The following is a 72,089-nucleotide window of genomic DNA, read 5'->3' as shown; positions in this document are numbered from 1 at the left end:
GCTTTTTAACGGGTTTTGTTTGTACAGATACATGCTTCATGTCCTCAGTCTGCAGTTGTAGCTCAGTCCTAGAGTGTATGGTTTAGAAAAGGAAATGCATGATTTGATTTGAAATCCGAGCCGAATACACAGATCAAGTAGACCCAGAAACAGGTTTTGAGATGGCTACAAAAGAGGCCAACCATTCCCGGGCAGAGGAAGAGGTTAGTGACCTGGACTGGGATGCTAGACCTGCAGAGAGCTTACTTCAACTTTGGGAAAAGCTGCTTTTTCCTTTCTTTTCTTTTCTCTTTTTCTGTTGCTTTTTCTGGCCCTTAGCTTTGCGCAAAGTATGTGGTACACAAAATTATTTGGAGCATGTCTACATATTGATGAACATCTGTGGGCTGGGAGGTTTTGGTGTGAGTTCATCAGCCAGAAACCTTTTTCAGAGGCTTTGTGGAAACTGGTCTTGGAATGCAGGTGCGAAAGTGCACGGAGTTTATTTTCTCCCTTTCCAGTGCACGGTCCAGGAGGTGAAAGGCCCCAAAAAGGAGATACCATTCAGAATGGTCCAGGGTCCCTGAGTCTGAAAGCACCTCCACATTATCTGTTAATCTTTTTAAGCTGTGACTCAAATTATTTAAATTTGTATATTTGGCTAGAATATGGTTCTCTAGACAACGTAAGCAGCACATGTATCTGTCTGAGAAAGGCATCTACCTGTTGATTGGAGACCAAAGCTTCCAGACTGTAGGTGTGGCTACTGAAGTGGTTTTTCCCGTGAAGAAAAAAGTCTCTCATGAGGAAACGAGGCAGGTGAGCTGTCCCTCAAGGAAAAGGAGAAAACTGTGCCAAGAGGCACAAAGTTTCAGTCTGTTTTCTTAAAGACTGAGTGCCAGTAGCTAAATGGAGTGAGGGTATAGGAAAATACAGAATTTGTAAAATAAAAACCAAATACAAATGCTTAAAGTCTAATACCATACACACTCAGCTGTGGCTGTTTCTCACTGCCTTCAGAGCTGGGCACAGCCGTGAATGTGTGTCTGGCAGAGCAGTGGGAGGCAGAAACACGAGGGACGAGAAGGAGGGTTTAGTCCCTGAACTCCCTTGTACCCCTGCTGCTGCGGCTGCACGGGACGTAGCCGACTGCACACAGCAATGAGCACGTGCTGAGTGTTGAGGAGCCAGCTGCCATGGCATCTATTAGGGTACCTGCAAGGAAAAACTTGTAAATACACCGCAATGTTTACTAATCAGCAGAGATAGATTACTGTCACTGCTGAACTGAAGAAGTTTGAATTCCAAACCGTCAGTTGTCCTGCTGCTGATCCCCCACAGGCAGCATTACGGAGTCTTAAATGGCTGTCCCATTAATAGCAATGGTATAAATATTGCAAGAGGCACAACATAAATTATATGAATATGCATTAAGCAATATTTTTGTGCAAATATGCTGCAATAGGCTAGAAATTTAGTTCCATAAATGAAAAGGAATAGGAAGGTGGAGGAAGCAGCTGGCACTCGTCCTCCTTTCCAGCACCTTCCTATGCACTGAAGGAGCTGCTGTGAGGAGCACCCGTAGCGAAGGACCAGAAGAGCCACAGAGGAGCAGCCAGGCGAGCAGTGGTCCGGAGCACACACGGCTCCAGCAGACTGTGGTGCTCTCACGCTAGCACAGCGCTGCCAGGAGGTCTCCTGGGGGCAATGAAGTGTGACAGTCCTCTTAAAAATACATTCGTTCTGCTGAGGCACAGTATCACTTAGTCTGAGTGTCCTGGATTCGGTACAGAATGGGATTTCCTAAATCGGTGAAATATTATCAGGCTTCAGGTTACTGAATAGAACTGTTAACACCTACATGGTCTAAATTTTTTACAGGGCTGTGAATGCCACCACACTGCAGTATAGCATTGGGAAGAGACATCTGCCTCTTATTTTTAACGGTTCTTACTCTCATCTGTCGTCCTTGATCCTCCCTGCATCAAGTAGTTCCTGTAGTTAGAATAGTGGTTGCTCTTTGGGCTTGCTGAACATATCAGGAGAAGAAGAACTACAGATTTCTAGCTAATGTACTCAGTGTACCGCAGTTCATTTTGAATGGGACTCCCATCTCAGGCACACGTGGGAGACTGCAAGATGGGGACTCATTCCTGCTTTTGTTCAGCTACCGCTGCTGGCAACCTCAGAGCAGCCTGTGACTTTCTCAAAAGCACATGCAGTGTAACTGGCAGCCTTCCTGCTCAAAAGCAAGCCTTATACATCTTATTATATCTAGCACAGTTACCCAGCTTCCTGATTACAACCAATAGCCAGCCCACAGCACAGGCAGACTGCACTCACGCTTGTGCGCAAAAAGCAGTTTGGGAGGCACTTTAGAAAAATCTCTTAATTTTAGCCCCATCATCCATGACTTGAAATGAATGGGAGCTTTGCTGTTGACATGGCTGTGACTGAGCACATGTGCTGCTAAGCCTGGAGAAGTGCTGATCTGGAGCTGCCACTGGCTGAGATGATACCAGCGGGGGTACTTGTCTGCTCGGAGGATTGATGAAGACTGGTGACAACAATGATTAGGATGGCAGACTGTAACTTGTTCTTCAAGTGGATGTAAAAGAACTACCGGGAACGTTAGTTAATAACTTTAAGCTGAAGAGAGTATAACAGTGATGAATTATAGCTGAAGTCGATATTGAAATCTGACAGTAAGTTGCATGATCTCACAGAAGTGTAGTATTTTTTCCTTGTTTTATAAACTGATCTCACTTTTTAATTAAAATTTTAGACAGTAGTAAAAATCCAGAAAGAAATCCCTAATATTTTCTTTCCTCAACACAGTGAAAATGACAAGACAGTGATGATGGTTTTCTTTCCAGTACTGTAATAAAAAAGATAGGCAAGCAGTAGATTGAAAATGCAAAGATGTAAGGCATCGTAGCTTACAAATGAAGACAACTAGAAGTATGGATGTCTCAGTAACAATTTTGATAGGAGAAACCCAGACTCGGAGCTCTGTAAGGACAGCCAGTATTTCCTTGCGTAGCTTTCTGTTGGTAATGTGGTTGCTCACTGGAATAAGTCATGCAACTGTCCCTCCTGTACACAGCTGTAATGCTGGTTTTAATTTTTTCTTGGTCTTCAAGTTTTATACCTGCAGAAGCAGTATTTCATCAAAACTCCACATACTTGATATATGTAGAGAAACTTTCTTGTTTTGTTTAAACAATCATCAAATTCTTTGTGTTGTTTTAACTGGGTTAGAGAATCTGGATAGTTCCATAGAGGTAATATATTTAAAGTTGTTGAAGATGAGAATTAAATAAAACCTAGCACACAGTTTAGTCTGACATTTGAGTGTACTGAAATTTTTGCATGAAAAGTGTTGTGCGGAAAATCTTCCCTAAGTTCAAGCCACAGAGGACTGTGACTTTCCAAATAGATTTTCAATGACTTAGTCATTAGTTATGATTAGTAACTCAGCTCAGTGCCATTGAGAATAATGATCAATGGGATTGCTGTCTTTTATTGTAATCCTCAAATACTTTTTAACTATCTGCTTTGGGTAAATACAACATTCTGATGCTACTTTCTTCCTAAACTTGAGAGGTTAGGCCTATTTCAGCTGTGACATACTTTGGGGTGTTGCTAGTACTGTGTAGACTCACCTTTGTGGCTGGAGCACTAACGTTCTTCTTTTGAAAGGCGGCTATCTCAGCCCACGTGGTCAGAGCAGGATTTTGTATGGAAGCAAAGGTAAAGGAGAGGATGGCTGTGTTACCAACCCACAGTCAGAGGTATTCAGAGGTTATCTCAGTTGTGGAAGATCACTGTGTGAAAGGACCTTTGCTTTCACGCTTCCTATGCTCTTAAGAATCTGCATGTGCCTTCTAACTTCTCAACGGCAGATTTTATCTCAATGGCCACAGGTTCTACTTAACTATTTTCAGTTTTTAAGAGCATGGTTGAGAAAATGGGGTGCTGGATTAGTGCTGTGTGGTTGACTTGCAATGTTATTTGCAGGGTTCATTGTACTTACTTGGTGAAGGTTTTTTTACATGTCTTTGCAATTGGCTATGAGCGGGTTGCCTTTTTGTCTCAGATAATGAAGGCGTTAATAAAGAGGGTTGGGAAAACACAGGACCTGGGTCAGAGGAAATAATTGTTTCTGATGTAGGGTTCTTCAACACTGAAAGACTTTCTATTGGTAATAGTGAGCAAAATATTAATTATGCTGGGTTGGTTTTTTCCTCTTGGGCTTAGGGAATATTGATACTGTTCTTAGTAAAGAGACAGCTGGGCAATTACGTCTGACAGTTGCTGTGGGACTCAACAGTCTTGTGCAAATATTTTGGAGACTAAGTTTTCTTATGTGTTAAAGGACCCTTAATTCTAGAGGAAGAAAATAGACTTTGCATGGAGAGCTGACTGCCTAGCAGCTTGGCACAAACACCGAAGCCAGCTTGTTGCAGGTCTCAGTGAGAAATACATGTTTGTCACAAGCTTACAAAAGTAAGACTGTCTTTAAATATGTCTTCTTTTGGTTGGACAGGGAACAGGTCGCCTTAGGTAAGAATTCAAATGATTACTAAACTGGAAGCAAACTCAGGACTGCCAGAGCAGCTGGGCTTAATTTTTCCCCTGTGCACTCAAGAAGCAAGGCACCACGGCCATCCTCGAGCTCTCCAGAGCACAGACCCTCTATGGAGCAGCACCAGCCCAGCATGGAGGTCTCAAACATCACCCAAAAAGAGGACCGTAGCCATGCTCAGTCCTGTACTGGATTTCATATATGTACAAAGGGAGATGAATGGGCCTCCATTCCCACATCTCTTCTAACATGGAGCTAGCTGCAGTAAAGGACAGGGGTGCTCACTGTCCTTTGCTCCTTGAGGGAATGGCAGCAGGTGGGAGCATGGATCTAGGTAACATTTTAAAGAGTTTGAGGAGCACCAGCAGTAGGGATACTAGAGACTGATAACTCAGACAATCCTCCAACAACTGTTCATCTAGTCCTAGGAAAAAAAGATGTTAGTACTATTCACTTCCTTCTCCAGGAATAACACTGCTGCCAGCACTGAACCCTGGGGGATAATGCTGGTGAATCACCTCTAGCCTAAAGTTAGAGATGAATCACCTCTAGCCTAAAGCTAGAGTTGTTAAGCTTTGCTATCTATTCTTTGCTTCTTACCCTTTAACCATCTTTGAAAACATTTCCTCCAGTTCCGTAGCAATTTAATTCCTGTAGTAATTTTTCTTGCAAAACCTTGTCAAAGCCTTTTAGAAAACCCAGATACACTACATCCATGGATGTCCCTTAGCTGTGTGCTTACCGATACCCTCATAGCACTCAAGCGTGTTAGTGAGGCAGGATTTCCCTTTGCAGAAGACCTACAGGCTCTTTTGCAGTAGATCATGTTTCTCCACAAACACAGCGATTGTTTTTCCCCTCTTTTGTAACAGGCTTTACCATTTAACCAGTGATTTTTTGAAGTAAGTAGCTTGTCAGTCAGTAAAGTTGTACTGTGGTACATTAACGGCACAGGCTAAGAAATGATTAGAAAACGAATATGCAAGGAAGATAAACATGCCCCTGTGTCTTGTCCTAAGGGATGTTTTGTTTGAAGTTTTCCCAGATAATCCACATAATCATCTTCTGCAGTGATCTATTGAAGTAAACAAAGTAACTGCTTTGGCATTCATAGTAATAGAGGTGAACTCTACCTCTTCATTACTGCAAGCTTAAACCTTCAACGTTCTGTAATAACTAAGCATGAAGGTGAGATACAACCCTAGCACAGAGAAAAGTTTTAATTTGGAACAATTTAATCTAAGTGTAAACTGAGAGTCTACACTTTAGTGTATGATATCATGAGATCCTTTTCCCTATCTTTGTCCTAAACCATACATTATAGATTCTGGACTTCATTTTCCTCTTCCCACTCCTGTCCTAGCACTATCCCAGTAGCCAACCAGTTCCTGGCATATGTCCTGGCACACATTTCCGGTGCTTCTTTGGCTTGACCATACCCCTTGCGTTGGCATCCAGAAACCCTGCCTTTTGGATTTTCGCCATCCTGTGTGCTGGATCACTCTAAGCAAAGGCCCTTGAGGGTCTTGCCCTACAATGCTGTTACACTGTTTATGCCTGTTGCTAGATGGGAGGGCTGACAAAGGACATAGTTCTTCCCATTCTGAGCTGAAAGAAACAAGCGCATACCAAGAAGAAGCTCTGTCCCTGTGACCCTTTCTGTTATTGTTGCTAACCCCTTTGATACCCACAGGCTCAGCATATTTGTTACCCCATCGTCATCCCATTGGGAACAATCCTGCAGTCATAACAGACAGAGTTAATTAGAAAAGATGAGAATGTACTCATCAGTCTGGGCTTTTTTGCATCTTTCCTAGAGGCAGTTTCAATTCCCTGCTCCTGATGCTTTTCCTGAGCCAGCTAGGTACCAGCAGAAACCAGTGATGCCACATGCACATTACTTTGGCAATAATAGCTTAGATATTATTATTTTGCACAGCATTACTTTATTTCCTGAAGGAAAATACAAAAATGTACTCCTGCCAAGTTCTGGCTGTATGTGCCTTCTTGACAAGTGGGAACTGAGCATTACGGTTTCTGAGGAATCATTAGCTTAAGAGTGTTGCTTAGTCTACATATGGATGTGGTGTTGGTTTAAGTGTGACCAAGATTCACAGGAGAGCTTCTGCTGTTCTTTTTTTGGATAGAAAAATTATTAATCTCTCCTTTTGAAGGGAGCCATATCTTATAACTCCTATATTCTTTTTTCATATATATAGTAGGAGGAGCAAGAGATGAAGCTACTCAAATGTAGTGGATCACTTGTACTGCCTCAGTAGGGTGGCTGGAGGTATTGTTCCTCAAATACAACAGTTCAGGCAATGCAAAATGAGAGCACAGAACTCTTCGTTTTGCTAAATGACTCACTGCTTGAGATTTTCTGCAGGAACTCAAATGCTCTCAGAGTCAGTACTCATTAGCTGGAAAGGGGCGGAAATGATTTATTCTCTTCCTTGCCTCAAACCTACAGACATGAACATGTGAAAGCTTACACACCACATGTCGTAGTGATCTCTCCCAAGTAGAAAACTGTTCCACTACTTTTGAGCATCACACATCGACTTGCTAAAAATCAGTAAAATGTGTTCCTAATTTAGATAACTCTTAATATAACATCCTACAATAACAAACCTTTCCCCACACTATCTTGGTTTGTGCCACTTGGTGCTGTAAAGCAAGGACATAGAGCTTCACTGTCCAGCTGAAGAATTTTTCATGGCATATGGAAATTTCTAGGTAGGGGATTATAGTATACTTGACAGAGGATGCCTATTGAGGGAAAGAGAGTTTAGCCTTTTCTGTCCCCGAAAGTGCCTGCCATATATTTACAAATATAATGTTAGGTGTGTTAGATTAGATGCCCATATACAGCACAACAACTCTATTCACTCCTATAAAACTCCTAGGCTTGTACGCCTTCAAGCAAGGAGCCTAGTGCTTTTAGGAAACATGCTGCTTAAAACCTTCCTAAAACTGCAAATGAAGTGATTGCTTAGTTTGACACTGAATATTGGAGGCTAGGACTGAACTAAAACCATCAACACTAACTGGTAGTGGCACATATTTAATACATGAAAAACATAAAATTCTGTATATGCAGCACAGATTTGTCTCTCACAGGTATACTTGATCTACACAGATGTTCCTGTCACTTTAATGTACTAGAATCTACCTTTTTGGTATAATAATGCGGCAGAGGGAACAGCCAGAAACAACAAAGGTATGCCAGCTCCCTAACTATATGTAGTTCTCTTATTTGTATGGTGTTATTAGATTTTTACTAAAAGAAGTAATTTTAATATAGTGCTAATGATGTCTAACCTCTGCTCCCAAGGATTTGACCCAATAACATCTAGTCACTGTCACTTTATATATATTTTTATATATACATACATATTTTTATATACGTATGCATATAAAGATATAAGAATATATATAACAGTTTCCTGTAAACACAGGAATAAAGCTTTAAAATTGCTATGTAGTTTCTCAGATGATAATGCTGTTTCTTAGGAATGCATAAAGTTAAAAATACTAGAACCCAGTGGATCTAAGCCAAGCTTTTTCTGTATGGAAAGGCTGTTCCTCCTTCCCTCCACCCCAGTGGTCAGTGAAGTGAGTAGCTCCCCTTCCCGGCCAGACTGTGAGCTGTTCACTGTAGTCTCACAGAAACCCAGTCTTTGCTATGACACACTTGCTGCAGTCTGCAGCTAACCCCTCTGCCATACTGTACAAGATATGCAGTTCTTCTTTGACCATATCTATAACAAATAAACAAAATCAGCCCTGGAAAATGAGTAGTCAAGACTGCCAGTCAGCTTCCTTCTGGCTAGAATATTAAACAGTAGATGCGTCATTAGAATGAGATTGTTCCAGAGATATTCCAGTGTAATTTATTTTCAGAGTATTGCTGCTATGTGCATGGGTGCCTAGACACAGTGATTAGATTCCTTAGGAAAAAAAAATCCCTATATAGATAGATTTAATTTTTCCACAGTACTTGAATTTTTCAGTCTTATTACAATTCAAGAAGTTGAATTTTCACAGGCCTTCTCCTTCTGTCTATACCTGGGCATGGAGCTCTGGTTCTAGCCCACAGTTAATTTTATCACAAAACTTATTATGTAGAAAGGTATATAAACAGCTGACAATAAAAGGAAGAGTTATGCATAATGAAAAGGAAAAGGCATATTTTTTCTTTTCAACTGTAAATTATATCCCTTTTAAACCAAAGCCACATGCATCTATGGTTGGATCAAGGTTTTTTCCACCCCATATAGCTTGATACACTCCAACTAAGCCACTTTTAAAGAGCTACAGGCTTAAAATTCCTGATATCTCACTTTTTCCTGCCATCTTAGAAAAACAGAGGATTAGATGACAAAATTTAGTATTTCTTTCATGAAAGGAATGAGAGAGATGAAATAGACATTAAAAAAAAAAGCCACCAGGAAATGCCACAAACCATTAATTTAGGTATGTTTGAGCCCAAAGACAACAGAATTTAAATTTTTATGGTAAGAAGCATGTCCTGTCCACATTTATTTTGTAAACAAAATTATTCAAAAAATAAACAATTCCTAAGCCACTCAAAATATGTCACAGAATGAGATTGAATTCTACATGCTTTCTCCTGCACAGCAAAGTTGGACAATGAGGGAACCATGGGAAAAAATCTGCAAAGTACTGCCAGCTATTATGTCAAAATGTCATCTTAGGTTTTTGTAAAAGCTTCTGAGAAGCATTATACTTGTCAGCTCTGTCTTCTCATATTGCTGTTGCATTTATCAACTTTCCAACAGAAATTTAAAGAAGCTTGTATTTTTTGTTCTCTTTGGTCTTATAGCATGAAGACCATTGGCAAGAAGCTGGGATAAGCGTTAGGGATTTTATGATTATCCTATTCAATTTAGTGAGCACTCCCCACCAAGCAGCAGTCATGCATTTTCATGCCCCCCAAAATACCGCTTCATGGCCAGGGATTCCAGCAGGGCAATGTTAGGGTTTGGTGGGATGGCAAGGGGGGCGGCTTCTCTTGCCAGACGTACGCAGTTGGGACTGCTGCGCCAGGGAAGCATAACAGTATAGTTATGTGCAATTTAGACAGTCTGGTTACAAGCCTGCCAGGGCAGAGGTAGCAGAGTGCACGAGGCATCTAGTTCAGAGTCATGTCATGTAGGAGCTTCTGTTGCAGCTGGTATGAGTGCTAACAGTACAGGGATAAGAGGAGGAGACATTTAATAGTTTAAGCTGTGGGATAACAGACCAGGAAACTTTGTGGGAGGATAGTCTGAAATGATCCCAATACAATGCCTAAGACCAGAGAGGCATTGACAAATGGTTGAAGAAGAAGGGTTTATATTAATTAGGAATTGCAGGTATAGCTGGAGGCATACAGACAGAATGGCATTTCTTTCTAGCTCCACCTAAACCAAATGGACACAGGCTAATGACACTGAAAAACTGGTAGTAGAGTTATTCAGACTGCGGACTGTGGGCAGATGAACAAAGAAAGAAGAGCATGCAGTTTGGGATGACACATTCCGTAGGGATGAAGATATAAGAGCTCTGAATTGTCTAAAAATGTAGGGCAGACCTTAAAAAAAGGTCAGTCAGGAAATGGTGAAGAATAGTTTCTGTAAGTAAAGTCCCATTCCATCAGGCACCAAAGAAACCAGCTACACCAAGACTAAATATGAAAGGTCTTTATAAATATTAGGAATCTAGGGAGACTGATTAATAGTAATGTCTGGTTTTAAATAGGCTACTGATATAATAGGCACCTAAGAAACTTAATAAAAGAAAGATAATCAGACTGCAGAGGATTCAGATCAGGAATCAGCTCAGGGATTACACTTCTTGTGTCACTTTCTGACCCATTCTAGTTAAGGAAAGTTCAGAGCCAAATAGAGTAAATAAAGTCCGCTAACAAGAACTACAGAATAAATAAGGAAAAAAAATGTCATCCTTAAAGTGAAGAGTAGTATTGGGCTACTGGAAATAATAGCTAGCATCGTGACTGAGACATCGTAAAAGAGATGAAGAAGCATATAAGATCAGAAAAAAATAATAGGACAGAAAACTTCAGTCCTAGATATAATAGGGAGGAGTCAGCAAACCTACTGAAGTTCTTTAAAGGTACTGGTGGGTATGTGGATAATGCTGATATGGTTGATATAGTGTATTTGGGTCTCCAAGATATTTTTGAATAGGAATCTGATAACACCTTCAAAAAGAAATAAGCCATAAAGACAGAATAAGAAAGCTGCCTCATTTATTGGTAACAGATCAGCAAGACAGCAAAGGTAGAAAGAATTCTCATAAGGAAGACTGTCAGTGGAACCAGACAAGGACCTATGCTGGGAAAAAGTACGTTTAGTGCCTCTAGGCACAAACAGGGCCTGTAATCTTTGAACTAGGTGAAACTTTTGAAAACTGTAGCCAGTGTACAAGTATACAAAGAACTCTGAATGTTTTTTTCCTCTAATGTAGATGTAAAGGTATTGCCTTTGGATTTTGTATAGTGCTTGCTTTCTTGCTTTTGTCTGATTACTGATATTGGGAGAAAAAAGATCTGCTGTCACCATTAACTGCAGAAGCAGCAGTAATGATGGAGAGGTTAATGTTTCAGAGATGAAACCAAGCATGTGTCATCACTGGGTAAAGTAAAAGAAGCATAATGAGGTTTATGCTGCTCCACTGTAAATGTAGCTTCTCCCTTGCCTGCATGAATAAAAGTTATTAGAGAGAGAATTTAACGCGAGGATACCAGGTAATTACAGTATAGCAGTTTTCCTTTGAAGAGCATTTAGCAAAGAATGCAGACTATGATATTGACATTACTGGTATGGGAGAAAAACCATTGCCCTCGACTCGCTGGAAATGGTCATCTTCTGAGAATAGTTTTCATTTGCTTTCTTATATATTTGGTTTCTTATATATAACTTATATAAGAATATATAACTTATGAACTTACTCATCATGGCTCCTGTGGTAGATGGGATGAGTATCTAGCACCTCAGCAGACAACTCTTGTGCATGTGTGCTGATCTAGCTGTAGAAAATAGGGCTAGGAAAAGAATGAGGGAAATAGCAGGTTCTTCTGACCAGAACAGCTTCACAGATCCCTGTTGCACAGCTTTCTTTATCCTCGGCACCTGATTTGCCTTCTTGATAAATCAGCTTTTTAGACTAAAAGGCACCTATCTTCCAGCACTTCAGCATTTCAGAAACTACTGCTATAAAAGTTCTAGCTTTTACAAATGTGTTAATACGGACATTTATATTTGTACTTTTAAGGAAGCCAAGACATAGCTGTCATTTTTTCAATTTGCCCTAAAAGAAATGAAAAAAAGTGTTTCATAACCTATAGCTATGACCTTGCCACACAGCATTTCCCCATGAGAGAAGTAATCCTCTCATGATTCATTTTTAAGGCAACATAATGTCAATCTAAGATCATTTTTCAAGGGGAAAAGTGAAAAAAAAAGGAAAGAAAAAAGTCTTGCAAGATCTGTTAAACAGGCCCAAGAAAGGCAAAGACTCTCATAAATTGCCTAATAAGTGTCAGCCAAAATTGGCTTAAAGCTGTTTTTTTCCAAGTCCTCCTTTTATAAAAAGGAAATATTTTTTATTTGTAGTGGAATTCATTTCTCCTAACTCTAGGTGTCTTGCTCAAATGCTTCACCCCCTGGACTCTATCAACTATCAGGTGACCTTGAAAATCTAGAGCAGATGTAGGCACCAAAAAGTTAGGAGTGATGACTCTCATCCCAGTTGTCACATACATACATTTTTTTCACCACAAAATTCATATCTAAAGGATGAAAAAGGTGCGATATTCCTCTAGCTGTGCCTTATATTTAAATGCCAAAGTGAGAAGCTTTAAAGTGAAATTAAGTGAACTGAGATGTCTAGCAATGGAAAAAACAGCAATAGAATCAATCCTCATTGCCCGCATACTCATCAACGTGTTTCATCACACTCAGGAATACAATACACAGGACTAGGTGATGTGATAGTGTAGTACATAAAGGACAGAAATAGAATGTTGTGGGGTATGTGGCTATATTTACAAAATGTATTCAGACATATAAAGGCAAGTAGTAGACTCCTAAGCATGTTCTCAGTTTGAAAATTGGCAACTATCACACAGTTCTGTAAATGCTGCAAGGCTTCTACCTTTAATGCTTAATACTATTGTAAACCTGGTTCATAGCTTCTAATTAGATTCATCCATCTGGCAATATTTGTAAAAATAAAATATTCCCCATGATCAGACTACAAACAGAATATTGCTAGTATGCTACCAGTTTACTATCAGGAAAAGCTTATTAAATACTTTGTGTTTGGGCAGCCAAATCTGAAAAATAGTAATAATAAAAAATAGCTTGTTACACATAGCAATTGGTAAAGAGAAGTAACCACAGCTGAGTGAGCAACAAAAACCACAAAGCACAGTTCCTAAAGACAATGTTCCCAGCTGATATACTGTGCCAGAACCTAAGTGCATCAATATACTTTATAATAGAAAACTAGATTAAAAAAATCATAAAGTTAAAAATGAAGGATTTAATATCTTCCCATTGGCTATTTAGGTTACCATAATGGTGTTGCAGGAAGCACCTTTTTCCTAAGCAAAATTTGAAACAGAAAAAACATTGTGGTTTAAATGACTAAGTATAAAATTATTCAAGATTTATGAACAGTCTTTGGAAGTGGAGATTGATTTGATCTCAAACCAGCAGGTGAACCTGATATAAAACAGTGATGCAGAAAAATAAAATAATAGGATAGTGCATTTAAAAGATAACTTTTTTCAAAGTAGCACTTAATTAGCTTATGGGAACCTGATCTGTGAAAGTCAGTGAGACCAATAGTCTGGCAAGATTTATGCTGGTATTAAACACTAATTTAGAAATAAAAAACAAGCATAGTTCTGCTAAAGAAAGGAGAGTAAGACTTAGTGCAGGTCCTAAGTCATTTACCAGTGTGTTGACCTACTATATTACTAGCAGAGGTTCTGTAATGATCTCTTAAAGGATTGCAACCCCTTCCCCTGCAATTCTAGGCTGGACTTTATGGGCCTGATTATACTGGATTACATTGTGTTGTGCTGCTCAGGTGTGGCAATTTCTATGATTCCACCTTTAAATATTTCCATTAAGACACAAACATGAACAGTTATCTCAAATCCACGGATGAAGATTCTGTTTGTCACCACGTCTTGGTCGAATCACACAGTTTCATTGTGTTTCAAGGGACTAAACCAGAAAGCAGATGGAAATTATTTGGCTCATTAGGCAGGATTAGAACCACAGATGATGAATGACAAATCAATGTGCTCTCTTTCATGGCAGAAACTGCAATGTTGAATCTCCCCAAAATCAGAGAATGTCTGAGCTGTAGTTTTTCACATGCTCTCATAACCTTCTGGTTACTTAGATGTGGTGTTGGACCATTGATGGAAACTTTTTTCTCATGGGAACGGTATTTTTACTGGAATTTTTGTAACTGAAAGAGGATCAACAAAGGAGCTCTGTTCATCACCCTTAATTTTTTCTGATGTAAGAATGTGTTGGCTAAGGTTATTTTGAAATACCATGTCTTTTCATAACTAAATATGGAAAGCCTAGACTAAAGATATTACAAGGATTTAACGGTTTGTCTGTGAAACCCTAGAAAAAAATCGTATACACATTGCATACAAATCTCACGCAGGCAAATGGAAATGGACTTTTAAGAATATAAAATAGTTAAACATATGCAGAAGAGCCTATGTGCACGTTAAGTTGTGGCCCTGCACTCACAGTTATGACAGCTGCTTTGAAAAATGAGCACATCGCTTTTCTCATAATGCATCTTTAGCTACTTGTCTCGTGTACACGTATCATCTGCCAGGGCTTTTGCAATTTGCATCTCTCTCTCTACTGCTCTCCACTTCAAAGCAAATCCCTGCAGTCCCCTCCTAGCTCCGCCGGCCTCCCGCAGAGAAGCTAAGTGATCTTCTGTTCCTCCTGACAGCTTTAGGCACTGCCTAACTCCGCTCTTGTCTGCTGCAATTGGCCCAAACCATAGGCCCAAATGACACGGATATTTGTTCTTCTGCTCATTCAGTACCAGGGTGGCGCAGTCAGTGCCGACGGGAGCAATGTTTGCGCTGCAGCAGTTATGGGAGAAACAGGGACCTGGCTCTCTTCCGGCTGCAGATCTGAGGAGCAGAGAGACTCGGCATGGAGGAGGCCCGGTTCCCGGGGCTGGGAGGCCTGAGGGCTGCCCGCCCGCTGGTGTGCAGGGGGACAGGGGTGCTCAGACGGCATCAGGCAGCGAGAGTCGGGCTGAGTGCTCTCCCTGCAGAGGGGAGCCGTCCTCTCTGTCACCAGAGTTTTGCTCCCCCAGCAGTAGAGCTCGGGACCCGCGCGTGACGAATGCCACTGCACCCTGCTCTCTGTGCTTCTCCACGTCTTGCCCCAAAGCTGGATTTTAGCCTGTGGCCCCAGGCCAGAGGAGGGCTTGCAGTGGTGGGAACAGGAGGTATACGGCAGCGGTCCGGCACGAGGTGCCCAGCGTAACGCTGCCAGCCCCTCTGAGACCTGATAGGCCCTCAGGCACTGGCAGAAATGTGGGACTGTGCATGAGAATTAGTCTGAGACCCTTCAATCAATATCCTTATCAAAGGAAGGTTTTTTTGAAGGAAGAAATCTACTTAATACTGATAGAAGCATGAAGCAGCTTAGCAGACACCAAAGGGGCAATATTTAAGACAAGAAATAATTGAGCTCAAATGGCAGGAAAAGAGATCTACGAGGGAAACCCCATCACAACCTCTTAACAGTAAAGATGGTCAAGCACAGAAATGGATTGCCTAGGATAATTAAGAGCTGTTCAGACAGACTTCTGCAGAAATGTTTTTGGGTAGAGTTGATCCTGCACCGGGGCATGGAGTGGTCCAGGTGATCTCGGCAGCCACAGCCCCTCTTTCGGTAACGCTGTTTTCCCCACCGTGAGTGTCCTCAATGGGACGACCATCCACTGCATATAAAAGTGAAAGAAGACAAACTCTTTTACAAACCCCTTACTACAGTATTTGAATTCGGGATGGTTGTCACAGCCTCCCTTGCTATTCAGGAAATCACAGCATGTCTGTGTGCTGCTTGGGGAGTGGGGAAGAAAACTGTCTCACCATCTTGGGAAATACCTGATAAGTATTTTTAGTCTGATTTCACAGAAAATCTGTCTATGTGACTGCAGCCAGAAATAAATTTTTCTGGTAACATCAAACTTGGTTTGGCCGCTAAGCCTATATATAAACCTGTGTTACAAACCCAGTGAGCTTCATTATTAACGTCCCTTAAAATACATTGACTGTATTTTTCTCCTATTATCAAAGGATAGGCTGTTAAAATGTTAAATTTATTTTGTCTATTAATGTCTTTAGTTATCCACCTATGAAAATAATTTATGGATGGAGGAAAAAACCTAGCACTGTGTATCTGCATGGATCTTGGCTTATTCACATATCACAGGAGGTAGGATCTCTTTTCAAGAACTTATAAGAGAGAGCGAGCAAAGATGAGCAAAAAGAACTGAGGAAAAAGATCATGGAGCTAGTTGTCTTATCCCATAGATAACTGCAGACTGTAATTATGTCTGGGTCATAAGCATAATGGTACTGGGACTGACCTATTACCAAGCTTTTAAAAAGTCTTCGTGCTCTGTAGTTTCTCATTGTAGCCTAGGAGAAAAAGTCTTTATGTCAGAGCAATGACAGAAGAGCCGTTCCATACAAACATTTTTGTTCTGTGCCAAATAAATATATGAATTAAAAGATGTATTAAAATTGAATATTACTGATCTGTCTTCAGGTTACAAAAACAAAGCCACCAGTTTGCTATCCAGACAATTTACCAGCTAGAAACATTGCTGTTTTTCCATGTCATTTCCAAAATTATTTCAGCTTCTACTCAAAGCAGTTATTTTTAACCGCTGGCATGGAGCCAGAGAAGTCTGAGAGGGTACACTTCAGGGATTTGCTTTACAATGGAGGTACAAGGGCCGTATGGCAGAACATATGATGCAGCGCAAAAAGGAAGATAGAATAACTATACTGCAAGCATTTCTTTGGGTGTTATACTTGCATTCAGTAAATAACAGTAATTGAAATTCTTTCCTACTGTTTCTTCTCTGATAAGAGTGGTATTAGACAAAGACTGAGTTTTGTATATGCTTTTAAATATATTCTTTTGATTATATTTGTATTCTAATATTCCAGGTATATATGGTCACATCACATAAACAACTGCTCAGGCAGTGCCTGATCTGAAAAGGACCTCAGTGCTGTGGCATTGAGCTCTGTAACCTTCTAACATGGGTTACCTGGGTCTATGCAATGACCAGGATACTTAGGAGTTAGGCTCTGAACCCTGTGCTCAGAATTTCTCATGTTATAGAAATCCAGTTAAACATTTATCCAGCCCAGTGATCGGGGGTTAGATTGTGTTTCTTTCCTGCCTATCTCCCAATGGTTTTCCCTCTTTTCTCCTACAGTAGTCAAATATTAATTATGTTATGCTGCATTGTCATTTTTCAATTTCTGCAAATGAATGCAGAGTTCATTAGTTCACACATCTTAATGTTTTACATCAATCAGTATGGTACAAATATTTCCCTTTGATAGATCACCTAAGCATAGAAACAGCTATTGCTTCATCTCTGATCACAAACCATCATTGTTTTTTTTTCCCTAAGCCAAACCTTGGTGTCACTGATGTAGCAGGGAGTCTGAACAGACAGCAGCTACCTGTGGTAGGTCCCAGTCCACTAGACCTGATGTCTATAAAGTGGCTGGATCTGAGCAGGCCCTAGGCATCACTCCTGTTTTAGCACTCACAGACCTGCTTTCAAGGGGCAGATCCTGCCAAGCCTTCCTTCCTGAAACTAGCCCTTGACTGTCACCTTGGACCTACACCTCACCCTTCATTATGGTGTAAACTTGCAGCCTGCCACAATCCCAACCTGAGGCAACCTGAGCTTTAATACTGAGGGCAAACACATGTAGTGTTTCCACTGGGGTTTATGAAGACTCCAGTGCTCTTAACACATAAAACACAAGGGCAGACCGATCATTAGAAGACAGATGAAGGTGCTTGTTGTATTCAGAGAGACACGGCCACCCTACATTATCAGATGTTGGCAGATGCAGTTCTTCTCTCAAGCTCTTAAAATGGTCATGAAATAAATCGGTGCACGATCTTTCAGTGTTCCAGTTTTTTTGCATCATCAGAGCCATGGCAAACTGCTCACAGTCTTTTCCAGGGGATGCCTGCTTGGTTATGAGCCCATGCACAGAGCAGAGACCTGAAAAGCTGGCTCTGCCTGTGCAGCACCCATCTCGTTTTGTCCAAGGTTGTTTCATATAATTGGAGCGAGGTCAACATTTAATGTCCTTCTGCTATTGACTCTGTGGCATTTGTCAGAATTAAATAAAGACAGAGGTAAAAACAAGAAGGTAAAAATAGGCTGGAGCTGACATATTCAGAGTGTCAGACAGAACCCCTGCTTTGTTCATAGTCATTTGCAAAGTCATCACACCATGGTGTTCCTGCTTGAAACTTTCCAAGTAGTATAATGAACTTGGAAACATTATTGCCAATTAAATTTAAAGATATGTCCAAAACCCTCTGACTACTATAAAAAAATTTATGACTACTTTAATTTGGATATCAAATAGTGGCATTTTTCCAGATAGTGGTATGGTGACCAATGCTGATCTGCTCAGCATAGCACTCAGTGAAAGTTCTGCACAAAAATGTGTTCCGAAGGCAATTACCTTTTGTTAAAGGACAGAGTAGAAAAAAGACTGAAGGCAGAGAAGAAAGGGAAAAGGGAAAAGGGAGAGGGGAAAAGAGAAAGGGAAGGGGAAGGGGAAAGGGAAGGGAAAAGGAAAAGGAAAAGATTGAAGGAAAAGAAGGAAAATTCATCTTATTTTACTACAGGCAACCGCAAGCCTTTAAATGCAGTATGTGTGGATGAGGTGAGGAGCTGGTCAATAAAATCAAGAAATTCATAACCTGTATAGGAGACGGATGAGACCAGGAGAGGAGAGGGGTTGTAGAGGCAGGAAACAGGCTTACAAGATGATGGAGCAGAGGAGGCTACTGGCAAAAGGTGGCTGCTTGGACAGGACACAGAGTGACCTTGAAAGTATTGTCAAGTTTGATAAGATTTTGCACAGGAAGCCAGCGAACAGAGCTGATGAGGGTATTTAGTATTTGAATATGTAAACAATGGAGATTAATTCAAAAAAATTGTTGTATGTAGGCTGAAGAAGGCAATGACTGCATTTTGGAGAATCCTGTACTAATCAGGGCAGCATGTATTAGAGCCTGAATGAGATGCCTGGACATAAGGATGGAGATTATAAGGATTGTTCTTTGGAGATGCTGAGGACAAAGAAGTGGCAGGTTTTAGAAGTGGGTGTATCATTACCAATGCTAGTGAGAATGGTATCAACATGGAAACACTGAAAGCCAGACTGGAAAGCATCTAAAATAGATGAAAAGCAGAAAAGTGATTGTATTTTGCAGCATATTCAAGGACTTTAGAGAGAATGGGAAGGAGAGAAATGGGCAGAGATAGAAAAGAGCATGAAAAACGGGAGGCAATTTTTTGAGGAATACAGAACCTGGAAATGAGAGTTTGAAAAGTATATGGGGGAATTTGAACAGGGCAGTAGAAGGAAGATGAAGAAAGAGGAAGAGATCACCTAGGAGACAGGTCAGCGCTGAGGAACAAGGTAAGACAACTAAAGAAACACTAAAGCAAAAAACCATTTTAGTAGACCGCAGAAAGACTTGTCAACAGGAGCGTGAGCTTGCCATAGAAACAGCCATCACTCATTATCTGCATTTAGAATAACATTTATTATAACACCGAATAACATTTGGCTATGACTATATCACTAAATTGAAAAGCATCTGAGACCTCGTGCTCTGGCCAGCTGGCATAGAGCAGTGCATGTCCACATTGTTAAATTCTCTTAGTTGCCGGAACAGAGTGGTTCTGTGCAAATTGCTGTTGAGAATGGGCCTTAGCTCCTATTATTTCCTGAACTGTGCTTGGGAATTGTTTGGGAAAAAGCTAGTTGGCACAGGTCAAGTGTGTTTTCAGGACATGCTAATGATTTGGCAGTTCAGATTGGCATTCCAAGTTTTATGAAGACGCTTACATACATACAGAAATTTATTTTGGCCAGCCCAGAGTTTCTTGCTGAAGCTGGCCATGTGTCCCTGATGGTTAAGCTACATAGTAAAAGTATAGAAAAAGGATAGGGTCAAGTTGCTGGAAAGACATGGAGGGTTCAGCACTGGTGCTGTGGTCAGGACGACTGTGCAGTAGGGTACTACTTAAGGGACCACACAATATAAAACATGAGGGGACCTTCAGACCCTGGAGATAAGACAGGCACCAATTTAGCTTAGAGACATTAAATTCTGAAGGAGGTACCTCGGTCCAAATACAGTACATTAAGGATTACCCAGCAAGAAGCAGAAGACAAATCTGAAAGAGATGCATTTTGATTCTAATTCTCTTATATCAAGGACCTGCTGAATATTTGAGTCTTTACTGTATCAGATTAGTGGGATATGGGGTTAAACACACCTTTTCATTGGTACATATTTTCATCACATGGATTTTGAGTGTCTCACCAAATTATTAAGCACAAAGTCTCTATGGGAGAATAAGGCTGTAAATTTAGCGTAAAATTAAACTACCCATTAAAGAATATTTCACATTTATACCTCTGGGAAAAAAAGGTTGTCATCACAGTGAGCTATAGCAGCTGTGAGTAACCAAATGTCTCATTCTATCTACCAAAAAAACTGCCACGGATCAATGGCTGTTGTTCAGTGTCTTTCTTTTGTAAGAATCAACACAAATAAGAGGATAAACTGGAAAGAAACTGAATGAGATTTATTTCAAATGACACCCGCTACCCCGGTGTGGTAGACTAGAAACACATTTAGCATGAAGCCAGACTGGAAATACTTCTGAGCAGGAGAAGGGTTGCTGCACTGCCTCAGACAGAAGTGTTTGCTGTCCCCCAAGAGTGCACACGCAGTCCCAGCTTCTTCAGAGGAAGCTGTAAGAAACTCTCGTGTGGAGAGGCAAAGTTTTCCCACAACTCTTGGGAAAACACCTTTTTATTCTCCACAAGCTGGAGATTGTCTATGACCTGAGGAACTAGGTATTTTTTCGCTAACCAAAACTTATGTTTCTTGTAGTCAGTTTTCTTGTATCCAACCTCCTTCTCACCCCTTCTCTTCCTCCTCCCTCTCCTCCTCCCTGCAGCTTGGGGTGTTCTCTGTACACATACAGATGTCTTTGTGACAATTCACCTTCTGCGGTGGGAACTGAGTAATCACAGTCTCAGCTTTATCACCAATTTTCAACTAGCTAAGCTGTATCAAGAAAATAATTGGTCCACATTTTTGGCAATAAAAGTATCCAGTTACTCTGTTCCATGTTGCAGAGGCACTGTAGTTATGTCGAGAACTCAGAGAAGGACTCTGCATTCTTGAAAATATTCATGAATCCCAAAAGGTTCAATTTTACCAGAAATATTTTCTCTAAATAGAAAAATTATACAGAAACTGTTATTTAGTATTCATTATATACTTTTGGAAAACAGTCATCCAGTGCATGAGTATAAACAATAGATAACCAGAATGCTTAATGCAAAAAAGGAGTTCTAGAAATCTAATGCTTCCCATTGTCTGGATTAGGATGAATTTTTAGCTTGGCCAGTTTTCTCCACATCTACCTGCTCTTGTTACAGTATCTACTCTGGAGGTATTGCTGTCCCTTGTCAGAAGATAGGCTTGGACTTTTTATCATGCAAGAAAAACAAACAAAAAAGGAAAATAAAACAATAATTTATAAATGATCTATAATACTTATCACAACCACATTCAAAAAATAGTCCTATTAAGTTGTCTAGGAAATTGCTGTCCCAGAAAGTGACTGAACTCATGAAGAGTACTTGTCATAAATGTAATATTGTCATTAGTTTCTTGAGAAGTATAAGGAGGATGCATATAGCTTTTGTCCACAAGGACAAAACTGCTCTTCTGGATATGTTCTCACACTGACATGTGCTTTGGGTAATCCTGTCAAAACAGGTGGTGAAGGTGGCTTGCAAGCTTGAGGGATTCCCAATGTAAAAATTAAGGAATTTCTCTTCACCTGCATTTTCTTTTCTCTTGGGAGCTCTGACTCCAGCATGGTTCTTTTCTCCTCTCAACAGTCTCTAAAGGACCCTTTCCTCTTTGCAACCCCTCCACCTCAGCTTCTGCCCTCTCCCCTGGTGTTTGGTTTCCTGCAGTGTATTTTGTTTCTGCCTAACTTGGCAGAGGTACTGGTGCAGTCCATCAGTCTCTGTGCTGGCTTACTGTGTGCTCACTGCATAGTTCAGACTCCCTTTGCAGAATTCCCGAATCTTCCGCCCTTTACAGCCCTTCTAGTAGTGAGACCTAACCTCAGAAAATGATGCTTAGCCTTCAGACAGCTACAAATGATAAGCTAGGGAATTACCTTAAAAGACATTTCCACTTCTGCAGATTTCATTCAAAGAATAATAGTTCAATTAAAATTAAATATCTGTGATTTGCAGCACTGTCCCAGTCATGTAGAGACACTGAATGTCTGGAGGAGTCCTTTGTCCTTGTTAGTTAAAGGTTTTTTTTTTTCCTAACGTAGCATAGCTGACCCTCTGCAGCTGGTGTGTCAAAACCCTCTAGTATACAAACTACTGCTGCTGCTGCTTGATAGCAATTATCAGCTTTTGGAACCTAATTCAAAGCCCATTGAAAATGATGGAAACACTCTTGTTTCAACAACTGTGGATTACTGCTGCATTTCATGGACTCCAACAAAAAGACAGGGTCCTATTAAGTCTGTGAAAATGAGGTGGATCCACATAATGTACCACCAAAATTAACACAGCTACACAGTAACCAAACAAGCCCAACCAATGGCACTGGCATCAGCAGATGTATTTTCAAACACTTTTAGCCTCTGAAAACATACAAATATGTTATTTAGAACAAAATAAACCCTCATCAGTAATGGAGTTCAAAACACAGACAAACTGAAACACCTGCTAAGCTATTTGCATTCATTAACATCCAAGTTTCATAGCAAAAGAGGTGGGGCACCTGCAGAATTCAGCTTAAAGAAAAGGATTAAATTCCTTAAGTCAGTTCCTTTCAGGTTTTCCTAATTTTGCTGGATAGTTTTCACCTTACAATCATTATTTTTTCTTATATTTAAAAAAAAAAAAAAAAACAGAAAAAACAAATACACATAGAGCCTAGGATGGAGATGATAAGGAAACTCCATGAATAACAGCTTAGTAAGTACTAGAAGGTTTGAACCAGAAAATCCATTTCCAGCTTTCTTTATGCATGATCAGTAAAAGGAAATCAGAGACCGTTTGGCAGACAAAATGAGGATCAACAGTGTCTCCTGTTCTTTCCCTGCTCTTTCAGAGGTGAGGAACCGTTCACAACTTTTTCAATCAGAATACTAACTTCTCGAAAAATACATTATTCTAAATCAGATCTTTGTTGAGATATACAGAAGAATATGATTTCAGCTGTTCCTTTTTAATTTAGTGTGATTCACTTTATATATTCACTCTCTCTATATATATATGTATATGAAGATATTGTCTAATTTAATGTATATTATTTGAAGAAACAATGTGATGATACAAGATAATCAAGAGAAAATGAACAATGAATATCTCCTAATTTAACATTTCAAGGAATTCTAAATGTGTTAGCCTATTGCCAGATCATGTGGGAAGACATGTAAAATCCTGCCAGCCATTACAAAATGTGCTTGAATTTCATGGTGATTTATACTGTATAGGTGCTGAGATAGGTGGAATGTTCCCAGTTTTAAATGCATATTGGTACTGCCTGTACTTAGTCTTTTGTTGGCTATTCCAGGTCTTCTGCAGGACAGATTTCAGAGCTGTTTTTGTCATTAGTCTATCTGATAGAGAAAAAGACAGCTCAACTCAAAGACAGCTAGTGCTATTTTAGAATTGCTAGCTGAATATGTCAGCTGACCCACAACTGGAGTGATATTGTTACAGTAATGGGACAAAATATATGCTGGAAAAAATGAAAATCTCGTGATCTTCTTGTACATAAAAAGAAAAAACCCATTTCCTTCATATCTCCCTAAAGCTGAAAAGTAAAAGACAGATATGCTAGTAAAATATACTTGTTATATATTGGTATCATAGAGTCTGAATAGTCCTCTTGAACAATTTTGGCTTTGTGATGCTATCACATGTCCTGTGAAGTTTGAGCTCTCTTCCTTTAAGCCTCAGCTTCTTTAATTGTGCAGTTGAAAAAGAATCACAGCTTTCAGTTAAATAAGAAAGTTTTTAGTCTTTATATTTACATAGAAAAAACTGAAAGTAGGATCTCTGTTCCTAAACTGGAAGGTAAGTGGAAAGATTACAGAATGTGTTATTTTCTTAGTCTTGTGATTTTTAAATTACTTTCTTGTACTTACTTTTCCTTGTTACATACACAGGCCTGGCAGTATCCATGTCTATTTTTTTTTTAAATATGACCTTCATCCTGCGAAGACCTATATACTAGTGATTATTTATGTAATTAATTAGTCTTGCTAAACATAACAGCTGGTCACTGCTAGTATATTTCTCTTTTTCTTTTTCTTTTCTTTTCTTTTTTTTTTTTTTTTTTGGTCTCTCTTTAAGCCTGCTCAGATCCCATGACAACTGAGTTTAACAAACACCCTAGTTTTGGTACAGCCTAGTTATCTCTGGGAACATCTGGTCTGTTAATTCACATGTAGCTATGGAAGTCTTAAACAGAACTTCACTTGCCCATTATTCCCAGGGCCCCTCGAATGTACTGAGTTTTCTTAACCCCAGTACCTCAAAAAGAAAGTTTCAGAGGCCCCCATCAGGATTAAGGATTGTATATATTGTGTTACTGTTCTCTATTTAACTTTCAAATATCTTTATAAACCCTTATCACTGGTGGATATGGTGAACAATTTTTATTGCCAATCTTCCTGAGCAAATGAAAGTGTGGTTTTTTTGGTTTTTTTCTTTTTTGATAGTGCTGCAGGAGCTCCCACACCCAAATCTGCCTGTCAGTACAGCCACCTCATCTACTTGTCCCTCATGTCAATTCTACCTTTCCAGGGTCTCCCCTCTCTCCTACAGTGGTGGGGGCAGCAACAGAGCCCCATCCCCATTTCTCCCTTTCGCCTAGCGAGGTACGTAGAGAGGAGTACCATTGGTTTTCTCTTTGTGCCTTCCGTGGCTGGTATGGCCAAGAGGTGCAGGAGGAGCTGTCTCAACAGTCACTCTGCTTGAGCTGGTTTTCTCTTTCTGCTTTGACCTTCCTTTCGGCAGGTTCAGACTGATTATTTTAGGGGAAGTCTGAGATGATCGCGTCTTCCTGGAACAAGGAGTTGCTCCACTCTGCTCTTGCCACTTGGCTTGCTAACCTTAGAGACAAGCTCTTTGATGTGTATGTGTGAGCAGCCTCTTCAGAAAGTTAGCTGTCAAGGCAAGTCCACCTCTGACACTGAGAAACACGGCTAACTGCAGAATGGTTGCTCTCTAGTCTGTTGAAATTTCTGCAAGTTTCTTCCTCAGATACGTATACAGCTGTCCTGCAGAACTATCTGGTCAGAATTATCTTGTTAGATAATGCTGATATTTTAAAATTAATGATGTCATGCAGGAGAGTTGGTTTTAGTTAATTTCCCTGTGTGAAGAAGTTTAAGCATAGCTGACATTTTGTATTCTACAATATGTGCATGCAACTTGCGTTTTTCTTGTGGACAAGTCATTTAAGTCTGAACTTAGCGGTGAAAAATAAAAAGGGGGACAGGGGAATGCAAAAATGCTGCTACTGATCTCATGCAAACGTCTTCCGTTCATAACCTTTTCAGGCTTTTGATTTGTTTTGGCAGACTGGGTGAGAGGGGGAGAGAGAAAGCAAGGCTACCAGCCATCTTACACAGTGCAAGGAATGGTCCCCAATCCATCTTGATAAACTAGTAAGCCCAAAGATTTTATATTCTGCTAAGACATAAATATTGTGAATGATAACACATGACGCTTGTATTTCAGTGCAACCTATTGCTGTGATTTCATGCATCTTGGTGAAAGCCCCTTGGCTTCTGGAGAACTTTGTGGTAGTGCAAGTGTCTCGTAGTGCAAGTGTCTCACAGTGCAAGATCAGGACCTAAAACTATTGAAGTTCAGAGTAAATTTATTAGCAGAGAGAAGAACATCTGTAAACAAGAATCTGCCTGTTATTTTCATTCCAGGAAATCCTTTAATGCTTTAATGGATTGAAGAGACTATAAACAAACCCTTTTGTAACTGAACTTAAAAATACTGTGCTGGGAAAAATTATAATTTGGGGTATCTAAAAGACTCTTTAAAAATAATAAAGTTTTAAGTGAAGGCAGTAAGCTAACAATGTTTGTAAATAATAAACAGCAGTAGTCAATTGGTATTTAAAACACACATTAGTTTGCTGGTCATATTAATAGGGAGCAAAAAGTAAATCTACATAGTACTTTGGTTTGTTGCAGATTTGTATTTTATAAGTGATGTTCTAAAGACTTTCCATAATTATTTACCCAGTTAAAAGTGTCAGTTTAAATTTGCATGGGTATCTGTAACTTGTGTCTGGAGACAGTATGGATAATTTATGAGGAAATGAGAAATTATGAAATGCAGAGGAGGGTTCTCAAAAAGTTAGCTTTTAGAAAAGTGAGCTTCTTTGTAATGTTTTTTAGGATCATTAAAATAGATGAGGAAAAAATGAATCTAATTTCAGTAATGGCTATGTTTTAAAGTCTTTCTCAATTTCCTCATTAGTCATGAACAATTTTGATCTGATCTTCCAGTGAGGCCATGAAACAAGTCAAACTTGGTACTTGATAACACTAGAAAGAACTTGACACCAGTAATATTCATGGAAATAATGTGATGTAAACACTAGCTTATGAGTTACCTTGTGCTTTATGCAAGTCTGTGGTTACAAAAAATGGGACATTACGATTTTGCCATCTAAACTTTGGGTAAAGTATTTTTATTTTAGGTGAAGGAGAGAAGGAAGGAAATCAAAATTCAGACAGAGCAGCTTTCTTTTTTAAGTGCTTTTCCATGCAACCCAAGTAGTGTCCGAATTAGCTTTTGGTTTACTCTTGCACATCTGAACTTTAGACTGTAAACCCCCCCTGATCCAGCCAGCCAGAGCTCAGCAGTTTAGGCCTACTGGTTTTAGTGGAACAAGGTCAATCTGCACCTCCACAAGCATGGCCACGTCTCCTCTGCAGGTAGCACACATCAGCCACATTTTGTAACTTACTGAAATAGCTCCTGCTCTTCAGACTGCCTCAGACTAATGTATAAGGAAGTCACCATCCACTGCATGATGAAATGGGCACCCACCCATTAGACCTGTTAGAGTCAAGGCCAGGATTACTTTGTGTGCAGAGAAAGCTGCCTCTTCTCTTTGCATAATTCGTAGTGGTGCAAATGTTCCTGGTTTCTCCATAGCAGCAGTGAGGAAGAGGCTGCAGGAATGGCTGGGCAGGTGGGAAGGAAGGCTCTGGCAGAGGTGGCTAAAGTCACATGGGTGTGTTCAACAGGAAACTCAAGAGGCAGATGGAGCCATGCTGGAATATTGTGCCCAGGCATTAACCAGTACTAGAATAATTTAGGTTTAATAAAAAAAATAGATGAAAATAAACTAGTGAGGAGATGAAGAGGGAGAGTGGAAGCCTGACTGGGAGAGGAAGGTCAGTGCTACCAGATGCATAAAGAAATAAACTCTGAGATTGTTAAGATGCCAAAACTGCAAAGCATTTGAAATTCACAAAAATGTGAGCTAAGGGGACAGAAACTCTTTGGCAGGTGGGGTACCGCAGGTTGTTTCAGGAAAGGGGACTGCATTCTGCAGAGAGGCCCCGCTAAGACAGGGGAAGTCACCTGGCAGCAGGAGTGCCTGGGTGCACATGCACTAGAGGTCCCTGGGCCTTTCTCTGAGATGGAGGCTGGCAACACGCTGGTCGCCACAGGCAGCTTCACCGTGTCTTGGATTTTCCCACCAAGAGAGCTAAGGGCTTTGGTGCAGCAGAGGCATTAGTGACCTGAGACACCAGATCTGCAGTCACAGAAAAGCTATGTGCAGGGATAATCACTAATCATAAGTATTTTGCGGGGTTTCTAAGAGTCCCAAGACACGCACCACAGTCATGCCCTCACAGTCCAGTATTAGAGGGAGATCCTGTCCCAGGCACCCTTACTGACCGCTTGTAAGACCAAAGACCATGAAAGCACGGTATGTTTCCCAGCGTTCCTTGTAATTAGCGCATGAATCTGAAACCGTGCTTTAATTTGTATGGAGCCCCTGAAGAGGAACAGAGGAATCTTGACTGGTTGGACTCCAGGCACTCCTTCAGCTCCTGAGCAAGATTTTGATGTAGGTGGCTTGGATTATCAGAAAAGCATATGTAATGTCTCAAAACATCAAAAATCAGCATGATGATAGGGCTGAGATTGTATTTGGGTTTTCAAGACTGGGAAAGAAAAATAATTCACTGAGAACAACATTGGCAAAAGAAATATTAATGAGTAAGAAAAAATTAATAAAAATGAAATGAATAAATCAAGAAAATGTTCAGCAAGCAAATAAATGAATGTAAGGTTGATAGGTAAGCTGGGAAAAGGTGGTAGTCAAAAAGGAGATGACAGAGGTTTGCAAATGATTGCAGTCACAGCTATAATAGGCCAATAAGTTCAGGCTCTCAGAAGTGTTTACTACCCTTAGGAATATGCGAAAAGGTAAGCACAGCATTTTTGTTACGAGTCATAAGGACCTTCATCTGAAATATAAGTCATCTTAATAACACAGGCAATAGGGAAAAATCTGATATTTAGTATGAAGACAGAACATATAGGGGAGAAGAAGGAGGAACTCAGAGCAATTCTTGGCAACCTAAGGCGTTAGACTAATGTAAAATATCTGCAGATCTGTTCGAAAAGAACTTGGAAGCACTGCTGTACTCTGGAAATGAGTATAGGAAACAGCATCCAGTCCAGAATACTAGAGGCTGAAAGGAATAAAAGTACCTGGGGGATTTAGGCAACCCTACACACCTGCCCAGGATCATGTGCTGCCAATATCAGGGGAACCCTGATAGTACATATTATTTGGAATCTGTAATGGCATCAACATGATGGTTTTATTCTACCTCCTCCTGCATTTACTTTTTTTTTTTTTTTTTTTTTTTATGCTAAGCATCCTTTCAAACAAAGTGATAAATCACAGGCATTACTCACCCTGAACTTTCATTTTCAGAAAGTCCTTGACATCACAGGCATGTACTTTTACAGGATTCTGAAAAACTTTCAGTTCCCTTACAAAAGAATCCATTCCTTCCTGGATCTCCATCGAGGTACCAAATATTCTGCAATATACAACCAGGAATCGCCTCTCTGGATCAGCACTACCAGGAAGGTTAGAAAAGCAAATCCTTTCCCTTTCCTTGGTGACTGTCTCTTAAAGCAGAGTCAGTGCTCATTTCTGGAATAGAAACTGAATTTCCATGCTTAGTAGTGTGCTTCAAGGTCTGGTGTCTTCTTACAGCTGTCTTCTGAACACAGCAGTGTGATCAATAGTTTACTTGGAATGGGATGGAATAGGTTACCTCAGTCTTGTAATCTGCATAGCAAAAAGAAGAGTTATGGAAGTCAGTGTGATCTTAGATGTTCTTGTCACCCTAGAAGTAACCTTGAGCATAGCTGATAAGTTTGGTTAGCAGGGCAATACCTGCATGAATCTGGGGCCTCTAATAATGTAAGATGTGGATTGGTTTAGGTCTGTTCAGCAAAGCACGTAACTACATTTTTATCAGCACCATGCCATCCCACACACGCATTTACCACACGTTCTGTGCTGTGCCCTGATTTATCAACTTTAAAGATCTTGGGCTGAGCTATAAAATGAAGGCACAGACATGAATACTTGCCTTATTTAGAAAAAAAAACTGATGTATAATAAAAAGCCTGCAGACACATTTTTAGTAGATAAAAGAATAATGCTCTCAGCAAATAAATCCAAAACAAGTCTGTATAAAGATCTCTCTTATTCAGGAAATGAAGGCTACTGTAGTGATTTCATGACCTGTGACATTCTTGAAAACATTCTTCCAAAGCAGTAAGTGCTGCCTACCTCCAGTAAAAAACTCCTTAACTCCTTAAAAATATGACAGAACTGAGCCCTATATACTTAAATGATTTTGCAGCAAAAGTTTGCCATATTGTCTGCTGCTATTGTGTTATTTCGAGGTGTGCCAGATGGAGTCATGTTTGCTCAAGTGATTAAAGGTCTTATGCATTCACTGAAGTTGAAATATTAACTCTTGGACAACACGCTTGAGTGTGCAGGCTTGGGCTCACTCATGCCATTTTTTTCTAAGCTTAAAAATACTGCTTGTTTGTTTTCAGTGCTATTTAAATCATCATCTTTGTGTTACTTTTCATTTTACAGTGATTGGCAAAGAATATTAAATTCAAACAAAAATGTGATGTATCAGAAATTTTTCTCTGGAGCTTTGCAGTTTAATATTGACTGGATTCTGTGCTTTCACCCAGTAAGGATATATCATATAAAGGACTAAGAAATCATGGCATCTGTTCTTGTGTTATCTGAAGAGAATTTTGCCTATTTCTGCCAAAAGTCTCTGACAAATATTATGAGCTAGCGAACTGCATCAACAAATTTTGAGTACCTGATAACTGGGAAATGTTTACTTTAACAGTGAGCATTGGCATACTTAATTTTATATCCTTACAAAATTTTATTCCAATAGATTACAACTAAATCAGGCAACCATATGGTAATTAAAACATCTCTCCCTTAATAAACATTAATTTATTACAGGTGCATTAACTATCATTGTGTTGAAGAGTGAACATTAGGTATTCAGAAATTGCAGGGTTTGACTTTTTTATGAAATCTAGTAGGATTTCATGTTTTAATTTAAATTTTAACAGCATATAATTAAAAATATTTTCATCTAGTTAGTCCAAATTATCCCCACGTAGATTAAGATATATACATATGTGACAATGTGGCTGACAGGTAAATATCCACTCTCATTCTGATTTAGGTAGTCTCATTGGAGAACACTATATTTTTCATTTGTTGTCAATCTCAGATGTATAAAATGACAATAATGAGGATTTTATCTTAAGTATATATTTCCAGTTCTACATCCTGTTGATTATGGAGCCTTGCTTACTGCTTCTTCAATTTTACTACTGAATACTGAATAAACACCAAAAATAGAATTGATACTGTGACTGGCAGCAAGTGATAGGCCTTTTAACTACTGAGATGGAAGAGTGAAATCTAATTTTAGTTTTTATCCTTATAAGCATTTTTGTAGTAAATTGAATAATTACCCTGATAACTGTTCCTTCTGGCATTGCATATGCTAGGTTCACTGCACTGAAGCTGCAGAATACAGTGATATACTTGATATACTAAGCTAACTTGAGAAGCAAAGCCATTTACATGCCACATCCAAAAAGCTAGATATTTTTTACTGAACTGTTTGCCTTTTTTTTTTTTTTTTATCCTTTAACCATATATTGCTTAGACAAGGTGTAGCTCATAGTCACCATGAGCATTGTGTAAGTAGTATATAATACCTTTCCTTGCTCTTTCAGATGAAGGAAGCTGGTGCCCTTTAAATTCAGAGTCAAAATGTTTTCTAAATTGGCCATGGACCCTTTCACCTTAGCTGGCTTTATGGTCTGAGAAATTTAATTGAAACTTTGCGTGGCTTTAGTTGGGGATGAAGTTAGTCCATTATGCTTTCAGGCACAATTAGGCTTTCTTGGAGCCTTTCCTTAGGATGCACATAATGTCTTACTGGAGGATAAATTTCTTATTTGACCTTCTCCTATTTCCCATTTGCACTGCATTATGAAGTGGCTTGAATGACTTTCACTGAGAAAGGAGTAGAAGGACAGTAATGAACTTTTGTGGGGATAGACAGTTCTGATGCCTCTGGATATTTGGTTTGATGGTACATATTTGGGGCAGCAAGCAAGTGTGCTCAGTCAGCAGGAGCTCTAGGAGATGCTGACTTGGGGGATGCCAAAACATGTCCTGGATTTTTGGTGTGAAGGGTCAAAGGAGAATATCTATCCTTCAACAAGATGAATCTATTATTTTGTTTTGTGCTGAGGAGGTGGGAAAGGACCTTAGACCTTCTGTAACTGCCACTGTCTATGTTGGAGCTGGTAGCTCTTGTCACTGTTCTCCTCCCCCTTATATGTCCCTGCTGCCTGAGATCTCCAAAATGATGTCTGCAGTGAGCAACATTCCACTTGCCTTTCTGCAATTTAAACCATCAGCCCTGTCAGACATTCCTGGTTGTGTTCAGCTACTTAATTTATTTGAACTGCCACTGGGCGATATGTGCATTTTTAGAAGCCGAGCCAAAAATAAATATGCTTTTCTACTTGTAAATTATGTATACTATATTAATTTTTACTAATGCCTTTTAGTTTTACTCCTTTTAGCCAGCTTGCTGTGTTTGTTTTCTGTCCTCTAATAACCTCAGACTGTATGCTGACATATTGAAACACTTTGTCTTGTTGCACAAGATATAAAATAGTATGCTCAATCAGAAAGGCACTTTTCAGAGCCTTCCGAATAATCCTGAAGCTTGGGGAGGAAAAACAATTCAAACCATTTAATTGAAATGCTTTTTAATGCAGAGCTTTTAGTGCTTGTGCAATAATAGAATGTTCTAAAAAGATGCAGATTTTTTTTAGAGGTGAAGGTTGCATCTTCAAAAGAACCATCAACAGAATTAGGTGCTGAAATCCTTTGAAGTTGCTTTGAAATTTCCAGCTTAATTTTGTTTACTTTTGTGGAGTCACTGATCCAAATACAAGAGGAATATAAAATAGGAAGGACTTACCCTTTTCAGACTGCACATTCGTGGCCTTGGACAAAGTGGAAGGGGTTCAGAGGGTTTTAGCACTTCTTTCATCCTACGCTGCTCTTTCGTTCCATGGAGGTTTTATGGGTTATGGTTTTATGGCTAACTATTTCCTGATTCAAAGTTACAAATGACTGCTTCAGTAGTGTTAAGGCGCTGGCAAGGAATGCAATCCAAAGGCACAGAGGACAGTGATGTGACACGTGAGGGCTCTGTTCCTCCTTTTTCAATGAGGAGTTCTTGCTAGAACAAAGGCAGGGAGAAAGAGAAGCATGGTCTTGCCACCCAATGTAGAGCATGGATTGGTGTTGGACAAAAAATCCATCCAAGAAAAAATATTCTGGAGTTTTCTGGTTTTAGACAGCATAGTAGGCAACTAACCCCTAGATCTTTTGTACTAAAAAACTCAACTGTTTTTTTTATTATTTTAGAGTATAGAATTCTGTGCTCTATCAGCACGATGAATCCCCTGCAGTGTCAAAGTTGTTCAAAATGGAAATTTTTCTGAAAAGCAAGAGAACATCCAGGACCCTCTGAGATGCACAAGACAACATTGTATACAGCAAGTAGCTCTGGGTCTCAGCAGTAAACTGGCAAAGTTGATTTATTTTTTGACAGACATTTTTATGCAGAGCAAAAAGGCACTTAGCCTCCAACCAACAATGGTTTATATTTATAATTCTTAGTGCAACAGAAGTCTGATGACAGTTAGAACTGATAGCAAATAATGATGCTGTATTTTTCTACAGAGGAGTTTTGTTTGGCTACCTCTTAAACTAATTGGATAGTCAAGATAGGTATTTGCCCAGATTCTGTAGCTGCATCAAAAACAGAAGCTTAAGATTTTACAGTGTTGAGATGGTAGCAAGTATTTTCATCATCTGAATAGTTACCTATACATGAAAGTATATGCTAAATTAACCAAAAAAAGTGACTTTAATGGTACTGGAGCAAAAGCCAACAAAGTCCATTTTATTTCTTATGGAAGCACCCATCCAGGGTGCACTAAATACTGAGGTAAGAGACCTCATCCTGCTTAGACAGCTCCTTTGCCATTGTAATGACCCCCCCAAAAAACCTCAGTGGCAGGGAAAAGTAGAAGGGGCTGGAAGCGTGCTGGAGGAATCACTCTATTCAAGTTATTTCCTCTTAAAAGAGACAGAGATTAGAGACACCTGTATGTGCCACATTAAGGAAATGCAGTATATAGATCTTTAAATGGAACTGTAGTATACAGCTCTTTAAAACTAGTACTCTCAGATGATGCTGGAAACGTGAGAAGGCAGCAATCTTGAATGGCTGTGATACAAAAACCTCCCCACACCAGAGCAACATTTCATCTTTTGAATACCTGTATCTTGTTCTTACTCACCCTGGTTCTAACCCTCTAGTTTCCCTTAGTTTCCCCTTCTCTCTCCCCTCGCTGCATTGCTAATTCTGATCTCCCTGTAATGTTATGAATTTGCCTCCCACCTGCGAGCTGATCTAGATTTAACAAGTTAGTTGCAAAATATTCTGGCTATGTTAGTAACTCCCATGGAGTCTTTCCCTCCTCCTGTACTAAGCTAGTTGAGATATGGAGAGTGAATATCCACATTATGCATAAATTTGATAGGCTGTTCTGTTTTACTGGTATTTTCATTAAAATGCATTTCTCAACTCCCATCACCAAAGAAACGTCAGCTTAACTTTATATCCTTGAATAAAATACTGAAGATTTTTTCCCTCTTCCTTTATACCTCTGATTATTTTTTCTGTACGGAATGGTCTAAATACTGAAATTCAAATCTGAATTTTCTTAATTTGAAAAGCAGGTCAGCTTAGGATATCGTACATTAGAAAACATAGCTTTAGATCATTGACTTCTGTCTTTCACATCCAGATCTCAGATGTTGAGAAACAACTAGAAATGCACAGCAGTGACATCGATTTATGGCAATCTATTTTCAAAGCGTCTGACAAGCGTAACTGGCTGCTTTTGCTGGAATTCAAGAGATTGTGACAATCTTTTGCACTTCTCCTGAAAGGGAACTCCTGTGTCCCCCTGTGTTATATCTGGGAGGAAAAGGTAATGCTGCTCAAGAATTGGTTAGCGACCCAATCACCAACTGCCGGGGATGCTACAGATACACACAGCACACTCAATAATATCGATCGCCAGCATACTGTTCAGTGGTTTACTTTTATGTTATGTAGTTTACTATTAAAAAGGGAGGTTATGGTAAAATCTTTCCTCAGAGAAAAGCAATTAAAACCTCCCTAGTAGTGTGGCTTGTGGCAAATTTTGGAAGATGATTCCTTTTTCACTGGTGAAAGGTAAGAGAAAGTGGGATTGGGATTTTTTTTCTTTTCTCCAGAAAATTAGTATTTTTGTTCACAATTGGGAGTGAAAAATTATTTCAAATCATTAAAAGACACCATGAAGGTATTACAAAACCAGTTTTTGTCCAAATGCTCTCTTGGGCTGTTTAGAAATAAGAACTACTTATATACCCAGAAGAGACAAAAATGTATGGAAATGCTACAAATTGCAGATCTAATATGACTGGGGAGCAGAGTTAGCAGAGCATGCTTGTTGCAGAGAGGGTAGTGTGAAAAATTTTGCAAACTACTGAGGGCTTTGGTTTGCCAGAATCCAGTAGGTTTTGGAAGGTTTATATCTAGTAACTTGATTCAGTTTAGTTTGACTAGTTTATCTTACATTTTGGTTGTCACTGTTCTGGTTCAATTCATTATCTGGTTACTCTTTCACTGTAATGTCAGAATGGTGAGGAGAGTGATTTAAATTTAGTGGTTAGTTTGTGATTTAGCAGATTCAACATGACTAACGGTGAAGGAAATAGAAGAAAATCGTTGAATGAGTAAACTGAAAGAGTGAAGACATAAATGGTATTGATGTGTTAAGTAACATGACAGAAAGATTGCCTTTCCTCTCCAAGTACAGAAAAGCACTTTCATTTGAAGTTAACATATGTCATCAGACAGATTCACCTGCTACAGTAAGATATTGAGGAATCTTGATGATATTTTTGAAAGAACAGGTGTTATATTCATCCTTGAAATGTAGCCACTGTGGATATTTAGTTACTGTTCTGTGTTCACCACTTTTGCTCAGGAGCACTCTTTACTCATACAAAATTGCCAAAGAAAAAGCACAGAGTAAGGCCAAAAGGAAAAAAAAAAAAAAAAGATAAAGATTCAAACACAATAGGAAAGTTGCAATTTCTTATGTCACCATCACCTTCTATTTACCGTAAAGCAAACACTCACAAGAAGGGACCAGCCTATTTTGTCCCTAAATACACTTCCTCCAGACAATTCCAGATTTTTCGATGAACCACTAGTTGGTACAAATACAAAACTAAATGTAAGATCAACACTTGTACTAGTCAAACCCTAGGAATGACATAATGACAACAGATTTTCTTTAGGGAGGTATCAGGGCTCCTTATCCTGTGTTGAATCTAAAATGCCTTCTGAAATGCCTTTGGCGATATATCAATTGAGACCAGGTAATGTTGTAGATGGAATGACTGAAAGAAATAGTGATATGTTCATGTGAAAACCTTTACGTTGTCATCTTGCAGATCCCTATTTTTGGACATCATCTTTACCACCTACAGAGAACAGCCTATAAGGAAAAGGCCTACTATCTTTTTTTTCTTTGTATATATAGTGTGTCTTGCCTTAACCAAAAGCCCTGCTTCTGCAAACACTTTAGTGGATGTTTCAGTAGAGCTATTTATGGACTCAAACATGTACCTAACACATGCAAGGCTAGAGCCTAATCTTTGCAGTTTGTACATTTTGATACTTCTCCCCGTTGGGCTGATTTTTTTCCTCTTGGGATGACATAACAATTGCTCTATGCTCAATAGAGGAAAAAAATACCTCTAGCCAAACAAACCAGGCTCAGAGAGAAGAAGGAAAGACCTTGGATTGAGAGAAAATTGAGGAACTGTACTTGTTCAGACTGCTTCTGTTTAACTCCAGGATTATAAAAGGGAAGAAAACTTACTACAGAGTCCTGAGAGAGGTAAAGACTACTAAAATGGATGGATTCCTGAAGTGTCTTCTGCTTATGTTTTTATCTTCTCAGTCACTCACTCAGCCACCATCACTTGGGAGATCTCTTGTCCTGTCTGCATGTGCTGACACATGGCATAGCAATGCTGTGGTCTTTTTCATACATCTCTATCAGGACAACATAAGCAACCCCGATGCTAGGCAGACTTGTGTGGTGCACAGCTAGCGTCTGCTTTGAAAACCAGGCAATGCTAACTTGGCCATTCCTGATAATGGCAGTCCCTGAGAGACATACACAGAGGATTTCAAGGGTGAAGATCTATGACCCCTGAAGAAGCTCTTCTTCAAAAACAATAACCTCTAAACTGTGCAAATGGCACCTACTGAATTGCCTGCAATCTACATTCATCCAGTCAAAGAATTTGTCAGATGAGAGGCACTGCTCTCAAAATCCTCTTGGTCATCCTTCTCCTTCACTGTGTGCTTAGAGCTAAGCATTTCCTCTTTTTGTAAAAGGTGCTAAAATGTTCCCTGGCATAGGCGTTACACTTAAAAGCGCTACATTTTTTGAAGAAAATCCTTTCCATTATTGAAACTGGCACAACACTGGCTTTGTCCAATCCTCTGCCATCATCCGAATACCCAATGCCAGATTTTTATGTAATTTACCCAGTATTCGGGGGACGTATTCCATCCAGTTGTGCTAATTTCTTCTGGGTCAAAAATAAGTTGTGTTAAAATGCTGTACAACCAAAAACCAAAGCAGATCTTTTCTAGACAAACAAATCTAGTGAACTCAGTTACATGTCAAGACACCTTGCTTGAAATGAATATTTAAATTTTTTGAAAATGTCTCATTTTTTTACCTTTCAGCTGTGTGAAATATTTATTCTGATTTCACACCTCACCAAGAACAGAGAGTGGAGAGCATAGGTACCACTTCTACAGGAAGGTTTTTCCACTTGCTGCTGCAGTTTTCCAAAAGTTATAAATTGAATACAATAAGAGTTAACTGGTGTTAAGAGATTAAAAGAAGACCAAGATGTAGCTAAAAAGTCCCTACAAGAAAGCAATTCTGTTCTGTCTAATGCTATTGTGTCTTCTCATGCAGTCCTTAAGTGACATGGACCATGAAGTCAGTTAGGACAAATTCCAAGCGGAGAAAACAATTTGTACGGGCTAAGAGTCTGACCTAGTATCTTCCCTATATTTATAGTACAAAGTACCTCTTAAATCATAAAGGTTATTTTGAAACCTTTGCTGCACAGGCTAACATATTTTCCAACTTACTGAGCATTCCAAGTGCAAAATTGTTCACATTCAGAATACTTCACAGATGTACCTTTTCCTGCAGTGGAGACTAACCGTTGTTTAAATAGTAACTGAATTGTAGCAGTCTCTAAAGTTATGTCATCTGCGACAAATACTTTATATAAATGATGAAAAAAATGAAGCCAGCTTACCGGTAACATTTAAAAATATTTTATATTTAGGTGTTTCAGAATGCTATTCAGAAGACAGCACAGCAGAAGGCTACGAAGCTGGTCTGCTGCATTTGTGGCACACTTCCTGGAAGAGTGACAGACGTGTCATCCTTCTGTTTTGTTTTGTGTTTTTGTTGAGTCACATTGGAGGTAAGGTGACATATCAGAGCCAAAGAAGTCAGTTTGTGATATGATTTGCATTTCACTGAGTGACTTTCCACAAAACGCCGCAATGCTGACTACAATATACAGCATATAATGCTGCAGCAAACACAAGCAAACAACTTGTGGTCACCGCAGTTACGAAAAAAGGTACGCAAATTGAAGGGATTATATTATCTATACCTGGGCATTGCATACTGCAATGCAAAGGTAGCAGTGCAGACATCCCTACGATAAATGCATTGTTTCTCAGAGTTGTTCAAGCAAGAGATTCTTTATCAGACATGCAGGTTTGTATTATCTCTTTTAAAAGGTACCCAAATGCTCTGCTGTAGCATTTTAATATAATTGAGGTGAATAAGGTTGTGCATGTGTAACAGTGGGCATTATTTGTCTCAAGTGCTTCATTTACTTTTGGAGAGCTAAAATGAATGCCTCCAAGCTATACAGGTCTTGCTTGCTGGAACACTGTAAGGACTCTGAATTTTTGTGTTTTGGTTATTTTACTATTTTCACATATTACATTTCCCCCATCTGACCTCTGTGTCTTTGAAGTGTAATCCCCATTCACTATTGCATATTCCTAGAGAATGCTTGCACTGAATCATGTCAGGCCAGAGCCCAAGCCTTACCTAGTCATCTCTCACTGTCCAAAACGGCATTACAAACATGGCATTCAGAAGGTGCATAGCAAAATCTAGGACAGATATCAGTGAAGTCACCTGCAAGAATCTGCTTCTTGCTGAGCATTTTTTCCCATTTGCAAACTCAACTGATGTGCAGTTGCACTTGCATTTTCAATTACCCACCAGGCAATAGAAAATTTTGAAAAGCTAAAGAAAACTTTTTTTTTTTTGATTGAGCAACAATTTGACAATTTGTGGAATGGGGGCCAAGTCCAGGTGACTTTCCATTACCTTAGGGTATGTATGAATTGCAGTGCCAAAGAGGAGAAAAGTTCAGAATAAGCCTATAGCAGCCATGAGGATATTTCAGCAAGTCTCACTTATTGGAAAGACGGTGACATCATATGTGGGCTTGAGGAGGACTCATCTTCCCTACTGATCTAGAGGGGTCACTGGGTTTGTTAAATACATGGAAAGGAGATCACTTAGGGCTCATGTTCTCTTAACATACAACATTGATGTCTCTTGAATATATTTAAACCACCATAAATCCTGGTTAAGACTACAAGGAGTCATTGACAGACCTTCCATAGTATTAAGTGAGCCTACAGTGACCTACTGATAAATCAGTCTTCTTCCTAGTTAGTCTTAAATATTTACCCATTTTGTAGGTAGGCTAGCTTCAGAGAAAGGCCAGCATCTAGCAACAGTTTCAGCTCCCTTTAGTCACAGGCTACATTTTCTTTTCCAATGGAAAGAATTGCAATAACATGCCCATTTTCAGATACCATTAGGTAAATCTGAGAGCTGAGTTCAAATCTGCACACAGGCCAGATATCTTCTTCCTGGGGAAGTCAGGATTAGACAGCCCCCAAAAGACAGAGGCTGGGGCCTCACAAAAATGCTCTGTGCTGATGTCTAGGTGCAGGTTATATACTGACCATAATCAAAACACAGATTTGAAATTACTACATGCAGGTCTACCACAAAAATATTTCACAGTGAAGTCGCACCACCCTGGAAGAACACAAAACCAGCTTTTATGAGGAACTTCAGGACTGGGTTTAAAAGACGTAGAAATCGAAGTCTAAGTTACACTGCTAGTTATATTGTGCCATTATTCACGCAGTTGTAAGTAATAAAATACCAGTCACCAAAAATACTAACCCATTTCTGTTACATGCTAATGCAATGATTTACTTTCTAGTCACAACAATGTTTGTCATGACACAAGGTATACAAAGTTCTTCTGCTCTTTGAATCTGCTAAAGCTGTAGATCATCAGATAGCTATACTGTTTGGAAGTTGGTAAACATACATAGTAAACAAACTGATGCTATTTTGGAAATACGCTGGATTTACTGCCTGTTTTTCTTGAAAATGTAGTTCTTTCAAACCATTAGCTGGGCTTAAAAGTCAAACTAATTTCTGATTTGGGGGGGCAGGGGGAGGTGGGATCAGGAACATAGCAACTTTTTACGCAGGGGATTTTTTTCCAGAATGTGCCCATTTCTAGAAGATGAGATAGTTTCATGCTCATTCAGAAAATGCACTTCAGAAGTTCTGAGGGCATAAACTAGTATTTTTCATCCAGTACATTGTACCGATACCAAGATTATTATGATTTCAAAAGGACTTGAACTGGTAGTTCAGGTATTATGTCAGATATTTCAGGTACATACATGTATTTCAGGTCAAACTGAGGCATTCAGAAACCATCAATATATTAACTGCATTTTTCTATGGTATCTGAAACACAGGCTGTAACTTATGTCTGCTAAAAATTCCAGTTTCACTGATGTTCCTTGTGTTTAGAGATGATAAAATGCATGTTCGTCTTAAATTACTTTTTATATAGGATTTTTTAGTAATAGTATTTTTAATTCTCATTTCCAAATGAGAAAATGATTGTAACTCTACATAGATTCTCAAATCTCTGAACCATAAAAGTAATAATAAAATTTTAGTTGACCTTATTTTAATTTTTTGATATGACATTTCTGTTGCCAGTTGGTCAACTGATGGCATATTTAATGCAATAGCTAGACTATGTAAGTTATGCAAAACTGTGAACTTGCCTCTAATTATCAATATTCAGTCACTAAGATATTTCTATATTGATCTTTTTTCATAATTTCATGAGTAGTTCTTGGCATAGCTTTATGCTGAACCTCAGCAGTTTTATAGAAAACTATTTATTTCCAAATACGTGCTACTCTTGATGGAAACCTGACTAGTACAGCTATTTAACTTCCGTAGATTCCAACAGAAGTCAAAGCAAACTGTTTAACTCTTATCACAATACTGTCTAAATCCAGAAGTTTGTCTCTGATTATAGCAGACTTTATGGTGCCAAAACCCTGCTGTAGCTTTTTGTAGTGGAAAATTACAACAATCTCATGATATAATATTATAGCTATTAAATAAGCCCATTACAACATTGGATAATCAAAACCATTTGTTCAACTGTTCTTCTTCAATAGAATCTCCATTTTCCCTGGAAGAATGGAGTTTAGATTTAAATGTTTAGTGCATCTTAATTTCAGTCAAGCCCACTAAATTCCACCAACAGGCTCTACCTTTGGAACAATTCTTCCTATGAAAAGAGGAAGAATGGTTTAATGCTTAATGGAAGTTGGTGAAGCTTAATTGCTTAATGGAACCTGGTGATGATTCACTCAAATACATATTAGTACATCAGAAATACAGAATTTACTGTTCAGTTTGGGAATGGTTAGATGCTGTTAGCTAATAACAGAACTGTATACTTCAGGCTTTTATGATTTAAGACTAATGAATGGTGTATGCAGTGTATGCCCACAGATATATTTCCTGTATGTATATATTTTTATTGTTATAATAATTCTAAATATTTATTTTCAACACTACTTTGATCTAAATATTACATATTTAGCAAGATATCTAAGTTTTATATGACCTGGTTAAGCAGAAGGCATCTCTGTTGCTCCTTGCTGATAGGCTGCAACAAATCCACATGAATATTTTAGCACTGGTTTTATTTATTGTGAGATATGACTGCATCTCATGTAGGAAAAAGTTCATTTTGTACATGTGTATACCATTATCCAGAAACTGAAATGAGAAAAAGTAATCAATATCTAAGCTGTTTTGAATAATTTGACTAAATAATTTATTTAATAGTGCACATTCATATAAATGTGATAAAAATAATTATGATTACAATTGTATGCCAAGATGTTAATATTTATCTGTTTATGCTTCTTTCTGTATCAAACATCATTACAAAGATTTTTTCCTTACATTTTCAAAAGCATCCGCTAATTTTATTGCCCATTATGACAGTGAGGGGTAATAAACTGCTGCATGGGAAAGCATGCAGAAGTGGGGATGCTTTTCAAAACATATGCCTTTCCTATGGTACAAACGTGACCAAAATATTGAGTGACAATATGAACATTAATACACATTAATTTCTAGCTATTAATTATTTCCACAGTTTAAAATTCATACTATTATGGGTAACTTCAGTTATTTGCATTGGATGCAGCTGCTAATGCTATCTGTTTTGAAGTTTGTTGTTGGTACTATAGTGATTTTGAGCTTCTTTTGAAGGGAGAATAGGAAACAGAAGCATTAAATCAGCAGAAATGGCTGACCGAGCTCCTCCCAGCCTCCCTACTGCAGGCAAGGGGGAGGATTCTGGCTAGCAAAGTAAGGCAGCCTCAGCGATGAGTAAGGAAATGTGATGGAGTGGCAGTTTGTTCAGTACGTTTGCAGCTACTTTTCTCAGGAAGTCAGTTTGCTTTTTCTGGGAACTCAGATTCTTGTCATCCCTACACACTCTGAATTTGCCTGCTGGTTTTTTCTGTTTTAATCAGCATTCTTGGCCCTTTAAATATGGCAACTTCAAACATATGGTTTGCAGCTGACTGTTCTTCCCTTTGTGAACCTTGCTCTAGGTTGTCTGTTCACCCACTCCTATGGGATGAAATGTACAGTTTACCTGTAGCACACATACTCTATTTTCAATTAACTGAAAGCAACTCTTTTATACATGTGGTTCCAGAAGAATTGGAAGGTCTCATTCTTCCCAGAGCTCATATCACAAACATTCTAGTTCAACTTGGCTTTTACTCCTTTGAGGCAAATCCTTTCTGAGTCATCTGTTTACAAACATCATGAAATTATTAATATCTCAGGAACCACAGATTACTGTGGCTAAACTTGTGTGAACACTCTCTGCTAAGCCCCTGTGGAACTGGCTTTACATGAGTATATATGGAAAAATGACAAATTTGTGTTGAAAACAAACAAAACTTGGTGGATTTCCCCTTAATTTGAAGATTAAAACTCCTAAGAATTCCTCAGAAAGTTTGGCATTTATTAAAGGCTGATAATGCATAAAGATTTAGCCTGGAATAGAAATTCATATATATTTGGTAAAAAGAAACTCCCTGATGTTCATTTGTTCTGTATAGTAAAATGCAAAAGACTGGTATTCTGGACAGGAGACAAGGTCAGCATTCACTGACTTTCATTTCTCTGAAGAATAAATAGAAATTAATGTTTGAGAGAATCATTAAGAAATAAACAGTAGGCAGTGAGGGGTTTTTTCCAGCTGAAAAAGTATCATTCTGGTTTCTAATCATCAGACTAAGTTTTAACCAAACCTAGGAAGTATAATTTATCTTCTATTTGCTTTTTGGTAAAGCTTACTACTCGATATCTAAATAATTATCAAATTTCAATATCTTAAGTTTGTGTGTGTGTACATATATATGCACACACATATACATATATACACATAAATGTCCACACACATCTATGTAGTTGCACATAAAAAGACATTTAAAAAAATTATGGCTGTTAAGTTAAATACCAAAAAACAAGGATACAGCAGCTATAATTTTCACAAATTATGTGTCTGCAGTATGACCTAGGCATTCTGTTTTCCAAGGACTTTTACTCATTTAGAGCACAATGAGTACTACTCAATAATTTCCCCTCTTTTTATCTGGCTTTTTGCATACTATCCAAATTCTGACATGAAAAAGGAACTCGTCTTCTTCCTAGTTTTTTTTTGTGTTGTATGAGTCAATTTATCTTCACTAGATATCCTTGACTTTAGGAGCACTATTTTTTTGGTGCCAGGTCATAGATCTCATAGCATTTACTTCTCAAAACATACACCGCACTAGTTTAATTTGTATCTGAACTTTCAGTATTCTGGAAATCAGTTATGGGGTTACATGTATGAGATGAGGAATACAATGAGAATGTGTTTTACAGTGGATAGGTAAAAGATATATTTCTGTTCACCACATTCATCTGCTTTAACTGCAGGTCTTCTTTCCATTTCTAGACCTTCCAGACTCCTTAACAAATAAGACGAGGCTCATAAATTACCTTTACCAGCAAGAATAAAACAGCCCCCTGCACACCTGCCTACCAGGCTTGTCCAACTTGAACACTGGTGAGGTCAGTCTGCTAGAGCTGCATTATCAGGTAAATGAAGATGGTGAAATAGCACATTTACATAAACAGGGCAAGCTAAAATTACAGCATAAACCTCAGTTCTGGTATTTACCAGCTTCCAAGAGTTTGATTTTGCAGCACTGTTCTCAGTGTTTTATGTCATTCCCTGGGGGGGGGGGGGGTTGGGGTTTTTTTTGTTTTTTGTTTTTTGGAAAACTGAAAAAATGCTAGAAGTTTTATGAAGATTTTATGATCACATTGAAACCCATCTGTTCTACAGCAGAGCTGGATGTCTTATCTGTATATCTATGCTAGCTGAGCTGATACCATAACTGAAATAGTGGTAGGTGATTCTCTGACACTAAGGAAGTGAGCACTTCCCTAGCTGATTTCACTGGAAGGACCTGGGAATCCTTGATGTCTGAGCATGATCTGCATGTCCTGGGTCACTTTCTCCTGTCTCCAGGATTTTGTCTCACTTGCTTTGCTGAGTCTGGTGTCTTCCTCATATTCATTTCTTCTTGAAAAAAAAAACATACTTTAATAGGCATAGTGTTGCCTGCTTTTATTTCTGTTTCTCTTACCCCTAAATTTGTCTACTTCTGTGTATCTCTTCATTCTCTCTCTGCCCAGTCCCATCCCTTCCCTACTCTTGTCCCTAGCCAATCCTATTTGCCTCCTTCTGGTATTTCCAATGTCCTTGTCATCCTTCCATCGGTCATGGTTTCTCTTCCCTACACTTTTGCTATCCCCTTCTGCCCTTGGGTCCAGTTCTCTGGCAAGCCATCCTGTTTCTCTTCTCACATCCAGCTGCCAGCCAGGGCAATCTCCGGGACTCCATCTCCAGGATGCAGTGTCAGTCCTCTCCTCAAGGGCCAGCCTCTGGTGTTTCAAGGGAAAAGGGGTCACAAATTCTCTTTAGTAGTGCTTTGTGGTGTAGCTTTCTCCAAATAAAAATTTTTCCACCATAGATAACCATATTTCAGTAAAAAATTCATAATTTTTGTTTCAAATCATCTGCAGCTGAAAAGAGCCTTCTAATAGAATATCTTGGGCAACTTTAATAAGGAAAGGTGGTACCTGGTGGGCCAAGAGTGTGGCTAGCCTGATGGCCCATACTTTATCTGGACACTTTGTGTTGCTCCAGTGGTACAAAGCAACTGCAGGTTTATATCTGTTTAGGTAAGGTTTGTAGTGCCTTTCATGTCCATACAGCAATGTAAAGCTGCAGAGTATCAATGAATCTTACCTGTTCACTCTTTGTAGATATAGATATATATATTACTGTGTATCTCTTAAAATAAGGTCTGTATTGATGATAACCGACCAACAAATAATTCAGGATGCTTTGGCTGGTTAATGGTGTTTTGAAAGAACTGAAGGCAGTTGCTTTTCCATGGTCTCTTGGTGCACTTGAGTAATGCAGCAGAAAGCAAAATGTGGCAAAAGAGCATCTTGGTGAAAACTTTCAAGCTATCAGGTGACTTTGTGCAACATCAAATTGGACATAACAAAATTGGATCTGTACCGCATATCTCAGACAAATCAAAACATTTCAGTGACTGGAACATATCAAGCAAAACGGCTATTCCCGTTTTAAATAAGACAGTTTCAGTGGGGCTGCTCCTGCAAGCTTAAAAGAGAAACTAGCTCCTCTCATTACTGTTGGGATTGTTTGTTCAGTGCTGGTCCATAAAAAGCCATGGTGAGATGGGTAGGAAATCCAGCCATCACTCATAAATAAGCAGGAAGCATTTGAAAATAGATGAGAGTGCTAGCGCGTTTGTGTATGTATATCTATCCATCTATATAAATTTTAAGCTATGGAAATACCTAATAGTTGTTATCAAGGGTATGAATCATTAGAGCACATACACTAATGGTGTTTTCTATACTACTTCTAAACTTTAATTAACGTAATTGCATTCAAAGTCAAATAAAATATTCAGCGTTAGATTCATCATTATAACTCCATAGATGTATTTAGGTCCTAAGTTGAACTTTGTCTTTCTTTTTTTCCCTATTAATTTCAAGTCTCTATTTCTGTCCAACAGCTTCATATGCCAACTAGAAATAATAGCTGCTGCTGCAGGGACAAAAATACAAGTTGAATATTTAAAACAAATGATACTTTTGCATAAAAGCAGGGAAATGCTTATTGCAATTGCCAGGTCATTTCTTTGCTGCTTGGCAAAAAGGGAATGATTACTAGGCATTTACTTGAGCATTTGTGTAAATGCTCCACTGATCATTAATGTTTTATCCGTTAGCTGCCACTTATTCACTTAATAATGCTTTCAAATAACTCAGCTGACCAAATATAAAAAGCAAATAACAAAGGGGTCACATTTTTAAGTAAGACAAATGCTGAGGGATTTTGACTGAATAATTAAGCAAATGTCTACAAATAATTAATCCTTCACTTGTAGTCACTATTGCTTGCATTCGAAGGAATCGTTGCACCCTGTTTTGGGCACTGTGTTTCAGGAAAGAGCGATGTGAGAATTTTCAAAGGTGACTCTAGAAATTATCAGAGGCATGAGAAATATGCTTGTGAAGAAAGATTAAAAGGGTTGGAGTTATTTAGTTTAGACAGGAGAAATCTGGAGACAAGTGAAGCCTTCAAACATAAAAACTTGCTCTGCACCCACTAAGGTTATGAGTAGATGTACAGGTGAAAATCTTAGCAAAAGACATCAGGGTTATGTCATTAGGAAAATGTTCTTATGGTGAGGATAGTGAAACACTGGAAGAGATTGCCTAGGGATATTGCGGAGCATCTGCAATTGAAGATTTTATTTTTTTTAAGCAAATTAGACAAATACACATTAGGAAAAGTTTTGTATAGCTGATGCTTTCTCAACAGTTTGGCATACTAGCTGACTTCTCACGGTCCTTACCAGGTCAATTTTCTGTGTTTTTTCTATTCTGAAATTCTTTGATTCAACCTGCAATAACTTGATACTTGAAAACAGGATGCATTCACAAATGCCTTACACTAAGTACTTCTACTTCAATGGGCATTCTCCAGTACTGTCTCTAGTGAGCCCACTTAAATCTGTGGAAAAACACACCCTCACCACCACACTGATAAGATGTATATATCTTTCTCTGTTTTTGACATTCAGAAACCAATATACTGTTACTGCCAACTCCTTGGGAAATAGTTTCTTCTTAGTGGCTTCCTCTGATTCTTTGTGTTGTCACCAGTTGTTGTCACCAGTTACGTGGCTGCAGCTTGCTGGGTGTTCAAATAAAACCACTGGTGGCTTCCATGCAATATTAGGTAAAGATTTTTTTTAAAACATTAATTTCCATCTTTATCAATGTCCAACATTTTTTTTTTAATATATTTATAGGACCTTTTTTTTCTTTCCAAAAATCATATAGTCAGCGCCAAAGTATTTTTGTTCAGAAAAAAACCTTTGACAATGAAATAGCTCCCTCATATAAATTCTGGATATTGTAAGCAACAAACGAGTTCAGCTTAACTGCTGCTCTAGCTTTTAGCACAGAACTGAAAGGTCCTGAGGATCGAAAGAGGAAATACCTCTTCTGTCCTTGCATTTAATGCGTAAATATTCTGACATTCCTCGAGTCGGAATAATCTGAGATGAGCCGCGTAGAGCATTGTAAGAGGCTGTCAGGGCGCCACGGGGGCCGGCAGAGCCCAGCCTGGCCGCCAGGGCCGGTCCCCCCGCCCCGAGGGAGCAGGGCACGGGGGCAACCAGGACAGCCCCAGCCCCCTCATCAAGCACTGCCATGGGGCCAGGGCGAGGCTGGGCCGTGCGGGTGCCCGCAGGTCGGGGGCCATGGCCGGGCCTGAGCAGGCCTGCGAGACGGCAGAGCTGCAGCTCTGGCGGCAGCCAAAGGCAGCTCTCGGGACCCGGGCGCAGCGCGTCTGTCTCCCCTCGCCACGGCCACCACAGGACGGGGCCGCCCGCGGCTGCGCCGTTGCTGCGTGGGCCCTGGGCCGCGGCAGCCAGGCCCCCGGCGGGGGCAGACGCTCAGGGCCCCGACAGAGGTGTCTCTTCTCACACAGATGTCTTTTCGGTTGAAACCCTCAGATATCAATAAGCCCAAACTCCAGTTTATATTAATGAGAAGGAATTTGTTTAAATGTCCCTCCAAAGCTTGGAAACGCAGATATTTTTAATATGGGTATTAATAAGCCTAAAACCAAATATTTTCTTAAACAACGTTGAACTGCTTCAAAGGTATTTTCAGCATTTGAAGCTACCAAAAGTGTACACAGTCAGACTTATCTCTATTGAATTCCATGGGTTTTATATCAGGAGTTATTTAGCCAATTTAAATGTCAGGCTCTTTTCATTTCAGACAAAAATGTTACTTTCACTGTCCTCTGTGGGGCAAGAAGTGGCTATGAAACTCATGGTTGCGAAAGTTCAGGTATTGCCATGCAGAGCAGTGAGGTACACCGAAGTGGCAGATAAGCAGACAAGTGGGACTTTAGCTTTTGCTTCCAGCTATACTGCATTCCTCTCCCTGCGTCCTACCTCCTTCCACACTTCTAACCTTTTTTCTGCTTTACTCTTGCTAAGTCAGAAATGAACAACTCACACTTGTAAATATTGCTGTCTGTTATACATGGCACTGACTCCTTCCTGTGGCCCAGGCAGCAGAGGAGACCCACAGCTGGTTTTGCGAATGGCAGGTAGAGTGAAAAGCAGAGCTAATAAAGTCTGCTTTCCTCATGGGTTAATGTCCTTTGCCCCCCTGAACTCTCCCGTCTTCTGCTATCCCCCCGATCACCGCTGCCATGCGTGTTGTCTGCTGTTCCTTTCCTGGGCAGGTGGCACAAGGCTCGGCAAGCGGGCAGCGTGCAGATGCCAACAGGCTGTTGGGGACCAACATACCTGCTGTGGGTCCCACAGCTTTTTCTGCCATGTGGTCTCCTGTCTGGGTCTCTGTCCTCTGTTCAGGCACTAATCTTCAGTGAACTTGCAAGAACGTAATCACCTTTATCTTAAAAATCCATTAGCATTCCACTTCTTACACCATTTTCTGTCTCGGGCAAGACAGAGTAAACAGCAACCCATAGTGGATCTGAATATTGGGGTTTATTTAAGAACCAAAGAAACTAGAGCTTTTACCTTACTTGATTATTTCATACACTCACTCTCTCCCCACAGCATTATGTTCACTTGGTCTCAACTTCCCTCCCCAGCATGGAGATCACTGCTGCCCTGGGAAGATCAGGCAGAAAGTCAGGTCAGTCCACGCCGTGCAGCTGCTCGCTGCTACCAGTCTCAGATATTACCAGTTAAGGTACCTGGGCATCGCCTGGCATTCATCTTCATGCATCTCTCCCATCTCTGTGATCTTGCCCCAGTTCCGAGATCTTTCCTCCAACCAGAACCTTCACCTTCTCCTTTTGAGGCCCCGTCTTTTTTTGTGAGACTGCTTCTTTTCATGAGTCCTTCTTTTTGCCACAACTTCTTTCTGGGATTCCTAGCCCCTTATTTCCCCATCTAGTCTGTCTGCAGAAGTGTGATGCATGAGTAGCCTCCTGGTCAGTGGTTCTGTGGTGCTTCTTTATTAACCATGGATTATTTTTTATTTAATTTAGTTTAATATTATTTATTTAATAACTTTAATCCACAATCATTTAATTATTTAACTGAATACTTGTTTAATTTATTTAATTGTGGATTGATTGTGAATTTAATTGTCATTCTTTATTAACTGGAGGATTCAGGATGTGCAACTTTTGTTTAATCCGTGTGTTATCAAAACTTATGAGCCCATGCCAGGTGCAGCTTGCAAATAGCAGCCTGCTGCTCAAGAGTTCAGAAGTTCAATTTCAGACATTCACCCACATCTCCACATACAACCAATTATCTGCCACCTGTTAGCATTCACAATTTAAGCTATATTTTCACCTATGACAGCCCTGTAAACAGGGCTGTTTCTTCCCCAGAATTTAACTTTAGCATAGTAAGTGCCACAGTACATTTCCAATACTACTGCAGTACTTGCCTTACATTAAACCTGACTGGAAAAGCCAGTTCAAGGGATCTGAAACACTTTTGGGCACTATTCCCAAGCAGTTCTTGGCCCATCTGATAAGGATTCCTATTTGTGTGAAGAATGATGGTGGAATGGCACCTTAGTGAGAGCTGGATGAAGCCTTTGTTCAGTAGTAAATCACTGCAGACCTGTTAGATTACCCTCAGGTCTGCGGTTACCCATCTTCACTGTCAAGCTCCCTTGCCTGCGCGCGCGCGCGCGCACGCGCACACACACACACACACACACACACACACACACACACACACACACACACACACACACACACACACACACACCCTAAGCACTTTTGATTGTAAATAAAAAGAATAATTGAACTGCGCAGGGACAATTTCAATAATATAGTAAGGAACACTTAGCTCCATTGAATTTTAACTTGTCCCCTCTACCTTTCACTATCTTTTGCACCATATTTCCTTCAGTGCAGATGCAGTACAGTGTGTTAGTTGGTAGCTGAGTCTGCCTCCTTATCAGTATCTCAGCTGATGAGTTTGAGAAGAAAATGTTCACCTCTAAAATGAGGTGAGTATACAGATGGCTAGTATAAGAACAAATAGGTATCTGGCAAATATTTTCTTAGGCTGTGGTTTTGGTGAAGTCAGGAAAGTGTGGAACTGCAGGACATTCAGAGTGAAATTCTATTGTACGCAAGCCAAAGTCCAAACTCTTTAATTCAAAGGCCAGAAGTTTGCTCATTGTGTACCTGTCTTTACTGATTGCTAAGTGATTGTTTTGGGGTAAACCATCAGCTATCTAATAATACTAAGAGGAAAATAATGAACTAGTTATGTTAAAATACTATTATATTCTATCACAATATTTTTTATTCTAATATATAGTAGGATACATATTACACCATTATATTACTACTATTGCATTCTGATTACTTACTTTTGGTAGCTTTATTTGCTTTTTAACATCTCTGTTGAAGTATTTCATGTACAAAGATCTAATTCAAAGTCTTAGCCTGTTTTGGAAAATCAGCTAGAACTTCAGTTGCATAACCAAGCTGCACAAGGGCTCACAAAACTAGGCTGAACACACCTTTGTATAGCACTTCCTTATTAGGACACCTCTAGTAATGTAAGCTGCCAATATGAGGATGCCTGAACATCTCCCATGTGCTTGTGCTGATATGTGCACAGGTCTTAAATAGCGTGAAGGAAGAAGCCAGGCTGGGCGAAGGTGCAATGCCAATGAGAAGGAGCTGTCACAGTCCCCTTGTTATGCAATGCAGAGACTGCGTGCTACTCAGTGTGTTGCTAATATTGCCCGGGAGGTACATTCCCACCAGCCACCTTTCAGAGTAAATTTGCTTCACTATTATTTCCATTTACCTCTGAACTGGGGAACTGAAATCAAGCCTTGCTCCAAGCCACAGAGGACTCCTGCAGCAAAGTCAGGGACTAAACCAACACCTTTGATCATATTTCGGTCCTTTAGGCCCAGGCTTTTTGTTCTTCTAGAGTCTGCTAGAAATGTGTAAGAAAATAAAACTATGCTCATTTTTCCTGCTTTGAAATTCAGTGAGAAACTTAAGTGCAAAGCTAAAACATAAAGGAAGATAGGGCATTTGAGCCATCATATTTTTAGAGGATTCAAAAGCAAGATGCAGAATTTGGAAGCTTATTAGATTTAGAGCAGAGTTAAATAGCTTTATTAATATGGAAGGTCAGGATAAAACATGAATTGCTTACTTGCACCTCTAAACTGTATAAGAAGATGTCAGAATGATTCATTTGTGTCCACATATAACTAAATATGCACAATGCTGGATTTTGATTCTTTAAAATTTGTCTTTTATGCGTCATGCCAGATATTTTAACCTACTATTTTGAGATCATCCTCTAAGGCTAAACCATAGAAAAGGAAGAATAAATAGTTAACATAAATACACAGAAGTAAATGCTAACTTAATTTATGCTTTGGAGCCATGAATTTGCTACTTAAGTTCCTTAAATGAAATTCAACTGTATTTCAGACTGGTAACTTCACCTCTTCATCTTCAATCCTCCTCATTTCTTTCCATTTACTATATGTTCTTGCTCCCTGACCTACAGCAAAACTGCATTTGTTTTTTAATTAGAATTTCTTGAATGGTCCGATGAAGACTGTACATCCTGACTATTGTGACTGTTTTACCCTGAGTGTGCTTGAAGACCCCTCCTAATTTGTAAGAGCTTGCAAAACTTTTCAACAGCTGTGGATTGCTCATGCAGTGCAAGAGTTTATTAGATGTCTATCAGGTAGTACTGTTGAGGCATAAATCCCCAATTATGCACATACTTTCATATAATGGCTGGTCAAGAATTCATGCAGCGGGTGAGGCAGAAAGCGTGGCTGAGCTGTGTGCTCATTCTTATTCAGTCAGGACTTGAGCATGCATGCTCGTGTGCAGACTTCTGTATACAAGCTCTGTTACTGTCTCAGGCTGTGTAACTAGCTAAGATTATCAGTTATTCACTTGATATCCATCACGCAGTCCATCCTTTAACATAGTCCTGATGTTACTAGCCTTTTAATTACAGAATATTCCAAAGATTTTTAGGCACAACTGTAACCCCTGTTCTGCCATAATGAAGTATATAGAAAATGCAAAAAACACAAAAGGATGCTATGCACTTTCTTACCAGTCACAATAGCATCTCCTCATGTAGGTTTGTAATTCAGGTGTTTAAATAATCAGTAATGTCTGTAAAAAAATGTTTTCTTTCTTTTAAAAATTACTAGGAAATTACTGGATTAAAACACCTTAAGGCAGAGTTAATTACTCAAGGGTTTCTTGTGCCCTTGCAGAACATCAGGCTCAGCAGACCTCTGAAAATAAGAGAATAAGAAGTTTTAGCTTTCGTATCCCACTTCGAATCACAAGCTCCATTCTGTGAAGCTACACTTAGCAAGAAAGGACACATTAATTGCTTGCAGATGCAGTCATTCCTACTTGCAGTTCCTAACTCCAGCAGGGTCAGGGTTAAGGGAATAGATACATATCTTTATAAGTCTTCATTTCCTGTTTTTCAAAGCTTGAGTTATGCTTAAGTCTATATCCTAGAAGGCAGACGTCACTGTCCAACCTTACTTCATTAATTATGTTTTGTCAGTAAGATGTGAGGACATATATGTGCAATTTACTGAAAACTAAAATTGGAGACAGTGCAAGAAATAAATTGATTAATATCACTATAAACAACAAGGGACATTGTATAGCCTGTATTATTCATTTTGATACACAATGACATAGAAGTATAATTTTTTATTTTCAGAATTTCTATCAGGTTGCTGAACAGTTCCAGGATCTTATTACAGTTTGCTCTAAGCTATGTGGAGCAGTGTAATTGTTAGCGAGAGATACTATATGTGTCTTAGCAATAAAGAATTTACAGTTGAAAGAATAAGTCATTTCCTTACAGAAAAAAACAAATGGAAGTAATTGTGCAGTATACTTTGCATTCTCCATTCTTCTCTGTAACACTGAATGGCTTATGTTCATTTTTGATTTATTAATTCTTGCTTATTATTTTCATACACATTTATTAATACTAAGTTATCTAATGATTTATCTAACACCAAGTATTGAATTTTGATGCCCTGCAAGAATGAATAAATGGCCACACTTCTGCAGTAACAATCATATTCTCTCTCTCATTTTAAGGCAACTAGGGAATACAGATTTATTTAATTCAAATCTCAGATTGTGACTTGGAAGTATAATTTCTCTTTTAATTTCAGAACTGCTTACTGATTACAGTGTGTAATTCCATACCTCAGATATGAAATATTTTTGTCTAAATAAGTGTCTGGTTACAGAACTTATTTGAAGCTGGTTCCCATAGAAACAATGAGGAGGAATCATGTTTTTATCCCAAATGCCTTTTATTTTCACTTAAGAGAAACCACCAACTGTACCAGTTGCTGCCTTCAGCTGGTTAAACTTCATTCTTCTTTCCTGTGGTCTGTATAGCTGTACATCTACTGTGGCACTGTATCAACAGCATAACGATCACCCTGGCAGAGCATTGCTATCAGATTTACCTAAAATTGAAGGTTTACAGGTAAGGTGCAGCAGAATCTAACTGATGGATAATCTTTGTGCTGACCCTATTAGAACAGGCGTGCAAAGTTAAAATGAATGTGTGCATTTTGAAACAGCTGAATTTGAAAGCATGCTCTTCTGTTTGTCTGCTGGGTTAGGAGCTCAGTAGTCAATATCTCCTGTCATTACTCCTCCCCATTCCTGAAGCAGTAACTTCTCTTCCCTTTCCGATCTCCAAGAGTACCCTGTTACAATACCATGGTTCTCAGAGAGGGCCATAAACTAGTTCTTTGCCTATCACTGTTTCTACGCAAAAAAACTAAATTAATTTGAATGCCTGTTGTGACATTCACATTTTCTTAGCGCTTTCCAAAGACCTGCCTCAAATATGGCATTTAGAGTACCACAGCAAATGCATGCTTACAGGCATCCGATGAACATCGGTCCTCTACCGCCTCAGGGATACCACCTGTCCCACCAGGCTGGCTGCACATGTATCAAGGTTTCTATAGTGTTTGTTAGATGTAGCTCATCTGTACCTTTCTTCCAACCAAGGTAAGAGCCCTCATCTGCCTACACCTTTTGGCACCCACACTGTTGCCCCTGTGCCATCATGTTTAGACATCTGCCACTCACAAGGTTGTGGAGAAAGTGACATGGCTGAGACAAGCAGAGGCTGGGAATGCTGCCATGACATGCTACCAGTCATCTGGCTCTTTTCTTGGGCCACAAATTCATGGTATCAGACTAGCAGTATCAAACTAGCAGTTCTCCAATACACCAGAAGCTTGGCATAGATGCTGGAGGTCGTTGCAGTCTTGCTCAGGGCTCATTGATTTGTAACATTCACCAGGCTTCTGCCAGATATAAGTGTTTCAGTATAGACCTGAAGGGAAGTCAGGATATCAGCAGACTAAGGCTAGAGAAGGGGCTGCTAGTCAGTTCTTTCTTAACTTCTCTATTCTTTCCTTATGTCTTCTTCAGAGGAGCCTACTTCAAACAGCTAGCAACATATTGAAAGCCCCTCATCACCTGACAAAGTTGAGCACAGTGTTTTCACTGGTGTCTACAAATAACAGATATTTTATCTCAAAATTACTCAGTGTCTAATTTCACTGTTGAAATCAATTTTTGAAACACACAGTTGTCAGGAGACAGATTATTTCTTTTGATCTGTCTAAACTGTGCTTTATTGATCCAGACAGAGAGGCTATTTTTTCACTTTCTGTGCAGTGAATGTCCTTCCTCTCTTTAAATCCTTCTTTAAAAACCTCTGCTTTTGGAAATTATCACATAGATCTGCATCCTTCTTGTGCCTCAGTCAAGAACTTCTGTATTCTGCCAGTTAGGTGAAACTACTCAGGGACAGGGACTTCTTCTTCAGGAATTATCACTTCTGTTTGTAAAATACATATATTTTTATGGCACTCAGTATATAATAATTCTAAAAAAAATGCCACCAGAATATTAATATCTCATGATTAGAGGAAAAAACAGGACAATGGGAGTATGTTCCACAAGCACACCGTCCTGTTTTTTTCCTATTGTGTGTTGGATATGTGAAGAAGTTTCATAACCGTCCCAATTCTGCCAAAGTTATGACATAGCTTTCTCTTTACTCTCCACCGCAGAAGAAAGTGTCGGTGTTACTGTGTAAAAGCATCATTTGAGGAACCAGCAGTAGCGGCTTCCTTACCTACTAAACAGTGATGCCTAGGTACATGCCATCAGTAAGTAGTATTCAAATGGCGAAAGAAAGTTTCCACAATAAAAAATTATTTTCAATATGAAAGAGAAGTCCTGAGGCACCTCTCTTGATATTACCTGAATACCTGCACTTCTGGTTTCTCGGATATATTCAAAAATGATGCCTGCATTCTCTGCTGCTAAAGGAATATAGAAAATCACCAATGATTATTTCACTTTTTTTCTAAATTCTGTTAGTAAGAGGAAATTACTCATAATTAATTAGACAAACTGAGAAGGTGAATATAGGAAAAGACTTACTTGTCAAGCATGTTAGCTGTTTAAGGAAGGGACTTTTCAGTCTGTGCTTCAACTAGGATCTGTTTCTCACATCTTCCTGCAAAATGAAATTTTGGCCTTTTTACCTATGAAATATGAATTCCTAGCCAGAATGTTCTCTGCTCTGCACTGTATTTGGTGCGTACCCTGGAGACAATAATTCTTAAAGTCTGGTTGATTTAATTAATCTAATAAATAATATTGCCTGAAACTTTGTTTTTCACTTCATGCACTAGACCATTATTCATATAATCCATTCTGGGCTCAACCATGTTTCCTTGCTTTGGCCCAGTATTGATCTCAGTATGTGCAAGCATCAGAGCACAGAGTATCTCACCAGAGGCAGGAGAAAATGTCCTTCTAATACAGAGCAGCAGCAAGTGGTTAATAATACCTACTGTATCCTTACCCTGCAAAGCTGCACACAGCGGACCTACTAGCCTGGCTCAAAGAGCTGGTTCAATAGCATGCAGAAGGCACCTGCAGAGGTGAGATACAGGAGCTGGTATTCACCTCCTCAAATCCTGCTGTACAGAACCAGCTCAATTAAAGTAAGATGCTCTGTGTCCATAAAAGAGCAGCAGAAAACAGGTTTTCAAAGGTTATAAATTGTTCAAAAATGAAACAATCAGTGTTTGTGTTCCAGGGTTTACAGAGAGATATGCTGACGCACTCACCCTTCATGAAAATCCTCCAGGAAGCACCCATTCTCTTACAGTCGGGTAGGAGCCACACTGTTCTGTTGTGGGCTTACAGTGGAATTCTTTCTAAAAGGTGTATTTGCTCTTTGCTGTGCTTGTTCAAATGCAAATATTCAAATGCTCAAGAAGGGCACCTCTTTTGACACTAAAACAAAACTTCAGTTGACACCAGCTGCTTCAGATTAAATATATTTAATCTGGAGTCACTAAATTAATTTCAAAAGATGTTTGCAGGAATACAAACAAGACACTCATAATTTGATGCCACAAGTCCTCCTGTGGACCTAGAGAGATGAACAAGGTAAGCACTTTGTTCTAGCCTAGGCTGACAGACAGAAGCAGGAAAGTGTTCCAGCAATGCTGCTTACTGAAGTGGCCTCTTGCGGAGCGCTGTACCAAACAGCCTCTGTACCTAACTTCTGAAAAGCAAAGGGAGTCTGTTTGAACTATCTCCCAGCACTAAATTCCACCTTTTATTCTGAGATCTCTGCATCTTCTTGATCTGTTTAGGTACTTGCATTTTATAGGCCTGGAGACAGGTTTTGCATTTGGCTTACAAGAGGAAGTTCTTTCAAACAGTTTATTGCCAGAGAAACTCAGCTAATTCATAATTGGCTCTGAATATTTCTTTATGTGTCATCCCATATAAAATCTTATGGACATGTGTATACTGTAAAGTACATGTACCTCTATTGGAGGCAAGCGCAAGCCTTCTGCTTGTGCTTCCAGATGACTAAAAGTCATGTAAACATGGCTGGTGTAGTGCAGAGCCCAGGTTAACAGGCCCTGCTTCTTGGAAAAGAGATACCTCAGCACCAAACAAGGCAGACTCCATCAGGTTTCCGTCAACCTGGAGCATGGCCAGAAAGTTTCCATTTGCCTGCGAAGGGTTGCATACACCTATATGTCCACTTTAATGGAATCTTATGGAATATTCTGATGGAATAAAACAAGCAAACAAAAACAAATTTAAGAATCAAAAGCAGAAGGAGTTTTATCAAAAAGATACCTCTGTATGGAAAGTGAGTAAACCTACAGCTTGCAAAGAAAATTGTTTTGAAGAACCCGCAAGGTCATTCTGAAGTATTTAAGAGATACAGTTGCAGGAAGAAATTCTGCAGTTCTTAAACCTGATGAGCTTATTTCATACTTCCAGCTCATCCGCACTGATGGTGGATTCTGCAAGCAAAGCAGCCAACTGGCTCCTCACAAAGTGAGAGCTTACAGCACGCTGGCACAAAAGCAATAAGCTTTTCTGTGCAGATTTTAGCCTCCAGTACATAGATCAGATGTTACAGATCAGCTTAATTATTTATTTGGCAAGAGTGTGATGGACAAATGGAGAATAGGAACAGACAGAGAAACATTACATTCCTGTTAGCTCATTTGTAAATCAGGTATAAGCTTGGAAAAGTCAAGATTATCCTGATAATCTGTTTACTTTCACCAGCATAACTCCATTAACTTCAGGGAATAGGGTCCTGCTTTAACATCAGTCAGAGACTCTGGGGTCTTTATAATTTTAGGTACAGCCCAAGCTGAATGTGCAGTTCTGCTAACATATCTTTATCAGTCCAAGGAGTGCTTCCAGGCAGATTTATGTTGGTTCATAGTGTTGACAGGGTTACACCGGCTGTTAACGTGGCAGTAGACTTCCCTCTGTCAGAGCTGAGAATGGCAGTTTTACTCTTTTGTACAGTGTAAAGCTTTCGTGCTTTAGTTGCCTCTAAGGTACAAATGTTTTGTCTTTACAAGCAGAAAGATGTTTTTCATAGAAATTATGTGAAGTTTACCTATAATGTGGAAAAGGATAAAATGCACAGTGTAGGCCTTTACATGTCTAGCAAAACTTCCTCTAAGCAAAGTTAAACCTGGGACACTATGTAAAGAAAGTGTGCAGCTGACAAAAGGGGAATTTTGATCAGAGTATTGAGTATTAGGATTTTAAGAGCCACATTGTTGTTGTTTCCATATGAACTTTTCAAAAGCATCATGATAGTCTATTTTGTATCCCATTGAAATCTGTGTATGGCTGAGTTCTAAAAAGAAGAAAGTCCAAGAAAGCCTAGATGCAGTAACACCTAATCCAAAGAGCTTAGATACTGTCCTGGAAAAACAAAGGAGTGGGTTTTTATTTCCACTGACTTTTGCAGAGAGCCGAAAGTATCATTTCTAATCTACCTAAATTATTTGGAGTCTGCTTACTTGGGAAATTGCATTTCTTTATATGTTATTCTTCCATTTTGAAGTTCAAGGACATGCTCAAAGAGATGCCCTTTAGAAACAAAAAAGGAGCTGACAACAAGATATTGTCTTGGAGGAGATATTGACTTTGCAGCTTGGTCCAAAAGTCTGGAGTCCATCCTCCTCATATGCTGCAGTCCTATCCACTCTCACACATCCTCTCTCATACAGAGGATGAACAACAGTGAGATTTTCTTTAACTCCATGGGACTGTGTACGGTAGGAGTTTAAATTCAGGCTGCTTGGTCACACTATATGGCAAGGAGAGGTGGAAACTCACTGCTGGAGAGGCTTTGCAAATATTTTTGTAGTTAGATTTGAATTAATGTTGACAGTGCCTAGAATTTCCCAAAGGTTGCATGTATTTCATTTAAGATGAAAGAAAATGTATTTAAAGATAGATGACTGGTATGTAATACATGGAGGGTTCTGGCTGTATAGCAGTAGTTAAATGATTTCTCGACATTCACAAAGTGTGTTTATTATTTTTGTTCAAGCATAAGAATTCAGAGGAAAATATTGTGACTGAGTTTCTTTAGTTAACTGCATCCGGTTATTTTTTCCCATCTGCTTTGGGGATGCTTGGAGCAATATTTGGTTGAACAAAGTCTGAGCAACTGTGGTTTTCATGAAAAATTGTCTTGTCTTTGACATATTCAGTGTGTTGATGAGAAAAATAAATAGAATCTAGTGCATGGGGCTGCACCGGAAGTTGCAGATGGACAAGTTGATGCACTGAGCCAATATGAAAAGCAAGAAGAAAATTTTGCATCTAGAAAGGATGAATAAGATATTAAGTTATTTGTGGTTACTCTTCTCTGTGGGTTACTGTTTTTACTTCTGTTCTTCTGTGGGTTGCTCCAGAACCACTGCAGCTATATGCCACCACTAATTTAGAGACAGAAATATAAGGACCATCTGGTGTTTATGTTTTTCAGTCTTAAAAGTTGACTGGAAAACATAAATGACAACCTTAGCTGTCAGGTAGCATAATTTGAAAACATGTAGGTTCCCTCCATCATTGAAAGGCATTTTTTTTCCTTTCAGATAAATACAGTAAAATGAGTGAAAATGTATAAATATATTTGCGAAAGAATATTTTGCCTTAATTTCCAAATTACAGATTATGGAATGATTTCTCACTAATTTGGAAGTGCACCATATCAGCCATGTATTATCAGTATTACACCGTGTAATTTCACCTGTTATCTTCTATCTTTAAGTTTAGACTCAATTTTGTGAGGTCTTTTCCTTTATCAAAACAATATTCCATTAAAAGGTTCATATTGCTTAATGAAGGCTGGCAACTGTTGTTATATTACTCTGCCACATAACACCTCCCTTTTCATGTTGCTGGACCCAGCTACACACCACTTATCATTTCCCTAAGAGCTATGATTTGATATCCCAGGATAATCACATTTTGTTTACTTAAGTAACCACAATTTTTGGAGTGTACAGGGCAGAAAAACCTGCTTCAGTTCATTGGGTTTTTTTAATATTTTCTGAGAGGATTGAGGTTTGTCAAAAAAATCTCTTTTCATGGTTTTCAGCACATTTTCCCTCTCAGAGTTTCACTTCAAATATCACTAAAGCTGCGATTTGAGACTCCTTGTTTTTCTTTTGACATTCTTTCCACCTCCCTGCTGCCCCCCAGCTGCCTGCATTACTGCACACTGAATCCGGCTGTGGAACTAATGTCAGCTAAAGAGACCTTTTTTGGCCATATTATTTTTACATAGAACCAGTGTTCCAACCAGGCTCTCCCTGTCACTCAGCAAATTTTTGTACAGTCTTAAGCCAGCTCTGCCACCAAAAGAAAATTACTTTTAAATATTTACTTACATTTCTCACTAATTCCCACGTGCAGCCATCTTGTATCAATCTATTTGGTAGCAGCCAAACAGGAGATTCACTGAAACACTCTTTTGCAAGACTGAAGCTCTCTTGGCATTGGAGTGGTACTGTGGCAAGAAATAAATAAAAGGCAAAGATGGGACTGGATGATCATTCTTGCTAATGCACAAAGACTCAGGAGTATTTTTTTCCAGGAAATCACTCAGAACTGTGCTTTTTGCACCAGTGGGAAACCAATCAGATTGTTATGTCCTGCTTGGCATTCGAGGAGTATATGCCTCTTCTCAGAGTGTAGTTCAATAAACAGACTCTACACAAGCAGATGTGGTGGTTTTCCGTTCCGAAGTGTTGGGCTTCAGACATTCCCCTGAAGCCACTTGAAGTTGTGATTGATCAGCAAGACCTGAAAACCAGGTCCTTGGATTGCTGCCTAGTATTTTTAGTCTTTCTTTGACATAGTAATCTTATTTCCTCTTTTCCCTCATGGTATTTCATTCTCCTTATTCATTTAGCATTTCGCACTGAACTGTGAAACTTGTGACTATGATCTTTAGATGTCATCTCCCTTAACAAAAGGAGATTTGTATGTGGTGAAAAATAAAGTTTTAGAAAAGTTTAATTTGCATGAACTGCTGAAGAATACGTAAGAAGAAAAGAGAGTCAGCAGATTTTTCTTGCTTTATAGAAATATGGATTTCTTTCAGTTGCAGCATTCTTTCCTTTGGATGTATTTCTCTGAGCATTTTTCATTGCTCATAAATCTCAAAGATGAATAAAAGAAAATTTGCTTTCAGATAGGGTCAGGATGTCAGTGAGTTTTTGAGAAAGGGGGATTATTTGGTCAAGGCTCAGACTTATGGATGTTGAGCTTTTGGAATGAAGGGAAAGGCAAGACCTTACAGTTTTGTGTGATAATTCTGAGAACATAGCTTCTATAGCTTCTGTTTTTGATTGGATTATTCATGGTTTGATTCAGCTATTTAAAATCAGCCTGTTAGACAGAGAATGTATACTTCTAATTGTTTAGAGTCTGCAAATCAAAGGGCATTTCTCAGCTTCCTTTATCTCAGCCTCAGAGCAAGATTAATATATTTTTTGATTAAAGTGTATTTAGGTTTCTCCTCTTGGACTGATTGATTTCACTTGCAGTTCCAAAAGGAACATTTCAGGTCAAGCAAAAAAATTTAAGAAAAACAAAGTTGAAAATTGTTTCAAATAGGAAGAAACACTTCATTTGACATAAGATGATTCACTTGGATTTTGAGCATCATGTTAAACCACATTTGGAGGAAAAAATATCTTGTCTCAAATTAGAAAAATGATCTGCTTCATTTGGAAAATGTGAATACTTTGCAGACTTGAGAATTTTTTGTTCCGTGCTCTGCTACTTTTTCTTTTTTCCAAAACAATTCAAAGAAAGAACATGAATTCGCAAAGGATTTTCGTGCTGCCAAACTTTCATTTTTAATGAAGAAGTTTAATGAAAATCTTTGCCACACTTTGGTCTTACAGATACATTTTTATAGATATGGAGAAGTATATGATAAGGTATTTAATAATCTATGATATGAATTTCTGTAACTTATTTTACATGTTTTACAGAGTTAAAGAATCTAATCTTAAAACATAAACATCAGCTTTAGAAACTTGTTTGTATTATAATTTTGATTTGACAAACCTTACCCAAACATCCCTTTAAGGTCTTTAGCACCTACATTGTTATCTGCTCCAACTTCCTGCTCAGAGCAGGGCCCATTAGAGCAGGTTGCTCAGGGCCACTCTGGCTGAGATCTGAATATCTCCAAGGATGGAGAATACACAGCCTCTTTGGGCAATTTTTAATCTGACACCAGAGTTTGTCTCCTCCAGCTGAATGCTGAACATCCCTTTGACTCAATCCTTGCTAGCACCATGGTGCAATGGGGAAAGGAGCCCTTTGACTTTCCTACCTTCAGTTTATTGAAAGTGTTCTGCACCAAGGTCTTCTTGCAAGGAAGTATTTAGCCCCATACCATCAAGCTTAGACATCAACATAATGATAAAATATCTCTCAATATTGGGTGTTTTGCCAACTTCTTTCTAAAGCTCGGATTTCACCTGCTGAGATCCCTTTCCTGTCCTGATTAGTGTTGAGTTTCAAACCCTGAAAGGGAGGGGTGATGTCTGCTTCACAAGACACATTTCTTGTAACCACTCCCTATGATCATTCACCTTCTCACCTATGTCATCACATGATTACTAGATAATCATTCCTCTTCATACACTAGAGGTTGTTACAGAAAAGAGGATGTTACAAACATTTGCTTTACAGACTATGAACGTGTTCCATACTGGAACACTTGTATGTTCCACACATACCTTTGAAAAATATAGGAATCTTTCATGGCCATCAAAACTTGAAACCATCTAGAAGCAGTTAGTTTTCTTTGGAAAAATGTTCCCACCCCAGAGAATAGATAAAGCAGACTTCCTCTATTCTCCCTGCTCTGGCACCTCTTCAGAAGAAAAGGTCTCTCTTTTTCTCAACTGCATCTGAAAAATCTAATCTTTCTAATTTTGCAGCAAGGCTAGCATGTTTTCTATGATTCTGGTAGCAGGTAATATTAGATGTTTAAATAGTAGTGACATAATAATCTAGTGTTACATGATCCAATTTACTTAGATCCTGCCCTGCAATAATGCAAGACCATCCTTTGTGGGTAGCTGTTTCACAAGAGTCTTTTCAAGCACAGAGTGGACAGTGGATGTTATTGAGAGCTGTGGCACTACGCAGCACAGAGGTGGAGAGGGTTTTTAGCACTGAAAAAGAAAGAGGATGAGATCATTCTGAACTCTGCAAGTCAGAGCTGAATATGGTAACAATAATCAACATCATCTCAGCTGTCCAAGATGGAGCTGGATTGCATCTTTTGACCTTCAATCTTTATCTTCCACATAGCATTATCTCACCATTTAACTCTGGGTTAGTACCATTAATGGAACAGTATCTCTCCTTCCAGACTTTTCTCTACATCAGGAGAAATGGAACTAATTGCAGAATCAAATATGACTTTTCCTGTAACTGTGACTCAGATACACAAGATCCACTTTTATTCAGAAAAAGTGATATGTTCCTTAATGAGAACTTGAAGAATCCAGGAGTATTCTATAGAACATTGTTTTCTTTGGAAAATTTGGGGCTGCTGCAGCCAGGCCCCCTTATGGAAACATATCTGCTTCAACAAAACTCAGGTCCAGAATGTTTTATTTGATTTTTTTTCAGAGGGGAGAGGAAGGATTTGGAAAAGAGTTAGAAGAGACCCACACCTAGTGATTAAGATGTTCACCATGTACAAGACCCTGTTATATCTAAACTTTTTAAATTTTTGTTTGTTGACCGCTCTTCCAGCTTATTCTGATTCGGAATAAGGGTAAATGATGAAGCCATGATATTTTGCATGAGATGAAATGCTTGTTTCTGGCTAGTCCTAATTAAAACCTATACCTTAAGGCAGTCTTCAAAATTTAGTAGACACAATTTCACTGTGAGAAGGGGAGCACAACATAACATAAGAAGTACTGCAAAAACATAAATGTGTTTCTCTCTTTAACTAAAGTCTTGCTTTCTTTTTATTATGCCAGTTTGGTATACTTTGATAGGTACAAAGAGTATGGGATAACATGCAGCATCTAATTAGTGATCATTATCTGAGTACAGCATTAGAATAAAGGGCTTCTTACTGCAGATATTACTTTTTTCTTGCTATTTTGTTTTTTCCATTTGGAAGATCACTTCCATTTAAATCATATTAACACGTTAATAGTTTTCACTTTTACTGATTCAGGTCCTGTACTAAATATTAAGCATATGCAACCTAATGCTGTCTTACTTTATTCTGCTTCAGTGACTTTGTAAGTCTTCTGTCACAGGTCGTTTATGCTTTTATTGGTGCTTCTCTCATCAGGATTTATTTCCATACACTATTAATTAGAAAAGAAAATTGCATCCTCCTGCTCCATTAGCAATATTATTGTTTTTTAAAATGGTAATTCAGGGCACTAGTAGAGAAATCCATCCTGATTTAAATAAAGTGATCAAGAATGTAATTATTATTATGTAGATTGAATATATGATCATTCACTCTTATCGTCAGACTGTCTCCTCTCCAATACCCTTTAATAATTCAACAACTTCGTTAAGGCTAACGACCTGAGATAACCCACTAGCGAGGCATAATCACCAGACTTAACAAAGATAATATGGAATATGATCTCTAAACTGAGGGGGATGAAATCTAGACCATAAGAATTGCATGGTAAAATTAGGATAAAAAAATATGAAAAACTGAAATAGGGATTTTGTTACCAGCACAGACATACACCCTACTAGCATTTCAGATTTTCAGTTCTATGTCTTGGTATTCTTTACATCATGAAGACACAACCTCTTTTGATGACTTGCACTTTTCTCTTAAGTCTTGCCATAAACTTGTATAGCCTACTAACATGTCATGTGTACACTCTATAGAGAGTCATTCACATGCCATGAATCATGAGTCTACCAAAAATGTTTTAATATTTTTCTTGATGTGTAATTCATAAATAGATGCAGTAAGTTGGAATTCAGAATGTTTGGGAAGGGAGGAATTGGAGGAAATTGTAATTCATCTGGCATCCTAAGCCAGAAGGCAAACCTAGTATGGAAAATCAACATACTAAAGAACCTTTGCATATCAAAAATTACCCGGCTTCAATGAAACTTAAAACAGTGGTTCATATGCTTTCTCACCTAGAGCAAACCATGCCTGTGATATAATCAGTTTTCCTTAATTATTTAATTGGTAAGTGTGGAGGAGAGAAGGAAACCTTCAAGAATGGACTGGAAGATTCCTTTTTGCTGTAAAGATGGTGTTGTATCCATGATTGTCTAATGATAAGAGTGAAGCAAAAGTTGCAGAGAAAGGTAATATTTTTTAATATTACCTGCAGATATTCTAAAATGAGATGTATTACCCCAGACACACTTCATTTGGCACCCAATGGCCTAAGATAAACACCTGTGTAAATCGTTTAGTGGAACCAGAACAGGGCTGTTCCCTGAAATGCAGTAGGTGGAAATTGTTTCTTTTCTTCAGTCACAAGGGGCCTTATAGAAGCTTTATATGAGTGCTAGCCCTAAAGAGATCGATGTCAAGTGTATTTTAAGTTTTAGTTTACTTGTGTTTAACTTTTCTTCTCCTTTAATTCTGTTTCCAGCATTGTAATCAAGAAATTAACTTTTTATTCCACTAGAAACAATCTTGTTTTGCTTTTAAGATTGGTAGCAGTTAAAAAGATGAATTTAGACACAGGGAGGAACAAATGACTGAAGATTTTAAGTTCCCACAGGTCTGCAAAATCTGGGAGATGACGCATGCTTTTGACAAAGTTATGTGGTCAGTTTAAGGGCTAAAGAAACCTTCCTTAGGGTGATATCCCATGCCTTTCAGATAAGAGGTAAGTACTGGAAAAATAGTTTATGACACCAGCTATACCTATACTGTTGTACTTTGTAAGGGAAATTATGCCATTGTACGAAACGTTTTGCTCAAATTTACATGGAAATTGGAAATCACAATTTAAGGTATAGCATAAAGCTGCCAACAGTACCACATACATTGCTGTATGGCAATAAGACTGTGGGATTTTCCCAGCTTCTCAGCAGCTTTGTCAAGGATGTAATTTTCATATGCAGCTATAATAATTATTTTGGATCAGAGATATTAGTGCACTGCTGCAATTGATTTTCCTCTTCCATGTCATGGAAATCGCACACAGGGAGACCAGTCTTTCCTGACATGAGTGGCTTTCATTACATTTCTGTACTGGAAGGGAGAAGAGCATGCATCATAATTGCTTTAAAAGCTAATATTTTGAAATATCTTTGAAAAGTCTTTTCAAGATTTCACAGTAGAAAATTAATGTCATTTCAAAACAGGGGCTTAATGAGAGCTAGCAGTTGACAGACAGTATGCAGCATAGAAAAGGTGTCCGTTACCGTGAAGGATACAAAAGATGAATTCAAAACGTTTCAGGATCCTCTTGTATGATACATTTATACCCCAGTATGGCTAGATTAGACTATCATGGTACAATATGTGTCTTCCTCTAGTGCAAAAATGTCAAATGCTGGGCCACAGATGAAAGGAACAGCTTGGCATTTGCTCTTTAGCCTAATAGAAATGCTAGTGTTAAAGAAAATAAAGAATAAAAGGTTAAAGACTGATTTGCATTTTTGTTAAAACAAAGATTACATTAAAATGAAAATGAAGATAATGAGGTTAACACACAAAAACCATGATAATGGTTTGGGTGGAAGGAAGGAAGGAATTTAACACAGTTTTGGTTTATACAAAAGGAGAATGAAGCCAATGAAAACAAATTAACTTAGGAATCATGCTTTTTGGTGGTAATGAAGTCAAAACTTGTCAGTGTTTAGCCTGAAAAGCTTGAATTCTGTTGTACAGTTCCAGACAATGAAAAACAGCCATTTATCCAAAAAAGAAAGAAAATGCATAATGTGTCTGAGTCCTTTTTCCTATTCTAAAAATGAATATATTCAATTCCATAATATCACCTATCACCACTGCAAAGCAGAAAATGAGCCTACAAGAGGTCTAGGCCTTAGAGCTCCTAAAGATGATGAAAAGCTTTATTTTTTATCCTGATTGCACATAGCTTATGTGGACTTGCTGGTGAAATTCCTTCAAAACTGGTCCTTAATGATTAAATTTCTGCTACTTCAACATTGATTAAAGACACAGAAGAGATCCTCTGGAAGTCTTAGGAAAAATTCACATGAGCAAAGGAGCAAATGTTTATTATTCCTCTCAGTAGCCTAGTGCTTCTCTAATCTATAACTCAAGTTTCAAGAGGATTTTTAAGTCTGACCAAAATTCTGTAAAAATAATACCTAAGGATTTGCAAGCACTTTGCAGGAAAAGTATACTTTGATTTCCTTTCAGCTAATAATACTAGCTACTACATTCTCTGAGTTTTGAGGGAAAAATTTAAAAGATAATGACCTATACAGAGACAAAGGGACCAAAGGAAAAGTTGATTTTTAGCCAAACTTCCTGCTCCCAGACTCCTTCTGTACACTTACCCACTTGAAATCTGATCATTTTCCTGGTATTACAACTGCATTGTTATAACAGTGACAATTTCAGGTGAACAACTGAAGGCATTCTGATACAGTAAATATATCCTTTTATGATTGGTATTCTTAACACATACTGAGTCAAGTGACATTTTGTTCAGTCATTTTTATTACATAAGGGAATTACAGATGGGTAATCTGGAAAACTAACTTGATGTCTGTGGTACCCCTTGCCAGAAAACTGAGACAGGAAATGGTTCATCATAGACATAAAAAGCACAATTCAGGAAAAGATATTGAGCTTTTACTAGTTTATAGCTGATCTTCTCCCAGGTGTCAAATCGGAAATTCTGTGCCTTTTATAAACAATGTTAACGTTTGCCTGGGTGTTGTCAGTGACGGGGGAGTGAAAGAGTAATTACAGCAGCTCTGAATATAAACCCTGTGTGGAGCTAGTATTTAGTCACAGCCCATCCCTGCTACCCCCTCCTTGGACCACCAGCACTCTCCACAGGCAACACACTGAGGCAGGGAGAGCAACTTCCTTTGCCTGAGACTTAAAAATGAGACCCCATGGAGGAACGGGATGAAAAATACAGCTTTCAAACCCTTTTGTTGTATAGACATCTTTGTGAATGACTTTCAGACTAGACATAATCATAATGCTTTTCATTTCCATTTCTTTTCTGGTAGAGGGTGAAGCTCTTCTACTAGGTAAAAATAACTGGTCTTTGGGGCAGAATAAAAGGTGAAAGAATGTGAAAACTCTCTCTTAGGATGCAGTTTTCCATGGATTTTTATTTGTGCAGAATGGAATAGATTCATTAGGAGAAGATAAGACCCTTCCGAATCAAGCTGTAACCCAGGCGTAGGGAACTGCTCTAAGACATAAGAAACGTGTCACCAAACCCTTGCTCCTTTTTGGCAAAGGGAAGGTTTGAATGGTAATCACCCCCCTGCCAGGTGATTGCTCAAGCCATAGGCTATTGAATACAGTGGGACAGGAGGGAGAGAGGTTGGTGTTTCCTCTAGTTTGTCGGAGCATGCCTATTCAGCTGAGTGCCCAGGAGTGAACAGACAAGGAAATGCCTTGCTGGCATTAGCTGGGAGAGTTGATATTAGACGTGAGATAAATACTGAGTAGGTCTGGCCTACCAAATCTTAAGTCACTAGGTAGGTGCATAGTGGCAGACATTTCAGCCATTTTCTTGTAAAGTTAAAAAAAGGGGTGCCAAAGGGATGTACATATTTCCAAGGGTTAGGCAAAATTGTGAAGGTCTAAATTTTACACAAAAATACCCAAGTCCTTATTCTTTAATTGAGGGTAACTAGCACAGGAGAACAGCAGTTAAATTTTCCCACTGAAATCAGTGGCTCTGTGCAAGTCTGTAATCTTAAACATTTGGTAACTGCTTCCAGGAATAGGGCCAAAGAGTGGGATAGCAGAAATCCCTCACATTAACACCTTCTATTTGAAGCTAATGGACTGGTCCATGAGCAAAACATTAGTGAGGGCTTTTGAAAGTCCCACCTAGAGCAGTATAAGATGTAACAAATGGGAGTCTCATGAATTGCTACATCTGAAGAATGCCAAACAGAGGTGATTCGCAAAAGGAAAGAGGATAGGTGTTTTCCTGAAGATTAAATTCCAATAAATACGTTTTATTTTACAGATGAAAGATAAACTTCCTACAGAATCCAGACCAGAAGAATTCTATGCCATTGAGCAAGTAATACACAGTTGAAGATAATCTGCTGTCTGAAATGAGATTCAGGAATGTTAAAGCCGGTACGTGATAACTGCTACTTTATTTTCTCAGACATCTGAACAGGTCTCTTCACATTTAGTAATTTCACCTGCCCTTTGACTTGATTACATTATTAAAACAGCCTCCCAATTAATATGAAAGAACAAGAAATAGTTAACTCAATTTAGAAATGCTTCCCAGGTCATTCTCTTTCTTCACTCATGAATTTAGAGTACTGTGAATAAGGCATAGATATTATCGTTGATTTGCCATTGAAATAGATATATCTACAGCTGAGTGCTGACACTGAAAAATACATTTAGTTGAGGACCAGTTGCTATCAGAAATAACCCCATAATGGAAAAGAATTTGGAAAAGTATCTCAGGTGTTTTCAATTTTAAGATAGTGACTTAAAGTAATTGTCTGCTTTATAGTAAGTGTAAACAAGATTTGTGTGTCTAAATTCTTCAAAAAAGTTGAATATGCCAAACATGTACCAGTAATATTTTGACTTGCAACAACAATGACAAAACTTAAAACATAGCACTCTATTGCATTTAGTGAGATAAGTATAAACTAAAGGTTATTAGGCTGGGAAGGGTCAACTGTGCAGTTTAATGTAGGATATCCCAGGATATCCCTAATTTCCCCTCCTGCTTCTTGTCCAACAATAGTGGTTAAGCTAAAGCATAGAGATAGCCTGCCTTAAGTGCAGAGATTTTCAAAGACGGACTATCCAGCATAGCTTTGATAATTTTTTCTGATTTTTAACTATCCCTCAAATATCAAGATCCTATTCCTTACTTGAACGTACATTTTGTGATTTAAAGCCTTTAAATCTTATTATATATTTGTCTGATAAGGTTGTCCTTACTATCACATTTCTGGTCCCCAGAATGAACAAATCAGCACTCAACCTCCTACCTGAACTAAGGAGGATGAATTTCCTGAGCTGCTCATGACATTGACGTGACTGCCTGAAAGCTCTCATACTGAAAGGGTGAACAAATTCTAAGTGTGATTAGCTTATTTCATTCACAGGAATCAGTGTCAAACTTGTGAAATTAAATTATCGACAGCAATACTTTATAGAAAGGTCTCATCATTTATGTTCTTCAAAAGCTGGGATGGAATGGATTTAAAATGCTGTAAACTAGTGGATTACATACAAAGCTGGAGCCAGTAGAGGAGCTGGGTTTTCAGGCATGGACCCTACAGTGAAATCCAAAGCACAGATGCTGCTATCTGAACTCTGCATTGTACACAGGGACACACAGATGTCCTGAAATGGTGGGTCAATAGTAAAGACGGGAGGGTCAGCACATGTGACTCTACTCAGACAAAGACTGCCTTGATGCAAGCAAGTATCCCAAGTCTGTCAACTTCACCTGGACTCTTCTTCAGTGCTCTGCCTCAAGCCTGTGTGTGAAAAAAAGTAACGGTTATTCGACAGGGCAAGATCAGGCTTCTAATTACAAGATTGGAAGCTACAAAAGATTGAAATGCTGTGGTAACACCAGCCTCATTTGGGTCTAACAGCTAGATTGAGACATATCCCAGACATTACTCCAGAGATCTGACCTGTGTGACAAGCTTTTGACTTCTACAGGCTTCACACAGAGCCAAACATAATGCCATCCCAGGATATAATTTATCATTTTTCTCAACTTGTGGGTAGTGTTCAATGCACTAACCCAAAATAAGAATACTTAGCTTTAAGCTGATGTTTTCTGTGTTTCTGAGGCAAGAGGCAATCTCCTCCCCTTTGATAAGAGGAATGAAGATTGAGCCGAGTCCTATAAGCAGGCTGAAGAAAGTCTGTACTAAGTTACGAACTTACACAGTAGAAGCTCTACAACCCCAGCTCTGAATCCAATTGAAAAAAAAAATAC

The 72,089-nt window shown here is 38.9% G+C and overlaps 3 long non-coding RNA genes across 3 annotated transcripts; 2 read left to right on the top strand and 1 right to left on the bottom strand.

Moving 5' to 3' along the window:
- The first annotated feature begins 24,027 nt into the window (after window positions 1–24,027).
- LOC135324735 (uncharacterized) lies at window positions 24,028–44,436 on the top strand. The gene is made up of 4 exons (XR_010386018.1): window positions 24,028–24,086; window positions 25,598–25,684; window positions 38,185–38,325; window positions 44,308–44,436. It is a non-coding gene; the product is annotated as an uncharacterized LOC135324735 (long non-coding RNA).
- Window positions 29,205–61,878, bottom strand: LOC135324737 (uncharacterized). Its single transcript, XR_010386020.1, has 3 exons — window positions 61,320–61,878; window positions 56,512–56,587; window positions 29,205–29,367 (listed from the first exon to the last, which is right to left on the bottom strand). It is a non-coding gene; the product is annotated as an uncharacterized LOC135324737 (long non-coding RNA).
- Window positions 49,606–71,834, top strand: LOC135324736 (uncharacterized). The gene is made up of 3 exons (XR_010386019.1): window positions 49,606–49,652; window positions 70,122–70,237; window positions 71,093–71,834. It is a non-coding gene; the product is annotated as an uncharacterized LOC135324736 (long non-coding RNA).
- Window positions 71,835–72,089: the final 255 nt, after the last annotated feature.

The sequence above is a fragment of the Dromaius novaehollandiae genome, chromosome Z (genome assembly GCF_036370855.1).
Source record: "Dromaius novaehollandiae isolate bDroNov1 chromosome Z, bDroNov1.hap1, whole genome shotgun sequence".
Lineage (NCBI taxonomy): Eukaryota > Metazoa > Chordata > Aves > Casuariiformes > Dromaiidae > Dromaius > Dromaius novaehollandiae.
This window is presented reverse-complemented; position numbering and strand designations above follow the sequence as displayed.